Source organism: Ovis canadensis, chromosome 8 (assembly GCF_042477335.2).
Source record: "Ovis canadensis isolate MfBH-ARS-UI-01 breed Bighorn chromosome 8, ARS-UI_OviCan_v2, whole genome shotgun sequence".
NCBI classification, from domain to species: Eukaryota; Metazoa; Chordata; class Mammalia; order Artiodactyla; family Bovidae; genus Ovis; species Ovis canadensis.
The window spans coordinates 1,715,021-1,786,013 of NC_091252.1; positions in this window are offsets into that span (position 1 = coordinate 1,715,021).

Here is a 70,993-nt window from a genome sequence, read left to right on the forward strand (position 1 = left end):
CATGTCAGCACTGGAGAGGAATCCTCAGGTTCCGGCCCCGACTCCACACAAGGTCTTAGGCCCCGGCATCGACGGGAGAGGAATCCCGAGAGGCCCCCGAGGAACTCGCATGGGGACTGGCCTTTCCTGAGGCCACCAGAGCGGGTCCCTGAGGTCCCCGTCGTAAGTCGAGAGCACCTGCCGCAACTCGAGTAAATCCAGGAGGTTTTGCCCTCCAGGCGAGATGAGGCCCATTTCCGCTGAGGCTTCTCGAGGCCAATCACATCTAACCACTGGAACTTTCAAAGGGTCCTTCACACCCTTGCTGCAACTCAAGAAGTTCCCCGACATACCCGTCTCCACTCGAGGGGAAGCACGTGGGGTCCCGCACACATCCAGGGGAGCCCCGTTTCCGCCTCCTAGCTCGAAATGAGGGATCCTTTCCCTGTTTCGTAGGGAAAGAATTCCCGGCGTTCCCGTCGCATCTCAAGAGGAGGCGCTCTCCACAGGAAAGGCGAGAGGAACTCCAGGGTCATGCCACCATTCCAAGAGTCCCCAAGTGTGTCAGTCCATTCCAGAGGAACCTGTTTTCCCTGCACTGCCTTGACGTTCAAGCCGAGGATTGACTCCCACCACGTGTGCACGTGGAGACAGCCCTGTGGGAAAGCCTCGTGGGAAAGCCTCGTGGGAAAGACTCGAGGGAAAACCATAGATCCTTTGATCCACTCGGCGGACTGCGTGACACTGCTGCTACCGCTCTGGAGGAAAGCGCAAGTGCATGCCCGCATTCGAGACGAGGACTGACTCCCCTGGGGAGACTCCAGAAGTACCCCAAGATCCATGTCAGCACTGGAGAGGAATCCTCAGGTTCCGGCCCCGACTCCACACAAGGTCTTAGGCCCCGGTATCGACGGGAGAGGTATCCCGAGACGCCCCGAGGAACTCGCATGGGGACTGGCCTTTCCTGAGGCCACCAGAGCGGGTCCCTGAGGTCCCCGTCGTAAGTCGAGAGCACCTGCCGCAACTCGAGAAAATCCAGGAGGTTTTGCCCTCCAGGCGAGAGGAGGCCCATTTCCGCTGAGGCTTCTCGAGGCCAATCACATCTAACGACTGGAACTTTCAAAGGGTCCTTCACACCATTGCTGCAACTCAAGAAGTTCCCCGACATACCCGTCTCCACTCGAGAGGAAGCACGTGGGGTCCCGCACACATCCAGGGGAGCTCCGTTTCCGCCCCCTAGCTCGAGGTGAGGGATCCTTTCCCTGTTTCGTAGGGAAAGAATTCCCGGCGTTCCCGTCGCATCTCAAGAGGAGGCGCTCTCCACAGGAAAGGCGAGAGGAACTCCAGGGTCATGCCACCATTCCAAGAGTCCCCCAGATGTGTCAGTCCATTCCAGAGGAACCTGTTTTCCCTGCACTGCCTTGACGTTCAAGCCGAGGATCGACTCCCACCACGTGTGCACGTGGGACAGCCCTGTGGGAAAGCCTCGTGGGAAAGCCTCGTGGGAAAGACTCGAGGGAAAACCATACATCCTTTGATCCACGAGGCGGAGTGTGACACTGCTGCTACCGCTCTGGAGGAAAGCGCAAGTGCATGCCCACATTCGAGACGAGGACTGACTCCCCTGGGGAGACTCCAGAAGTACCCCAAGATCCATGTCAGCACTGGAGAGGAATCCTCAGGTTCCGGCCCCGACTCCACACAATGTCTTAGGCCCCGGCATCGACGGGAGAGGAATCCCGAGAGGCCCCCGAGGAACTCGCATGGGGACTGGCCTTTCCTGAGGCCACCAGAGCGGGACCCTGAGGTCCCCGTCGTAAGTCGAGAGCACCTGCCGAAACTCGAGAAAATCCAGGAGGTTTTGCCCTCCAGGCGAGATGAGGCCCATTTCCGCTGAGGCTTCTCGAGTCCAATCACATCTAACCACTGGAACTTCCAAAGGGTCCTTCACACCTTTACTGCAACTCAAGAAGTTCCCCGACATACCCGTCTGCACTCGAGAGGAAGCACGTGGTGTCCCGCACACATCCAGGGGAGCTCCGTTTCCGCCCCCTAGCTCGAGGTGAGGGATCCTTTCCCTGTTTCGTAGGGAAAGAATTCCCGGCGTTCCCGTCGCATCTCAAGAGGAGGCGCTCTCCACAGGAAAGGCGAGAGGAACTCCAGGGTCGTGACACCATTCCAAGAGTCCCCCAGATGTGTCAGTCCATTCCAGAGGAACCTGTTTTCCCTGCACTGCCTTGACGTTCAAGCCGAGGATCGACTCCCACCACGTGTGCACGTGGGACAGCCCTGTGGGAAAGCCTCGTGGGAAAGCCTCGTGGGAAAGACTCGAGGGAAAACCATAGATCCTTTGATCCACGCGGCGGACTGCGTGACACTGCTGCTACCGCTCTGGAGGAAGCGCAAGTGCATGCCCGCATTCGAGACGAGGACTGACTCCCCTGGGGAGACTCAAGAAGTACCCCAAGATCCATGTCAGCACTGGAGAGGAATCCTCAGGTTCCGGCCCCGACTCCACACAAGGTCTTAGGCCCCGGCATCGACGGGAGAGGAATCCTGAGAGGCCCCCGAAGAACTCGCATGGGGACTGGCCTTTCCTGAGGCCACCAGAGTGGGTCCCTGAGGTCCCCGTCGTAAGTCGAGAGCACCTGCCGCAACTCGAGAAAATCCAGGAGGTTTTGCCCTCCAGGCGAGATGAGGCCCATTTCCGCTGAGGCTTCTCAAGGCCAATCACATCTAACCACTGGAACTTCCAAAGGGTCCTTCACACCCTTGCTGCAACTCAAGAAGTTCCCCGACATACCCGTCTGCACTCGAGAGGAAGCACGTGGTGTCCCGCACACATCCAGGGTAGCCCCGTTTCCGCCTCCTAGCTCGAGATGAGGGATCCTTTCCCTGTTTCGTAGGGAAAGAATTCCCGGCGTTCCCATCGCATCTCAAGAGGAGGCGCTCTCCACAGGAAAGGCGAGAGGAACTCCAGGGTCGTGACACCATTCCAAGAGTCCCCCAGATGTGTCAGTCCATTCCAGAGGAACCTGTTTTCCCTGCACTGCCTTGACGTTCAAGCCGAGGATCGACTCCCACCACGTGTGCACGTGGGACAGCCCTGTGGGAAAGCCTCGTGGGAAAGCCTCGTGGGAAAGACTCGAGGGAAAACCATAGATCCTTTGATCCACGCGGCGGACTGCGTGACACTGCTGCTACCGCTCTGGAGGAAAGCGCAAGTGCATGCCCGCATTCGAGACTAGGACTGACTCCCCTGGGGAGACTCCAGAAGTACCCCAAGATCCATGTCAGCACAGGAGAGGAATCCTCAGGTTCCGGCCCCGACTCCACACAAGGTCTTAGGCCCCGGCATCGACGGGAGAGGAATCCCGAGAGGCCCCCGAAGAACTCGCATGGGGACTGGCCTTTCCTGAGGCCACCAAGCAGGTCCCTGAGGTCCCCGTCGTAAGTCGAGAGCACCTGCCGCAACTCGAGAAAATCCAGGAGGTTTTGCCCTCCAGGGGAGATGAGGCCCATTTCCGCTGAGGCTTCTCGAGGCCAATCACATCTAACCACTGGAACTTCCAAAGGGTCCTTCACACCCTTGCTGCAACTCAAGAAGTTCCCCGACATACCCGTCTGCACTCGAGAGGAAGCACGTGGTGTCCCGCACACATCCAGGGGAGCCCCGTTTCCGCCTCCTAGCTCGAGATGAGGGATCCTTTCCCTGTTTCGTAGGGAGAGAATTCCCGGCGTTCCCGTCGCATCTCAAGAGGAGGCGCTCTCCACAGGAAAGGCGAGAGGAACTCCAGGGTCATGCCACCATTCCAAGAGTCCCCCAGATGTGTCAGTCCATTCCAGAGGAACCTGTTTTCCCTGCACTGCCTTGACGTTCAAGCCGAGGATCGACTCCCACCACGTGTGCACGTGGGACAGCCCTGTGGGAAAGCCTCGTGGGAAAGCCTCGTGGGAAAGACTCGAGGGAAAACCATACATCCTTTGATCCACGAGGCGGAGTGTGACACTGCTGCTACCGCTCTGGAGGAAAGCGCAAGTGCATGCCCACATTCGAGACGAGGACTGACTCCCCTGGGGAGACTCCAGAAGTACCCCAAGATCCATGTCAGCACTGGAGAGGAATCCTCAGGTTCCGGCCCCGACTCCACACAATGTCTTAGGCCCCGGCATCGACGGGAGAGGAATCCCGAGAGGCCCCCGAGGAACTCGCATGGGGACTGGCCTTTCCTGAGGCCACCAGAGCGGGACCCTGAGGTCCCCGTCGTAAGTCGAGAGCACCTGCCGCAACTCGAGAAAATCCAGGAGGTTTTCACCTCCAGGCGAGATGAGGCCCATTTCCGCTGAGGCTTCTCGAGGCTAATCACGTCTAACCACTGGAACATCCAAAGGGTCCTTCACACCCTTGCTGCAACTCAAGAATTTCCCCGACATACCCGTCTCCACTCGAGAGGAAGCACGTGGGTCCCGCACACATCCAGGGGAGCCCCGTTTCCGCCTCCTAGCTCGAGATGAGGGATCCTTTCCCTGTTTCGTAGGGAAAGAATTCCCGGCGTTCCCGTCGCATCTCAAGAGGAGGCGCTCTCCACAAGAAAGGCGAGAGGAACTCCAGGGTCGTGCCACCATTCCAACAGTCCCCCAGATGTGTCAGTAAATTCCAGAGGAACCTGTTTTCCCTGCACTGCCTTGACGTAGAAGCCGAGGATCGACTCCCATCACGTGTGCACGTGGGACAGCCCTGTGGGAAAGCCTCGTGGGAAAGCCTCGTGGGAAAGACTCAAGGGAAAATCATAGATCCTTTGATCCACGCGGCGGACTGCGTGACACTGCTGCTACCGCTCTGGAGGAAAGCGCAAGTGCATGCCTGCATTCGAGACGAGAACTGACTCGCCTGGGGAGACTCCAGAAGTACCCCAAGATCCATGTCAGCACTGGAGAGGAATCCTCAGGTTCCGGCCCCGACTCCACACAAGGTCTTAGGCCCCGGCATCGACGGGAGAGGAATCCCGAGAGGCCCCCGAGGAACTCGCATGGGGACTGGCCTTTCCTGAGGCCACCAAGCGGGTCCCTGAGGTCCCCGTCGTAAGTCGAGAGCACCTGCCGCAACTCGAGAAAATCCAGGAGGTTTTGCCCTCCAGGCGAGATGAGGCCCATTTCCGCTGATGCTTCTCGAGGCCAATCACATCTAACCATTTTAACTTACAAGGGTCCTTCACACCCTTTCTGCAACTCAAGAAGTTCCCCGACATACCCGTCTGCACTCGAGAGGAAGCACGTGGTGTCCCGCACACATCCAGGGCAGCCCCGTTTCCGCCTCCTAGCTCGAGATGAGGAATCCTTTCCCTGTTTCGTAGGGAAAGAATTCCCGGCGTTCCCATCGCATCTCAAGAGGAGGCGCTCTCCACAGGAAAGGCGAGAGGAACTCCAGGGTCGTGACACCATTCCAAGAGTCCCCCAGATGTGTCAGTCCATTCCAGAGGAACCTGTTTTCCCTGCACTGCCTTGACGTTCAAGCCGAGGATCGACTCCCACCACGTGTGCACGTGGGACAGCCCTGTGGGAAAGCCTCGTGGGAAAGCCTCGTGGGAAAGACTCGAGGGAAAACCATAGATCCTTTGATCCACGCGGCGGACTGCGTGACACTGCTGCTACCGCTCTGGAGGAAAGCGCAAGTGCATGCCCGCATTCGAGACGAGGACTGACTCCCCTGGGGAGACTCCAGACGTACCCCAAGATCCATGTCAGCACTGCAGAGGAATCCTCAGGTTGCGTCTCCGACTCCACACAAGGTCTTAGGCCCCGGCATCGACGGGAGAGGAATCCTGAGAGGCCCCCGAGGAACTCGCATGGGGACTGGCCTTTCCTGAGGCCACCAAGCGGGTCCCTGAGGTCCCCGTCGTAAGTCGAGAGCACCTGCCGTAACTCGAGAAAATCCAGGAGGTTTTGCCCTCCAGGGGAGATGAGGCCCATTTCCGCTGAGGCTTCTCGAGGCCAATCACATCTAACCACTGGAACTTCCAAAGGGTCCTTCACACCCTTGCTGCAACTCAAGAAGTTCCCCGACATACCCGTCTGCCCTCGAGAGGAAGCACGTGGTGTCCCGCACACATCCAGGGGAGCCCCGTTTCCGCCTCCTAGCTCGAGATGAGGGATCCTTTCCCTGTTTCGTAGGGAAAGAATTCCCGGCGTTCCCGTCGCATCTCAAGAGGAGGCGCTCTCCACAGGAAAGGCGAGAGGAACTCCAGGGTCATGCCACCATTCCAAGAGTCCCCCAGATGTGTCAGTCCATTCCAGAGGAACCTGTTTTCCCTGCACTGCCTTGATGTTCAAGCCGAGGATCGACTCCCACCACGTGTGCACGTGGGACAGCCCTGTGGGAAAGCCTCGTGGGAAAGCCTCGTGGGAAAGACTCGAGGGAAAACCATAGATCCTTTGATCCACGCGGCGGACTGCGTGACACTGCTGCTACCGCTCTGGAGGAAAGCGCAAGTGCATGCCCGCATTCGAGACGAGGACTGACTCCCCTGGGGAGACACCAGAAGTACCCCAAGATCCATGTCAGCACTGGAGAGGAATCCTCAGGTTCCGTCCCCGACTCCACACAAGGTCTTAGGCCCCGGCATCGATGGGAGAGGAATCCCGAGAGGCCCCCGAGGAACTCGCATGGGGACTGGCCTTTCCTGAGGCCACCAGAGCGGGTCCCTGAGGTCCCCGTCGTAAGTCGAGAGCACCTGCCGCAACTCGAGAAAATCCAGGAGGTTTTGCCCTCCAGGCGAGATGAGGCCCATTTCCGCTGAGGCTTCTCGAGGCCAATCACATCTAACCACTGGAACTTCCAAAGGGTCCTTCACACCTTTACTGCAACTCAAGAAGTTCCCCGACATACCCGTCTGCACTCGAGAGGAAGCACGTGGTGTCCCGCACACATCCAGGGGAGCTCCGTTTCCGCCCCCTAGCTCGAGGTGAGGGATCCTTTCCCTGTTTCGTAGGGAAAGAATTCCCGGCGTTCCCGTCGCATCTCAAGAGGAGGCGCTCTCAACAGGAAAGGCGAGAGGAACTCCAGGGTCGTGACACCATTCCAAGAGTCCCCCAGATGTGTCAGTCCATTCCAGAGGAACCTGTTTTCCCTGCACTGCCTTGACGTTCAAGCCGAGGATCGACTCCCACCACGTGTGCACGTGGGACAGCCCTGTGGGAAAGCCTCGTGGGAAAGCCTCGTGGGAAAGACTCGAGGGAAAACCATAGATCCTTTGATCCACGCGGCGAACTGCGTGACACTGCTGCTACCGCTCTGGAGGAAGCGCAAGTGCATGCCCGCATTCGAGACGAGGACTGACTCCCCTGTGGAGACTCCAGAAGTACCCCAAGATCCATGTCAGCACTGGATAGGAAACCTCAGGTTCCGGCCCCGACTCCACACAAGGTCTTAGGCCCCGGCATCGACGGGAGAGGAATCCTGAGAGGCCCCCGAGGAACTCGCATGGGGACTGGCCTTTCCTGAGGCCACCAGAGTGGGTCCCTGAGGTCCCCGTCGTAAGTCGAGAGCACCTGCCGCAACTCGAGAAAATCCAGGAGGTTTTGCCCTCCAGGCGAGATGAGGCCCATTTCCGCTGAGGCTTCTCAAGGCCAATCACATCTAACCACTGGAACTTCCAAAGGGTCCTTCACACCCTTGCTGCAACTCAAGAAGTTCCCCGACATACCCGTCTGCACTCGAGAGGAAGCACGTGGTGTCCCGCACACATCCAGGGGAGCCCCGTTTCCGCCTCCTAGCTCGAGATGAGGGTTCCTTTCCCTGTTTCGTAGGGAGAGAATTCCCGGCGTTCCCGTCGCATCTCAAGAGGAGGCGCTCTCCACAGGAAAGGCGAGAGGAACTCCAGGGTCATGCCACCATTCCAAGAGACCCCCAGATGTGTCAGTCCATTCCAGAGGAACCTGTTTTCCCTGCACTGCCTTGACGTTCAAGCCGAGGATCGACTCCCACCACGTGTGCACGTGGGACAGCCCTGTGGGAAAGCCTCGTGGGAAAGCCTCGTGGGAAAGACTCGAGGGAAAACCATACATCCTTTGATCCACGAGGCGGAGTGTGACACTGCTGCTACCGCTCTGGAGGAAAGCGCAAGTGCATGCCCACATTCGAGACGAGGACTGACTCCCCTGGGGAGACTCCAGAAGTACCCCAAGATCCATGTCAGCACTGGAGAGGAATCCTCAGGTTCCGGCCCCGACTCCACACAAGGTCTTAGGCCCCGGCATCGACGGGAGAGGAATCCCGAGAGGCCCCCGAGGAAATCGCATGGGGACTGGCCTTTCCTGAGGCCACCAGAGCTGGTCCCTGAGGTCCCCGTCGTAAGTCGAGAGCACCTGCCGCAACTCGAGAAAATCCAGGAGGTTTTCACCTCCAGGCGAGATGAGGCCCATTTCCGCTGAGGCTTCTCGAGGCCAATCACATCTAACCACTTTAACTTACAAGGGTCCTTCACACCCTTTCTGCAACTCAAGAAGTTCCCCGACATACCCGTCTTCACTCGAGAGGAAGCACGTGGGGTCCCGCACACATCCAGGGGAGCCCCGTTTCCGCCTCTTAGCTCGCGATGAGGGATCCTTTCCCTGTTTCGTAGGGAAAAAATTCCCGGCGTTCCCGTCGCATCTCAAGAGGAGGCGCTCTCCACAGGAAAGGCGAGAGGAACTCCAGGGTCGTGACACCATTCCAAGAGTCCCCCAGATGTGTCAGTCCATTCCAGAGGAACCTGTTTTCCCTGCGCTGCCTTGACGTTCAAGCCGAGGATCGACTCCCACCACGTGTGCACGTAGGACAGCCCTGTGGGAAAGCCTCGTGGGAAAGCCTCGTGAGAAACACTCGAGGGAAAACCATAGATCCTTTGATCCACGCGGCGGACTGCGTGACACTGCTGCTACCGCTCTGGAGGAAAGCGCAAGTGCATGCCCGCATTCGAGACGAGGACTGACTCCCCTGGGGAGACACCAGAAGTACCCCAAGATCCATGTCAGCACTGGAGAGGAATCCTCAGGTTCCGTCCCCGACTCCACACAAGGTCTTAGGCCCCGGCATCGACGGGAGAGGAATCCCGAGAGGCCCCCGAGGAACTCGCATGGGGACTGGCCTTTCCTGAGGGCACCAGAGCGGGTCCCTGAGGTCCCCGTCGTAAGTCGAGAGCACCTGCCGCAACTCGAGAAAATCCAGGAGGTTTTGCCCTCCAGGCGAGATGAGGCCCATTTCCGCTGAGGTTTCTCGAGGCCAATCACATCTAACCACTGGACATTCCAAAGGGTCCTTCACACCCTTGCTGAAACTCAAGAAGTTCCCCGACATACCCGTCTGCACTCGAGAGGAAGCACTTGGTGTCCCGCACACATCCAGGGGAGCCCCGTTTCCGCCTCCTAGCTCGAGATGAGGGATCCTTTCCCTGTTTCGTAGGGAAAGAATTCCCGGCGTTCCCGTCGCATCTCAAGAGGAGGCGCTCTCCACAGGAAAGGCGAGAGGAACTCCAGGGTCATGCCACCATTCCAAGAGTCCCCCAGATGTGTCAGTCCATTCCAGAGGAACCTGTTTTCCCTGCACTGCCTTGACGTTCAAGCCGAGGATCGACTCCCACCACGTGTGCACGTGGGACAGCCCTGTGGGAAAGCCTCGTGGGAAAGCCTCGTGGGAAAGACTCGAGGGAAAACCATAGATCATTTGATCCACGCGGCGGACTGCGTGACACTGCTGCTACCGCTCTGGAGGAAAGCGCAAGTGCATGCCCGCATTCGAGACGAGGACTGACTCCCCTGGGGAGACTCCAGAAGTACCCCAAGATCCATGTCAGCACTGGAGAGGAATCCTCAGGTTCCGGCCCCGACTCCACACAAGGTCTTAGGCCCCGGCATCGACGGGAGAAGAATCCCGAGACGCCCCCGAGGAACTCGCATGGGGACTGGCCTTTCCTGAGGCCACCAGAGCGGGTCCCTGAAGTCCCCGTCGTAAGTCGAGAGCACCTGCCGCAACTCGAGAAAATCCAGGAGGTTTTGCCCTCCAGGCGAGATGAGGCCCATTTCCGCTGAGGCTTCTCGAGGCCAATCACATCTTACCACTGGAACTTTCAAAGGGTCCTTCACACCATTGCTGCAACTCAAGAAGTTCCCCGACATACCCGTCTCCACTCGAGAGGAAGCACGTGGGGTCCCGCACACATCCAGGGGAGCTCCGTTTCCGCCCCCTAGCTCGAGGTGAGGGATCCTTTCCCTGTTTCGTAGGGAAAGAATTCCCGGCGTTCCCATCGCATCTCAAGAGGAGGCGCTCTCCACAGGAAAGGCGAGAGGAACTCCAGGGTCATGCCACCATTCCAAGAGTCCCCCAGATGTGTCAGTCCATTCCAGAGGAACCTGTTTTCCCTGCACTGCCTTGACGTTCAAGCCGAGGATCGACTCCCACCACGTGTGCACGTGGGACAGCCCTGTGGGAAAGCCTCGTGGGAAAGCCTCGTGGGAAAGCCTCGAGGGAAAACCATAGATCCTTTGATCCACGCGGCGGACTGCGTGACACTGCTGCTACCGCTCTGGAGGAAAGCGCAAGTGCATGCCCGCATTCGAGACGAGGACTGACTCCCCTGGGGAGACTCCAGAAGTACCCCAAGATCCATGTCAGCACTGCAGAGGAATCCTCAAGTTGCGTCCCCGACTCCACACAAGGTCTTAGGCCCCGGCATCGACGGGAGAGGAATCCTGAGAGGCCCCCGAGGAACTCGCATGGGGACTGGCCTTTCCTGAGGCCACCAAGCGGGTTCCTGAGGTCCCCGTCGTAAGTCGAGAGCACCTGCCGCAACTCGAGAAAATCCAGGAGGTTTTGCCCTCCAGGGGAGATGAGGCCCATTTCCGCTGAGGCTTCTCGAGTCCAATCACATCTAACCACTGGAACTTCCAAAGGGTCCTTCACACCTTTACTGCAACTCAAGAAGTTCCCCGACATACCCGTCTGCACTCGAGAAGAAGCACGTGGTGTCCCGCACACATCCAGGGGAGCTCCGTTTCCGCCCCCTAGCTCGAGGTGAGGGATCCTTTCCCTGTTTCTTAGGGAAAGAATTCCCGGCGTTCCCGTCGCATCTCAAGAGGAGGCGCTCTCCACAGGAAAGGCGAGAGGAACTCCAGGGTCATGCCACCATTCCAAGAGTCCCCCAGATGTGTCAGTCCATTCCAGAGGAACCTGTTTTCCCTGCACTGCCTTGACGTTCAAGCCGAGGATCGACTCCCACCACGTGTGCACGTGGGACAGCCCTGTGGGAAAGCCACGTGGGAAAGCCTCGTGGGAAAGACTCGAGGGAAAACCATAGATCCTTTGATCCACGCGGCGGACTGCGTGACACTGCTGCTACCGGTCTGGAGGAAAGCGCAAGTGCATGCCCGCATTCGAGACGAGGACTGACTCCCCTGGGGAGACTCCAGAAGTACCCCAAGATCCATGTCAGCACTGGAGAGGAATCCTCAGGTTCCGGCCCCGACTCCACACAAGGTCTTAGGCCCCGGTATCGACGGGAGAGGAATCCCGAGAGGCCCCCGAGGAACTCGCATGGGGACTGGCCTTTCCTGAGGCCACCAGAGCGGGTCCCTGAGGTCCCCTTCGTAAGTCGAGAGCACGTGCCGCAACTCGAGAAAATCCAGGAGGTTTTGCCCTCCAGGCGAGAGGAGACCCATTTCCGCTGAGGCTTCTCGAGGCCAATCACGTCTAACAACTGGAACTTCCAAAGGGTCCTTCACACCCTTGCTGCAACTCAAGAAGTTCCTAGACATACCTGTCTCCACTCGAGAGGAAGCACGTGGGGTCCCGCACACATCCAGGGGAGCCTCGTTTCCGCCTCCTAGCTCGAGATGAGGGATCCTTTCCCTGTTTCGTAGGGAAAGAATTCCCGGCGTTCCCGTCGCATCTCAAGAGGAGGCGCTCTCCACAGGAAAGGCGAGAGGAACTCCAGGGTCGTGCCACCATTCCAAGAGTCCCCCAGATGTGTCAGTCCATTCCAGAGGAACCTGTTTTCCCTGCACTGCCTTGACGTTCAAGCCGAGGATCGACTCCCACCACGTGTGCACGTGGGACAGCCCTGTGGGAAAGCCTCGTGGGAAAGCCTCGTGGGAAAGACTCGAGGGAAAACCATAGATCCTTTGATCCACGTGGCGGACTGCGTGACACTGCTGCTGCCGCTCTGGAGGAAAGTGCAAGTGCATGCCCGCATTCGAGACGAGGACTGACTCCCCTGGGGAGACTCCAGAAGTACCCCAAGATCCATGTCAGCACTGGAGAGGAATCCTCAGGTTCCGGCCCCGACTCCACACAAGGTCTTAGGCCCCGGCATCGACGGGAGAGGAATCCCGAGAGGCCCCGAGGAACTCGCATGGGGACTGGCCTTTCCTGAGGCCACCAGAGCGGGTCCCTGAGGTCCCCGTCGTAAGTCGAGAGCACCTGCCGCAACTCGAGAAAATCCAGGAGGTTTTGCCCTCCAGGCTAGATGAGGCCCATTTCCGCTGAGGCTTCTCGAGGCCAATCATATCTAACCACTGGAACTTCCAAAGGGTCCTTCACACCCTTGCTGCAACTCAAGAAGTTCCCCGACATACCCGTCTCCACTCGAGAGGAAGCACGTGGTGTCCCGCACACATCCAGGGTAGCCCCGTTTCCGCCTCCTAGCTCGAGATGAGGGATCCTTTCCCTGTTTCGTAGGGAAAGAATTCCCGGCGTTCCCCTCGCATCTCAAGAGGAGGCACTCTCCACAGGAAAGGCGAGAGGAACTCCAGGGTCGTGCCACCATTCCAAGAGTCCCCCAGATGTGTCAGTCCATTCCAGAGGAACCTGTTTTCCCTGCACTGCCTTGACGTTCAAGCCGAGGATCGACTCCCACCACGTGTGCACGTGGGATAGCCCTGTGGGAAAGCCTCGTGGGAAAGCCTCTTGGGAAAGACTCGAGGGAAAACCATAGATCCTTTGATCCACGCGGCGGACTGCGTGACACTGCTGCTACCGCTCTGGAGGAAAGCGCAAGTGCATGCCCGCATTCGAGACGAGGACTGACTCCCCTGGGGAGATTCCAGAATTACCCCAAGATCCATGTCAGCACTGGAGAGGAATCCTCAGGTTCCGGCCCCGACTCCATACAAGGTCTTAGGCCCCGGCATCGACGGGAGAGTAATCCCGAGACGCCCCCGAGGAACTCGCATGGGGACTGGCCTTTCCTGAGGCCACCAGAGCGGTTCCCTGAGGTCCCCGTCGTAAGTCGAGAGCACCTGCCGCAACTCGAGAAAATCCAGGAGGTTTTGCCCTCCAGGCGAGATGAGGCCCATTTCCGCTGAGGCTTCTCGAGGCCAATCACATCTAACCACCGGAACTTCCAAAGGGTCCTTCACACCCTTGCTGCAACTCAAGAAGTTCCCCGACATACCCGTCTCCACTCGAGAGGAAGCACGTGGGGTCCCGCACACATCCAGGGGAGCCCCGTTTCCGCCTCCTAGCTCGAGATGAGGGATCCTTTCCCTGTTTCGTAGGGAAAGAATTCCCGGCGTTCCCGTCGCATCTCAAGAGGAGGCGCTCTCCACAGGAAAGGCGAGAGGAACTCCAGGGTCGTGCCATCATTCCAAGAGTCCCCCAGATGTGTCAGTCCATTCCAGAGGAACCTGTTTTCCCTGCACTGCCTTGACGTTCAAGCCGAGGATCGACTCCCACCACGGTGGCACGTGGGACAGCCCTGTGGGAAAGCCTCGTGGTTAAGCCTTGAGGGAAAACCATAGATCTCTTTATCCATGCGGCGGAATGCGTGAAACTGCTGCTACTTCTCTGGAGGAAAGCGCAAGTGCATGCCCGCATTCGAGACGAGGATTGATTCCCTTCGGGAGACTCCAGAAGTACCCCAAGATCAATGTCAGCACTGGAGAGGAATCCTCAGGTTCCGGCCCCGACTCCACACAAGGTCTTAGGCCCCGGCATCGACGGGAGAGCAATCCCGAGAGGCCCCCGAGGAACTCGCATGGGGACTGGCCTTTCCTGAGGCCACCAGAGCGGGTCCATGAGGGCCTCGTCTTAAGTCGAGAGCACCTGCCGCAACTCGAGAAAATCCAGGAGGTTTTGCCCTCCAGGCGAGATGAGGCCCATTTCCGCTGAGGCTTCTCGAGGCTAATCACATCTAACCACTGGAACTTCCAAAGGGTCCTTCACACCCTTGCTGCTACTCAAGAAGTTCCCCGACATACCCGTCTCCACTCGAAAGGAAGCACGAGGGTCCCGCACACATCCAGGGGAGCCCCGTTTCCGCCTCCTAGCTCGAGATGAGGGATCCTTTCCCTGTTTCGTAGGGAAAGAATTCCCGGCGTTCCCATCGCATCTCAAGAGGAGGCGCTCTCCACAGGAAAGGTGAGAGGAACTCCAGGGTCGTGCCACCATTCCAAGAGTCCCCCAGATGTGTGAGTCCATTCCAGAGGAACCTGTTTTCCCTGCACTGCCTTGACGTTCAAGCCGAGGATCGACTCCCACCACGTGTGCACGTGGGACAGCCCTGTGGGAAAGCCTCGTGGGAAAGCCTCGTGCGAAAGACTCGAGGGAAAACCATAGATCCTTTAATCCACGCGGCGGACTGCGTGACACTGCTGCTACCGCTCTGGATGAAAGCGCAAGTGCATGCCCGCATTCGAGACGAGGACTGACTACCCTGGGGAGACTCCAGAAGTACCCCAAGATCCATGTCAGCACTGGAGAGGAATCCTCAGGTTCCGGCCCCGACTCCACAAAAGGTCTTAGGCCCCGGCATCGACGGGAGAGGAATCCCGAGAGACCCCCGAGGAACTCGCATGGGGACTGGCCTTTCCTGAGGCCACCAGAGCGGGTCCCTGAGGTCCCCGTTGTAAGTCGAGAGCACCTGCCGCAACTCGAGAAAATGCAGGAGGTTTTGCCCTCCAGGCTAGATGAGGCCCATTCCCGCTGAGGCTTCTCGAGGCTAATCACATCTAACCACTGGAAATTCCAAAGGGTCCTTCACACCCTTGCTGCAACTCAAGAAGTTCCCCGACATACCCGTCTCCACTCGAGAGGAAGCACGATGGTCCCGCACACATCCAGGGTAGCCCCGTTTCCGCCTCCTAGCTCGAGATGAGGGATCCTTTCCCTGTTTCGTAGGGAAAGAATTCCCGGTGTTCCCGTCGCATCTCAAGAGGAGGCGCTCTCCACAGGAAAGGCGAGAGGAACTCCAGGGTCGTGCCACCATTCCAAGAGTCCCCCAGATGTGTCAGTCCATTCCAGAGGAACCTGTTTTCCCTGCACTGCCTTGACGTTCAAGCCGAGGATCGACACCCACCACGTGTGCACGTGGGACAGCCCTGTGGGAAAGCCTCGTGGGAAAGCCTCGTGGGAAAGACTCGAGGGAAAACCATAGATCCTTTGATCCACGCGGCGGACTGCGTGACACTGCTGCTACCGCTCTGGAGGAAAGCGCAAGTGCATGCCCGCATTCGAGACGAGGACTGACTCCCCTGGGGAGATTCCAGAAGTACCCCAAGATCCATGTCAGCACTGGAGAGGAATCCTCAGGTTCCGGCCCCGACTCCACACAAGGTCTTAGGCCCCGGCATCGACGGGAGAGTAATCCCGAGACGCCCCCGAGGAACTCGCATGGGGACTGGCCTTTCCTGAGGCCACCAGAGCGGTTCCCTGAGGTCCCCGTCGTAAGTCGAGAGCACCTGCCGCAACTCGAGAAAATCCAGGAGGTTTTGCCCTCCAGGCGAGATGAGGCCCATTTCCGCTGAGGCTTCTCGAGGCCAATCACATCTAACCACTGGAACTTCCAAAGGGTCCTTCACACCCTTGCTGCAACTCAAGAAGTTCCCCGACATACCCGTCTCCACTCGAGAGGAAGCACGTGGTGTCCCGCACACATCCAGGGGAGCCCCGTTTCCGCCTCCTAGCTCGAGATGAGGGATCCTTTTCCTGTTTCGTAGGGAAAGAATTCCCGGCGTTCCCGTCGCATCTCAAGAGGAGGCACTCTCCACAGGAAAGGCGAGAGGAACTCCAGGGTCGTGCCACCATTCCAAGAGTCCCCCAGATGTGTCAGTCCATTCCACAGGAACCTGATTTCCCTGCACTGCCTTGACGTTCAAGCCGAGGATCGACTCCCACCACGTGTGCACGTGGGACAGCCCTGAGGGAAAGCCTCGTGGGAAAGCCTCATGGGAAAGACTCGAGGGAAAACCATAGATCCTTTGATCCACGCGGCAGACTGCGTGACACTGCTGCTACCGCTCTGGAGGAAAGCGCAAGTGCATGCCCGCATTCGAGACGAGGACTGACTCCCCTGGGGAGATTCCAGAAGTACCCCAAGATCCATGTCAGCACTGGAGAGGAATCCTCAGGTTCCGGCCCCGACTCCACACAAGGTCTTAGGCCCCGGCATCGAAGGGAGAGTAATCCCAGACGCCCCCGAGGAACTCGCATGGGGACTGGCCTTTCCTGAGGCCACCAGAGCAGTCCCTGAGGTCCCCATCGTAAGTCGAGAGCACCTGCCGCAACTCGAGAAAATCCAGGAGGTTTTGCCCTCCAGGCGAGATGAGGCCCATTTCCGCTGAGACTTCTCGAGGCTAATCACATCTAACCACTGGACGTCAAAAGGGTCCTTCACTCCCTTACTGCAACTCAAGCAGTTCCGCGACATACCCGTCTCCACTCGAGAGGAAGCACGTGGGGTCCCGCACACATCCATGGGAGCCCCGTTTCCGCCTCCTAGCTCGAGATGAGGGATCCTTTCCCTGTTTCGTAGGGAAAGAATTCCCGGCGTTCCCGTCGCATCTCAAGAGGTGGCGCTCTCCACAGGAAAGGCGAGAGGAACTCCAGGGTCGTGGCACCATTCCAAGAGACCCCCAGATGTGTCAGTCCATTCCAGAGGAACCTGTTTTCCCTGCACTGCCTTGACGTTCAAGCCGAGGATCGACTCCCACCACGTGTGCACGTGGGACAGCCCTGTGGGAAAGCGTGGTGGGAAAGCCTCGTGGGAAAGACTCGAGGGAAAACCATAGATCCTTTGATCCACGCGGCGGACTGCGTGACACTGCTGCTACCGCTCTGGAGGAAAGCGCAAGTGCATGCAAGCATTCGAGACGAGGTCTGACTCCCCTGGGGAGACTCCAGAAGTACCCCAAGATCCATGTCAGCACTGGAGAGGAATCCTCAGGTTCCGGCCTCGACTCCACACAAGGTCTTAGGCCCCGGCATCGACGGGAGAGGAATCCCGAGAGGCCCCCGAGGAACTGGCATGGGGACTGGCCTTTCCTGAGGCCACCAGAGCGGGTCCCTGAGGTCCCCGTCGTAAGTCGAGAACACCTGCCGCAACTCCAGAAAATCCAGGAGGTTTTGCCCTCCAGGCGAGATGAGGCACATTTCCGCTGAGGCTTCCCGAGGCTAATCACATCTAACAACTGGAACTTCCAAAGGGTCCTTCACACCCTTGCTGCAACTCCAGAAGTTCCCCGACATACCCGTCTCCACTCGAGAGGAAGCACGAGGGTCCCGCACACATCCAGGGGAGTCCCGTTTCCGCCTCCTAGCTCGAGATGAGGGATCCTTTCCCTGTTTCGTAGGGAAAGAATTCCCGGCGTTGCCGTCGCATCTCAAGAGGATGCGCTCTCCACAGGAAAGGCGAGAGGAACTCCAGTGTCGTGACACCATTCCAAGAGTCCCCCAGATGTGTCAGTCCATTCCAGAGGAAACTTTTTTCCCTGCACTGCGTTGACGTTGAAGCCGGGGATCGAATCCCACCACGTGTGCACGTGGGACAGCCCTGTGGGAAAGCCTCGTGGGAAAGCCTCGTGGAAAAGACTCGAGGGAAAACCATAGATCCTTTGATCCACGCGGCGGACTGCGAGACACTGCTGCTACCGCTCTGGAGGAAAGCGCAAGTGCATGCCCGCATTCGAGACGAGGACTGACTCCCCTGGGGAGACTCCAGAAGTACCCCAAGATCCATGTCAGCACTGGAGAGGAATCCTCAGGTTCCGGCCCCGACTCCACACAAGGTTTTAGGCCCCGGCATTGACGGGAGAGGAATCCCGAGAGGCCCCCGAGGAACTCGCATGGGGACTGGCCTTTCCTGAGGTCACCAGAGCGGGTCCCTGAGGTCCCCGTCGTAAGTCGAGAGCACCTGCCGCAACTCGAGAAAATCCAGGAGGTTTTGCCCTCCAGGCGAGATGAGGCCCATTTCCGCTGAGGCTTCTCGAGGCTAATCACATCTAACCACTGGAACTTCCAAAGGGTCCTTCACACCCTTGCTGCAACTCAAGAAGTTCCCCGACATACCCGTCTCCACTCGAGAGGAAGCACGTGGGGTCCTGCACACATCCAGGGGAGCCCCGTTTCTGCCTCCTAGCTCGAGATGAGGGATCCTTTCCCTGTTTCGAAGGGAAAGAATTCCCGGCGTTCCCGTCGCATCTCAAGAGGAGGCGCTCTCCACAGGAAAGGCGAGAGGAACTCCAGGGTCGTGCCACCATTCCAGGAGTCCCCCAGATGTGTCAGTCCATTCCAGAGGAACCTGTTTTCCCTGCACTGCCTTGACTTTCAAGCCGAGGATCGACTCCCAGCACGTGTGCACGTGGGACAGCCCTGTGGGAAAGCCTCGTGGGAAAGCCTCGTGGGAAAGACTCGAGGGAAAACCATAGATCATTTGATGCACGCGGCGGACTGCTTGACACTGCTGCTACCGCTCTGGAGGATAGCGCAAGTGCATGCCCGCATTCCAGACGAGGACTGACTCCCCTGGGGAGACTCCAGAAGTACCCCAAGATCCATGTCAGCACTGGAGAGGAATCCTCAGGTTCCGGCCCCGACTCCACACAAGGCCTTAGGCCCCGGCATCGACGGGAGAGGAATCCCCAGAGGACCCCGAGGAACTCGCATGGGGACTGGCCTTTTCTGAGGCCACCAGAGCGGGTCCCTGAGGTCCCCGTCTTAAGTCGAGAGCACCTGCCGCAACTCGAGAAAATCCAGGAGGTTTTGCCCTCCAGGCGAGATGAGGCCCATTTCCGCTGAGGCTTCTCGAGGCTAATCACGTCTAACCACTGGAACTTCCAAAGGGTCCTTCACACCCTTGCTGCAACTCAAGAAGTTCCCCGACATACCCGTCTCCACTCGAGAGGAAGCACGTGGGGTCGTGCACACATCCAGGGGAGCCCCGTTTCTGCCTCCTAGTTCGAGATGAGGGATCCTTTCCCTGTTTCGTAGGGAAAGAATTCCCGGCGTTCCCGTCGCATCTCAAGAGGAGGCGCTCTCCACAGGAAAGGCGAGAGGAACTCCAGGGTCGTGCCACCATTCCAGGAGTCCCCCAGATGTGTCAGTCCATTCCAGAGGAACCTGTTTTCCCTGCACTGCCTTGACGTTCAAGCCGAGGATCGACTCCCACCACGTGTGCACGTGGGACAGCCCTGTGGGAAAGCCTCGTGGGAAAGCCTCGTGGGAAAGACTCGAGGGAAAACCATAGATCATTTGATGCACGCGGCGGACTGCTTGACACTGCTGCTACCGCTCTGGAGGATAGCGCAATGCATGCCCGCATTCCAGACGAGGACTGACTCCCCTGGGGAGACTCCAGAATTACCCCAAGATCCATGTCAGCACTGGAGAGGAATCCACAGGTTCCCGCCCCGACTCCACACAAGGTCTTCGGTCCCGGCATCGACGGGAGAGGAATCCCGAGAGGCCCCCGAGGAAGTCGCATGGGGACTGGCCTTTCCTGAGGCCACCAGAGCGGGTCCCTGAGGTCCCCGTCGTAAGTCGAGAGCACCTGCCGCAACTCGAGAAAATCCAGGAGGTTTTGCCCTCCAGGCGAGATGAGGCCCATTTCCGCTGAGGCTTCTCGAGGCCAATCACATCTAACCACTGGAACTTCCAATGGGTCCTTCACACCCTTGCTGCAACTCAAGAAGTTCCCCGACATACCCGTCTCCACTCGAGAGGAAGCACGTGGGGTCCCGCAAAAATCCAGGGGAGCCCCATTTCCGCCTCCTAGCTCGAGATGAGGGATCCTTTCCCTGTTTCGCAGGGAAAGAATTCCCGGCGTTCCCGTCGCATCTCAAGAGGAGGCGCTCTCCACAGGAAAGGCGAGAGGAACTCCAGGGTCGTGCCACCATTCCAAGAGTCCCCCAGATGTGTCAGTCCATTCCAGAGGAACCTGTTTTCCCTGCACTGCCTTGACGTTCAAGCCGAGGATCGACTCCCACTACGTGTGCACGTGGGACAGCCCTGTGGGAAAGCCTCGTGGGAAAGCCTCGTGGGAAAGACTCGAGGGAAAACCATAGATCCTTTGATCCACGCTGCGGACTGCGTGACACTGCTGCTACCGCTCTGGAGGAAAGCGCAAGTGCATGCCCGCATTCGAGACGAGGACTGACTACCCTGGGGAGTCTCCAGATGTACCCCAAATCCATGTCAGCACTGGAGAGGAATCCTCAGGTTCCGGCCCCGACTCCACACAAGGTCTTAGGCCCCGGCATCGACGGGAGAGGAATCCCGAGAGGCACCCGAGGAACTCGCATGGGGACTGGCCTTTCCTGAGGCCACCAGAGCGGGTCCCTGAGGTCCCCGTCGTAAGTCGAGAGCACCTGCCGCAACTCGAGAAAATCCAGGAGGTTTTGCCCTCCAGGCGAGATGAGGCCCATTTCCGCTGAGGCTTCTCGAGGCTAATCACATCTAACCACTCGAACTTCCAAAGGGTCCTTCACACCCTTGCTGCAACTCAAGAAGTTCCCCGACATACCCGTCTCCACTCGAGCGGAAGCACGTGGGTCCCGAACACATCCAGGGGAGACCGGTTTCCGCCTCCTAGCTCGAGATTAGGGATCCTTTACCTGTTTCGTAGGGAAACAATTCCCGGCATTCCCGTCGCATCTCAAGAGGAGGCGCTCTCCACAGGAAAGCGAGAGGAACTCCAGGGTCGTGCCACCATTCCAAGAGTCCCCAAGATGTGTCAGTTCATTCCAGCGGAACCTGTTTTCCCTGCACTGCCTTGACGTTCAAGCCGAGGATCGACTCCCACCACGTGTGCACGTGGGACAGCCCTGTGGGAAAGCCTCGTGGGAAAGCCTCGTGGGAAAGACTCGAGGGAAAACCATAGATCCTTTGCTCCCCGCAGCGGACTGCGTGACACTGCTGCTACCGCTGTGGAGGAAAGAGCAAGTGCATGCCCGCAATCGAGACGAGGACTGACTCCCCTGGGGTGACTCCAGAAGTGCCCCAAGATCCATGTCAGCACTGGAGAGGAATCCTCAGGTTCCGGCCCCGACTCCACACAAGGTCTTAGGCCCCGGCATCGACGCGAGAGGAATCCCGAGAGGCCCCCGAGGAACTCGCATGGGGACTGGCCTTTCCTGACGTCACCAGAGAGGGTCCCTGAGGTCCCCGTCGTAAGTCGAGACCACCTGCCGCAACTCGAGAAAATCCAGGAGATTTTGCCCTCCAGGCGAGATGAAGCCCATTTCCGCTGAGGCTTCTCGAGGCTAATCACATCTAACAACTGGAACTTCCAAACGGTCCTTCACACCCTTGCTGCAACTCTAAAAGTTCCCCGACATCCCCGTCTCCACTCGAGAGGAAGCACGTGGGGTCCCGCACACATCCAGGGGAGCCCCGTTTCCGCCTCCTAGCTCGAGATGAGGGATCCTTTCCCTGTTTCGTAGGGAAAGAATTCCCGGCGTTCCCGTCGCATCTCAAGAGGTGGCGCTCTCCACAGGAAAGGCGAGAGGAACTCCAGGGTCGTGGCACCATTCCAAGAGACCCCCAGATGTGTCAGTCCATTCCAGAGGAACCTGTTTTCCCTGCACTGCCTTGACGTTCAAGCCGAGGATCGACTCCCACCACGTGTGCACGTGGGACAGCCCTGTGGGAAAGCCTCGTGGGAAAGCCTCGTGGGAAAGACTCGAGGGAAAACCATAGATCCTTTGATCCACGCGGCGGACTGCGTGACACTGCTGCTACCGCTCTGGAGGAAAGCGCAAGTGCATGCAAGCATTCGAGACGAGGTCTGACTCCCCTGGGGAGACTCCAGAAGTACCCCAAGATCCATGTCAGCACTGGAGAGGAATCCTCAGGTTCCGGCCTCGACTCCACACAAGGTCTTAGGCCCCGGCATCGACGGGAGAGGAATCCCGAGAGGCCCCCGAGGAACTGGCATGGGGACTGGCCTTTCCTGAGGCCACCAGAGCGGGTCCCTGAGGTCCCCGTCGTAAGTCGAGAGCACCTGCCGCAACTCGAGAAAATCCAGGAGGTTTTGCCCTCCAGGCGAGATGAGGCCCATTTCCGCTGAGGCTTCTCGAGGCCAATCACATCTAACCACTGGAACTTCCAAAGGGTCCTTCACACCCTTGCTGCAACTCAAGAAGTTCCCCCACATACCCGTCTGCACTCTAGAGGAAGCACGTGGTGTCCCGTACACATCCAGGGGAGCCCCGTTTCCGCCTCCTAGCTCAAGATGAGGGATCCTTTCCCTGTTTCGTACGGAAAGAATTCCCGGCGTTCCCGTCGCCTCTCAAGAGGAGGCGCTCTCCACAGGAAAGGCGAGAGGAACTCCAGGGTCGTGCCACCATTCCAAGAGTCCCCCAGATGTGTCAGTCCATTCCAGAGGAACCTGTTTTCCCTGCACTGCCTTGACGTTCAAGCCGAGGATCGACTCCCACCACGTGTGCACGTGGGACAGCCCTGTGGGAAAGCCTCGTGGGAAAGCCTCGTGGGAAAGACTCGAGGGAAAACCATAGATCATTTGATGCACGCGGCGGACTGCTTGACACTGCTGCTACCGCTCTGGAGGATAGCGCAAGTGCATGCCCGCATTCGAGACGAGGACTGACTCCCCTGGGGAGACTCCAGAAGTACCCCAAGATCCATGTCAGCACTGGCGAGGAATCCTCAGGTTCCGGCCCCGACTCCACAAAAGGTCTTAGGCCCCGGCATCGACGGGAGAGGAATCCCGAGAGACCCCCGAGAAACTCGCATGGGGACTGGCCTTTCCTGAGGCCACCAGAGCGGGTCCCTGAGGTCCCCGTCGTAAGTCGAGAGCACCTGCCGCAACTCGAGAAAATCCAGGAGGTTTTGCCCTCCAGGCGAGATGAGGCCCATTTCCGCTGAGGCTTCCCGAGGCTAATCACATCTAACAACTGGAACTTCCAAAGGGTCCTTCACACCCTTGCTGCAACTCCAGAAGTTCCCCGACATACCCGTCTACACTCGAGAGGAAGCACGAGGGTCCCGCACACATCCAGGGGAGCCCCGTTTCCGCCTCCTAGCTCGAGATGAGGGATCCTTTCCCTGTTTCTTAGGGAAAGAATTCCCGGCGTTGCCGTCGCATCTCAAGAGGATGCGCTCTCCACAGGAAAGGCGAGAGGAACTCCAGCGTCGTGACACCATTCCAAGAGTCCCCCAGATGTGTCAGTCCATTCCAGAGGAAACTTTTTTCCCTGCACTGCCTTGACGTTGAAGCCGGGGATCGAATCCCACCACGTGTGCACGTGGGACAGCCCTGTGGGAAAGCCTCGTGGGAAAGCCTCGTGGAAAAGACTCGAGGGAAAACCATAGATCCTTTGATCCACGCGGCGGACTGCGTGACACTGCTGCTACCACTCTGGAGGAAAGCGCAAGTGCATGCCCGCATTCGAGACGAGGACTGACTCCCCTGGGGAGACTCCAGAAGTACCCCAAGATCCATGTCAGCACTGGAGAGGAATCCTCACGTTCCGTCCCCGACTCCACACAAGGTCTTAGGCCCCGGCAACGACGGGAGAGGAATCCCGAGAGGCCCCCGAGGAAATCACATGGGGACTGGCCTTTCCTGAGGCCACCAGAGCGGGTCCCTGAGGTCCCCGTCGTAAGTCGAGAACACCTGCCGCAACTCGAGAAAATCCAGGAGGTTTTGCCCTCCAGGCGAGATGAGGCACATTTCCGCTGAGGCTTCCCGAGGCTAATCACATCTAACAATTGGAACTTCCAAAGGGTCCTTCACACCCTTGCTGCAACTCCAGAAGTTCCCCGACATACCCGTCTACACTCGAGAGGAAGCACGAGGGTCCCGCACACATCCAGGGGAGCCCCGTTTCCGCCTCCTAGCTCGAGATGAGGGATCCTTTCCGTGTTTCTTAGGGAAAGAATTCCCGGCGTTGCCGTCGCATCTCAAGAGGATGGGCTCTCCACAGGAAAGGCGAGAGGAACTCCAGCGTCGTGACACCATTCCAAGAGTCCCCCAGATGTGTCAGTCCATTCCAGAGGAAACTTTTTTCCCTGCACTGCCTTGACGTTGAAGCCGGGGATCGAATCCCACCACGTGTGCACGTGGGACAGCCCTGTGGGAAAGCCTCGTGGGAAAGCCTCGTGGAAAAGACTCGAGGGAAAACCATAGATCCTTTGATCCACGCGGCGGACTGCGTGACACTGCTGCTACCGCTCTGGAGGAAAGCGCAAGTGCATGCCCGCATTCGAGACGAGGTCTGACTCCCCTGGGGAGACTCCAGAAGTACCCCAAGATCCATGTCAGCACTGGAGAGGAATCCTCACGTTCCGTCCCCGACTCCACACAAGGTCTTAGGCCCCGGCAACGACGGGAGAGGAATCCCGAGAGGCCCCCGAGGAAATCACATGGGGACTGGCCTTTCCTGAGGCCACCAGAGCGGGTCCCTGAGGTCCCCGTCGTAAGTCGAGAACACCTGCCGCAACTCGAGAAAATCCAGGAGGTTTTGCCCTCCAGGCGAGATGAGGCACATTTCCGCTGAGGCTTCCCGAGGCTAATCACATCTAACAACTGGAACTTCCAAAGGGTCCTTCACACCCTTGCTGCAACTCCAGAAGTTCCCCGACATACCCGTCTACACTCGAGAGGAAGCACGAGGGTCCCGCACACATCCAGGGGAGCCCCGTTTCCGCCTCCTAGCTCGAGATGAGGGATCCTTTCCGTGTTTCTTAGGGAAAGAATTCCCGGCGTTGCCGTCGCATCTCAAGAGGATGCGCTCTCCACAGGAAAGGCGAGAGGAACTCCAGCGTCGTGACACCATTCCAAGAGTCCCCCAGATGTGTCAGTCCATTCCAGAGGAAACTTTTTTCCCTGCACTGCCTTGACGTTGAAGCCGGGGATCGAATCCCACCACGTGTGCACGTGGGACAGCCCTGTGGGAAAGCCTCGTGGGAAAGCCTCGTGGAAAAGACTCGAGGGAAAACCATAGATCCTTTGATCCACGCGGCGGACTGCGTGACACTGCTGCTACCGCTCTGGAGGAAAGCGCAAGTGCATGCCCGCATTCGAGACGAGGACTGACTCCCCTGGGGAGACTCCAGAAGTACCCCAAGATCCATGTCAGCACTGGAGAGGAATCCTCAGGTTCCGGCCCCGACTCCACACAAGGTTTTAGGCCCCGGCATCGACGGGAGAGGAATCCCGAGAGGCCCCCGAGGAACTCGCATGGGGACTGGCCTTTCCTGAGGTCACCAGAGCGGGTCCCTGAGGTCCCCGTCGTAAGTCGAGAGCACCTGCCGCAACTCGAGAAAATCCAGGAGATTTTGCCCTCCAGGCGAGATGAGGCCCATTTCCGCTGAGGCTTCTCGAGGCTAATCACATCTAACCACTGGAACTTCCAAACGGTCCTTCACACCCTTGCTGCAACTCTAGAAGTTCCCCGACATACCCGTCTCCACTCGAGAGGAAGCACGAGGGTCCCGCACACATCCAGGGTAGCCCCGTTTCCACCTCCTAGCTCGAGATGAGGGATCCTTTCCCTGTTTCGTAGGGAAAGAATTCCCGGCGTTCCCGTCGCATCTCAAGAGGAGGCGCTCCCACAGGAAAGGCGAGAGGAACTCCAGGGTCGTGCCACCATTCCAAGAGACCCCATATGGTTCAGTCCATTACAGAGGAACCTGTTTTCCCTGCACTGCCTTGACGTTCAAGCCGAGGATCGACTCCCACCACGTGTGCTCGTGAGACAGCCCTGTGGGAAAGCCTCGTGGGAAAGCCTCGTGGTAAAGACTCGAGGGAAAACCATAGATCCTTTGATCCACACGGCGGTCTGCGTGACACTGCTGCTACCGCTCTGGAGGAAAGCGCAAGTGCATGCCCGCATTCGAGACGAGGACTGACTCCCCTGGGGAGACCCCAGAAGTACCCCAAGATCCATGTCAGCACTGGAGAGGAATCCTCAGGTTCCGGCCCCGACTCCACACAAGGCCTTAGGCCCCGGCATCGACGGGAGAGGAATCCCCAGAGGCCCCCGAGGAACTCGCATGGGGACTGGCCTTTCCTGAGGCCACCAGAGCGGGTCCCTGAGGTCCCCGTTGTAAGTCGAGAGCACCTGCCGCAACTCGAGAAAATCCAGGAGGTTTTGCCCTCCAGGCGAGATGAGGCCCATTTCCGCTGAGGCTTCTCGAGGCTAATCACGTCTAACCACTGGAACTTCCAAAGGGTCCTTCACACCCTTGCTGCAACTCAAGAAGTTCCCCGACATACCCGTCTCCACTCGAGAGGAAGCACGTGAGGTCCTGCACACATCCAGGGGAGCCCCGTTTCTGCCTCCTAGCTCGAGATGAGGGATCCTTTCCCTGTTTCGTAGGGAAAGAATTCCCGGCGTTCCCGTCGCATTTCAAGAGGAGGCGCTCTCCACAGGAAAGGCGAGAGGAACTCCAGGGTCGTGCCACCATTCCAGGAGTCCCCCAGATGTGTCAGTCCATTCCAGAGGAACCTGTTTTCCCTGCACTGCCTTGACGTTCAAGCCGAGGATCGACTCCCAGCACGTGTGCACGTGGGACAGCCCTGTGGGAAAGCCTCGTGGGAAAGCCTCGTGGGAAAGACTCGAGGGAAAACCATAGATCATTTGATGTACGCGGCGGACTGCTTGACACTGCTGCTACCGCTCTGGAGGATAGCGCAAGTGCATGCCCGCATTCCAGACGAGGACTGACTCCCCTGGGGAGACTCCAGAAGTACCCCAAGATCCATGTCAGCACTGGAGAGGAATCCTCAGGTTCCGGCCCCGACTCCACACAAGGCCTTAGGCCCCGGCATCGACGGGAGAGGAATCCCCAGAGGACCCCGAGGAACTCGCATGGGGACTGGCCTTTTCTGAGGCCACCAGAGCGGGTCCCTGAGGTCCCCGTCGTAAGTCGAGAGCACCTGCCGCAACTCGAGAAAATCCAGGAGGTTTTGCCCTCCAGGCGAGATGAGGCCCATTTCCGCTGAGGCTTCTCGAGGCTAATCACGTCTAACACCTGGAACTTCCAAAGGGTCCTTCACACCCTTGCTGCAACTCAAGAAGTTCCCCGACATACCCGTCTCCACTCGAGAGGAAGCACGTGGGGTCCTGCACACATCCAGGGGAGCCCCGTTTCTGCCTCCTAGCTCGAGATGAGGGATCCTTTCCCTGTTTCGTAGGGAAAGAATTCCCGGCGTTCCCGTCGCATCTCAAGAGGAGGCGCTCTCCACAGGAAAGGCGAGAGGAACTCCAGGGTCGTGCCACCATTCCAGGAGTCCCCCAGATGTGTCAGTCCATTCCAGAGGAACCTGTTTTCCCTGCACTGCCTTGACGTTCAAGCCGAGGATCGACTCCCACCACGTGTGCACGTGGGACAGCCCTGTGGGAAAGCCTCGTGGGAAAGCCTCGTGGGAAAGACTCGAGGGAAAACCATAGATCATTTGATGCACGCGGCGGACTGCTTGACACTGCTGCTACCGCTCTGGAGGATAGCGCAAGTGCATGCCCGCATTCGAGACGAGGACTGACTCCCCTGGGGAGACTCCAGAAGTACCCCAAGATCCATGTCAGCCCTGGAGAGGAATCCTCAGGTTCCCGCCCCGACTCCACACAAGGTCTTCGGTCCCGGCATCGACGGGAGAGGAATCCCGAGAGGCCCCCGAGGAAGTCGCATGGGGACTGGCCTTTCCTGAGGCCACCAGAGCGAGTCCCTGAGGTCCCCGTCGTAAGTCGAGAGCACCTGCCGCAACTCGAGAAAATCCAGGAGGTTTTGCCCTCCAGGCGAGATGAGGCCCATTTCCGCTGAGGCTTCTCGAGGCCAATCACATCTAACCACTGGAACTTCCAAAGGGTCCTTCACACCCTTGCCGCAACTCAAGAAGTTCCCCGACATACCCGTCTCCACTCGAGAGGAAGCACGTGATGTCCCGCACACATCCAGGGGAGCCCCGTTTCCGCCTCCAAGCTCGAGATGAGGGATCCTTTCCCTGTTTCGTAGGGAAAGAATTCCCGGCGTTCCCGTCGCATCTCAAGAGGAGGCGCTCTCCACAGGAAAGGCGAGAGGAACTCCAGGGTCGTGCCACCATTCCAAGAGTCCCCCAGATGTGTGAGTCCATTCCAGAGGAACCTGTTTTCCCTGCACTGCCTTGACGTTCAAGCCGAGGATCGACTCCCACCACTTGTGCACGTGGGACAGCCCTGTGGGAAAGCCTCGTGGGAAAGCCTCGTGGGAAAGACTTTAGGGAAAACCATAGATCCTTTGCTCCACGCAGCGGACTGCGTGACACTGCTGCTACCGCCCTGGAGGAAAGCGCAAGTGCATGCCCGCATTCGAGACGAGGACTGACTCCCCTGGGGAGATTCCAGAAGTACCCCAAGATCCATGTCAGCACTGGAGAGGAATCATCAGGTTCCGGCCCCGACTCCACACAAGGTCTTCGGCCCCGGCATCGACGGGAGAGGAATCCCGAGAGGCCCCCGAGGAAGTCGCATGGGGACTGGCCTTTCCTGAGGCCACCAGAGCGGGTCCCTGTGGTCCCCGTCGTAAGTCGAGAGCACCTGCCGCAACTCGAGAAAATCCAGGAGGATTTGCCCTCCAGGCGAGATGAGGCCCATTTCCGATGAGGCTTCTCGAGGCTAATCACATTTAACCACTGGAACTTCCAAAGGGTCCTTCACACCCTTGCTGCAACTCACGCAGTTCCGCGACATACCCGTCTCCACTCGAGAGGAAGCAAGTGGGGTCCCGCACACATCGAGGGGAGCCTGGTTTCCGCCTCCTAGCTCGAGATGAGGGATCCTTTCCCTGTTTCGTAGGGAAAGAATTCCCGGCGTTCCCGTCGCACCTCAAGAGGAGGCACTCTCCACAGGAAAGGCGTGAGGAACTCCAGGGTCGTGCCACCATTCCAAGAGTCCCCCAGATGTGTCAGTCCATTCCAGAGGAACCTGTTTTCCTTTCACTGCCTTGACGTTCAAGCCGAGGATTGAATCCCACCACGTGTGCACGTGGGGCAGCCTTGTGGAAAGCCTCGTGGGAAAGCCTCGTGGGAAAGACTCGAGGGAAAACCATAGATCCTTTGATCCACGCGGCGGACTGCGTGACACTGCTGCTACCGCTCTGGAGTAAAGCGCAAGTGCATGCCCGCATTCGAGACGAGGACTGACTCCCCTGGGGAGACTCCAGAAGTACCCCAAGATCCATGTCAGCACTGGAGAGGAATCCTCAGGTTCCGGCCCCGACTCCATACAAGGCCTTAGGCCCCGGCATCGACGGGAGAGGAATCCCGAGAGGCCCCCGAGGAACTCGCATGGGGACTGGCCTTTCCTGAGGCCACCAGAGCGGTTCCCTGAGGTCCCCGTCGTAAGTCGAGAGCACCTGCCGCAACTCGAGAAAATCCAGGAGGTTTTGCCCTCCAGGCGAGATGAGGCCCATTTCCGCTGAGGCTTCTCGAGGCCAATCACATCTAACCACTGGAACTTCCAAAGGGTCCTTCACACCCTTGCTGCAACTCAAGAAGTTCCCCGACATACCCGTCTGCACTCGAGACGAAGCACGAGGGTCCCGCACACATTCCCGGGAGCCCCGTTTCCGCCTCCTAGCTCGAGATGAGGGATCCTTTCCCTGTTTCGTAGGGAAAGAATTCCCGGCGTTCCCGTCGCATCTCAAGAGGAGGCGCTCTCCACAGGAAAGGCGAGAGGAACTCCAGGGTCGTGCCTCCATTCCCAGAGTCCCCCAGATGTGTCAGTCCATTCCAGAGGAACCTGTTTTCCCTGCACTGCCTTGACGTTCAAGCCGAGGATCGACTCCCACCACGTGTGCACGTGGGACAGCCCTGTGGGAAAGCCTCGTGGGAAAGCCTCGTGGGAAAGACTTGAGGGAAAACCATAGATCCTTTGATCCACGCGGCGGACTGCGTGACACTGCTGCTACCGCTCTGGAGGAAAGCGCAAGTGCATGCCCGCATTCGAGACGAGGACTGACTCCCCTTTGGAGACTCCAGAAGTACCCCAAGATCCATGTCAGCACTGGAGAGGAATCCTCACGTTCCGTCCCCGACTCCACACAAGGTCTTAGGCCCCGGCAACGACGGGAGAGGAATCCCGAGAGGCCCCCGAGGAAATCACATGGGGACTGGCCTTTCCTGAGGCCACCAGAGCGGGTCCCTGAGGTCCCCGTCGTAAGTCGAGAACACCTGCCGCAACTCGAGAAAATCCAGGAGGTTTTGCCCTCCAGGCGAGATGAGGCACATTTCCGCTGAGGCTTCCCGAGGCTAATCACATCTAACAACTGGAACTTCCAAAGGGTCCTTCACACCCTTGCTGCAACTCCAGAAGTTCCCCGACATACCCGTCTACACTCGAGAGGAAGCACGAGGGTCCCGCACACATCCAGGGGAGCCCCGTTTCCGCCTCCTAGCTCGAGATGAGGGATCCTTTCCCTGTTTCGTTGGGAAAGAATTCCCGGCGTTCCCGTCGCATCTCAAGAGGAGGCGCTCTCCACAGGAAAGGCGAGAGGAACTCCAGGGTCTTGCCTCCATTCCCAGAGTCCCCCAGATGTGTCAGTCCATTCCAGAGGAACTTGTTTTCCCTGCACTGCCTTGACGTTCAAGCCGAGGATCGACTCCCACCACGTGTGCACGTGGGACAGCCCTGTGGGAAAGCCTCGTGGGAAAGCCTCGTGGGAAAGACTTGAGGAAAAACCATAGATCCTTTGATCCACGCGGCGGACTGCGTGACACTGCTGCTACCGCACTGGAGGAAAGCGCAAGTGCATGCCCGCATTCGAGACGAGGACTGACTCCCCTGGGGAGACTCCAGAAGTACCCCAAGATCCATGTCAGCACTGGAGAGGAATCCTCAGGTTCCGGCCCCGACTCCACACAAGGTCTTAGGCCCCGGCATCGACGGGAGAGCAATCCCGAGAGGCCCCCGAGGAACTCGCATGGGGACTGGCCTTTCCTGAGGCCACCAGAGCGGGTCCCTGAGGGCCCCGTCGTAAGTCGAGAGCACCTGCCGCAACTCGAGAAAATCCAGGAGGTTTTGCCCTCCAGGCGAAATGAGGCCCATTTCCGCTGAGGCTTCTCGAGGCTAATCACATCTAACCATTGGAGCTTCCAAAGGGTCTTTCACACCCTTGCTGGAACTCAAGAAGTTCCCCGACATACCCCTCTCCACTTGAGAGGAAGCACGAGGGTCCCACACACATCCAGGGGAGCCCCGTTTCTGCCTCCTAGCTCGAGATGAGGGATCCTTTCCCTGTTTCCTAGGGAAAGAATTCCCGGCGTTCCTGTCGCATCTCAAGAGGAGGCGCTCTCCACAGGAAAGGCGAGAGGAACTCCAGGGTCGTGCCACCATTCCAAGAGTCCCCCAGATGTGTCAGTCCATTGCAGAGGAACCTGTTTTCCCTGCACTGCCATGACATTCAAGCCGAGGATCTACTCCCACCACGGTGGCACGTGGGACAGCCCTGTGGGAAAGCCTCGTGGTTAAGCCTTGAGGGAAAACCATAGATCCCTTTATCCACGCGGCGGAATGCGTGAAACTGCTGCTACTTCTCTGGAGGAAAGCGCAAGTGCATCCCCGCATTCGAGACGAGGATTGACTCCCTTCGGGAGACTCCAGAAGTACCCCAAGATCAATGTCAGCACTGGAGAGGAATCCTCAGGTTCCGGCCCCGACTCCACACAAGGTCTTAGGCCCCGGCAACGACGGGAGAGCAATCCCGAGAGGCCCCCGAGGAACTCGCATGGGGACTGGCCTTTCCTGAGGCCACCAGACCGGGTCCCTGAGGGCCTCGTCTTAAGTCGAGAGCACCTGCCGCAACTCGAGAAAATCCAGGAGGTTTTGCCCTCCAGGTGAGATGAGGCCCATTTCAGCTGAGGCTTCTCGAGGCTAATCACATCTAACCACTGGAACTTCCAAAGGGTCCTTCACACCCTTGCTGCTACTCAAGAAGTTCCCCGACATACCCGTTTCCACTCGAGAGGAAGCACGAGGGTCCCGCACACATCCAGGGGAGCCCCGTTTCCGCCTCCTAGCTCGAGATGAGGGATCCTTTCCCTGTTTCGTAGGGAAAGAATTCCCGGCGTTCCCGTCGCATCTCAAGAGGAGGCGCTCTCCACAGGAAAGGTGAGAGGAACTCCAGGGTCGTGCCACCATTCCAAGAGTCCCCCAGATGTGTCAGTCCATTCCAGAGGAAACTTTTTTCCCTGCACTGCCTTGACGTTGAAGCCGGGGATCGAATCCCACCACGTAGGCACGTGGGACAGCCCTGTGGGAAAGCCTCGTGGGAAAGCCTCGTGGAAAAGACTCGAGGGAAAACCATAGATCCTTTGATCCACGCGGCGGACTGCGTGACACTGCTGCTACCGCTCTGGAGGAAAGCGCAAGTGCATGCCCGCATTCGAGACGAGGACTGACTCCCCTGGGGAGACTCCAGAAGTACCCCAAGATCCATGTCAGCACTGGAGAGGAATCCTCACGTTCCGTCCCCGACTCCACACAAGGTCTTAGGCCCTGGCAACGACGGGAGAGGAATCCCGAGAGGCCCCCGAGGAAATCACATTGGGACTGGCCTTTCCTGAGGCCACCAGAGCGGGTCCCTGAGGTCCCCGTCGTAAGTCGAGAACACCTGCCGCAACTCGAGAAAATCCAGGAGGTTTTGCCCTCCAGGCGAGATGAGGCACATTTCCGCTGAGGCTTCCCGAGGCTAATCACATCTAACAACTGGAACTTCCAAAGGGTCCTTCACACCCTTGCTGCAACTCCAGAAGTTCCCCGACATACCCGTCTACACTCGAGAGGAAGCACGAGGGTCCCGCACACATCCAGGGGAGCCCCGTTTCCGCCTCCTAGCTCGAGATGAGGGATCCTTTCCGTGTTTCTTAGGGAAAGAATTCCCGGCGTTGCCGTCGCATCTCAAGAGGATGCGCTCTCCACAGGAAAGGCGAGAGGAACTCCAGCGTCGTGACACCATTCCAAGAGTCCCCCAGATGTGTCAGTCCATTCCAGAGGAAACTTTTTTCCCTGCACTGCCTTGACGTTGAAGCCGGGGATCGAATCCCACCACGTGTGCACGTGGGACAGCCCTGTGGGAAAGCCTCGTGGGAAAGCCTCGTGGAAAAGACTCGAGGGAAAACCATAGATCCTTTGATCCACGCGGCGGACTGCGTGACACTGCTGCTACCGCTCTGGAGGAAAGCGCAAGTGCATGCCCGCATTCGAGACGAGGACTGACTCCCCTGGGGAGACTCCAGAAGTACCCCAAGATCCATGTCAGCACTGGAGAGGAATCCTCAGGTTCCGGCCCCGACTCCACACAAGGTTTTAGGCCCCGGCATCGACGGGAAAGGAATCCCGAGAGGCCCCCGAGGAACTCGCATGGGGACTGGCCTTTCCTGAGGTCACCAGAGCGGGTCCCTGAGGTCCCCGTCGTAAGTCGAGAGCACCTGCCGCAACTCGAGAAAATCCAGGAGATTTTGCCCTCCAGGCGAGATGAGGCCCATTTCCGCTGAGGCTTCTCGAGGCTAATCACATCTAACCACTGGAACTTCCAAACGGTCCTTCACACCCTTGCTGCAACTCTAGAAGTTCCCCGACATACCCGTCTCCACTCGAGAGGAAGCACGAGGGTCCCGCACACATCCAGGGTAGCCCCGTTTCCGCCTCCTAGCTCGAGATGAGGGATCCTTTCCCTGTTTCGTAGGGAAAGAATTCCCGGCGTTCCCGTCGCATCTCAAGAGGAGGCGCTCCCATAGGAAAGGCGAGAGGAACTCCAGGGTCGTGCCACCATTCCAAGAGACCCCATATGGTTCAGTCCATTACAGAGGAACCTGTTTTCCCTGCACTGCCTTGACGTTCAAGCCGAGGATCGACTCCCACCACGTGTGCTCGTGAGACAGCCCTGTGGGAAAGCCTCGTGGGAAAGCCTCGTGGGAAAGACTTGAGGGAAAACCATAGATCCTTTGATCCACACGGCGGTCTGCGTGACACTGCTGCTACCGCTCTGGAGGAAAGCGGAAGTGCATGCCCGCATTCGAGACGAGGACTGACTCCCCTGGGTAGACTCCAGAAGTACCCCAAGATCCATGTCAGCACTGGAGAGGAATCCTCAGGTTCCCGCCCCGACTCCACACAAGGCCTTAGGCCCCGGCATCGACGGGAGAGGAATCCCCAGAGGCCCCCGAGGAACTCGCATGGGGACTGGCCTTTCCTGAGGCCACCAGAGCGGGTCCCTGAGGTCCCCTTCGTAAGTCGAGAGCACCTGCCGCAACTCGAGAAAATCCAGGAGGTTTTGCCCTCCAGGCGAGATGAGGCCCATTTCCGCTGAGGCTTCTCGAGGCTAATCACGTTTAACCACTGGAACTTCCAAAGGGTCCTTCACACCCTTGCTGCAACTCAAGAAGTTCCCCGACATACCCGTCTCCACTCGAGAGGAAGCACGTGGGGTCCTGCACACATCCAGGGGAGCCCCGTTTCTGCCTCCTAGCTCGAGATGAGGGATCCTTTCCCTGTTTCGTAGGGAAAGAATTCCCGGCGTTCCCGTCGCATCTCAAGAGGAGGAGCTCTCCACAGGAAAGGCGAGAGGAACTCCAGGGTCGTGCCACCATTCCAGGAGTCCCCCAGATGTGTCAGTCCATTCCAGAGGAACCTGTTTTCCCTGCACTGCCTTGACGTTCACGCCGAGGATCGACTCCCAGCACGTGTGCACGTGGGACAGCCCTGTGGGAAAGCCTCGTGGGAAAGCCTCGTGGGAAAGACTCGAGGGAAAACCTTAGATCATTTGATGCACGCGGCGGACTGCTTGACACTGCTGCTACCGCTCTGGAGGATAGCGCAAGTGCATGCCCGCATTCCAGACGAGGACTGACTCCCCTGGGGAGACTCCAGAAGTACCCCAAGATCCATGTCAGCACTGGAGAGGAATCCTCAGGTTCCGGCCCCGACTCCACACAAGGCCTTAGGCCCCGGCATCGACGGGAGAGGAATCCCCAGAGGACCCCGAGGAACTCGCATGGGGACTGGCCTTTTCTGAGGCCACCAGAGCGGGTCCCTGAGATCCCCTTCGTAAGTCGAGAGCACCTGCCGCAACTCGAGAAAATCCAGGAGGTTTTGCCCTCCAGGCGAGATGAGGCCCATTTCCGCTGAGGCTTCTCGAGGCTAATCACGTCTAACCACTGGAACTTCCAAAGGGTCCTTCACACCCTTGCTGCAACTCAAGAAGTTCCCCGACATACCCGTCTCCACTCGAGAGGAAGCACGTGGGGTCCTGCACACATCCAGGGGAGCCCCGTTTCTGCCTCCTAGCTCTAGATGAGGGATCCTTTCCCTGTTTCGTAGGGAAAGAATTCCCGGCGTTCCCGTCGCATCTCAAGAGAAGGCGCTCTCCACAGGAAAGGCGAGAGGAACTCCAGGGTCGTGACACCTATCCAGGAGTCCCCCAGATGTGTCAGTCCATTCCAGAGGAACCTGTTTTCCCTGCACTGCCTTGACGTTCAAGCCGAGGATCGACTCCCACCACGTGTGCACGTGGGACAGCCCTGTGGGAAAGCCTCGTGGGAAAGCCTCGTGGGAAAGACTCGAGGGAAAACCATAGATCATTTGATGCACGCGGCGGACTGCTTGACACTGCTGCTACCGCTCTGGAGGATAGCGCAAGTGCATGCCCGCATTCCAGACGAGGACTGACTCCCCTGGGGAGACTCCAGAATTACCCCAAGATCCATGTCAGCACTGGAGAGGAATCCTCAGGTTCCCGCCCCGACTCCACACAAGGTCTTCGGTCCCGGCATCGACGGGAGAGGAATCCCGAGAGGCCCCCGAGGAAGTCGCATGGGGACTGGCCTTTCCTGAGGCCACCAGAGCGTGTCCCTGAGGTCCCCGTCGTAAATCGAGAGCACCTGCCGCAACTCGAGAAAATCCAGGAGGTTTTGCCCTCCAGGCGAGATGAGGCCCATTTCCGCTGAGGCTTCTCGAGGCCAATCACATCTAACCACTGGAACTTCCAAAGGGTCCTTCACACCCTTGCTGCAACTCAAGAAGTTCCCCGACATACCCGTCTCCACTCGAGAGGAAGCACGTGGTGTCCCACACACATCCAGGGGAGCCCCGTTTCCGCCTCCAAGCTCGAGATGAGGGATCCTTTCCCTGTTTCGTAGGGAAAGAATTCCCGGCGTTCCCGTCGCATCTCAAGAGGAGGCGCTCTCCACAGGAAAGGCGAGAGGAACTCCAGGGTCGTGCCACCATTCCAAGAGTTCCCCAGATGTGTGAGTCCATTCCAGAGGAACCTGTTTTCCCTGCACTGCCTTGACGTTCAAGCCGAGGATCAACTCCCACCACTTGTGCACGTGGGACAGCCCTGTGGGAAAGCCTCGTGGGAAAGCCTCGTGGGAAAGACTTTAGGGAAAACCATAGATCCTTTATTCCACGCAGCGGACTGCGTGACACTGCTGCTACCGCTGTGGAGGAAAGCGCAAGTTCATGCCCGCATTCGAGATGAGGACTGACTCTCCTGGGGAGACTCCAGAAGTACCCCAAGATCCATGTCAGCACTGGAGAGGAATCCTCAGGTTCCAGCCCCGACTCCACACAAGGTCTTAGGCCCCGGCATCGACGGGAGAAGAATCCCGAGAGGCCCCCGAGGAACTCGCATGGGGACTGGCCTTTCCTGAGGCCACCAAAACGGGTCCCTGAGGTCCCCGTCGTAAGTCGAGAGCACCTGCCGCAACTCGAGAAAATCCAGGAGGTTTTGCCCTCCAGGCGAGATGAGGCCCATTTCCGCTGAGGCTTCTCGAGGCCAATCACATCTAACCACTGGAACTTCCAAAGGGTCATTCACACCCTTGCTGCAACTCAAGAAGTTAACCGACATACCCGTCTCCACTCGAGAGGAAGCACGTGGGGTCCCGCACACATCCAGGGGAGCCCCGTTTCCGCCTCCTAGCTCGAGATGAGGGATCCTTTCCCTGTTTTGTAGGGAAAGAATTCCCGGCGTTCCCGTCGCATCTCAAGAGGAGGGGCTCTCCACAGGAAAGGCGAGAGGAACTCCAGGGTCGTGCCACCATTCCAAGAGTCCCCCAGATGTGTCAGTCCATTCCAGAGGAACCTGTTTTCCCTGCACTGCCTTTACGTTCAAGCCTAGGATCGAGTCCCACCACGTGTGCACGTGGGACAGCCCTGTGGAAAGCCTCGTGGGAAAGCCTCGTGCGAAACTCGAGGGAAAACCATAGATCCTTTGATCCACGCGGCGGACTGCGTGACACTGCTGCTACCGCTCTGGAGGAAAGCGCAAGTGCATGCCCGCATTCGAGACGAGGACTGACTCCCCTGGGGAGACTCCAGAAGTACCCCAAGATCCATGTCAGCACTGGAGAGGAATCCTCAGGTTCCGGCCCCGACTCCACACAAGGTCTTAGGCCCCGGCATCGACGGGAGAGGAATCCCAAGAGGCCCCTGAGGAACTCGCATGGGGACTTGCCTTTCATGAGGTCACCAGAGCGGGTCCCTGATGTCCCCGTCGTAAGTCGAGAGCACCTGCCGCAACTCGAGAAAATCTAGGATATTTTGCCCCCCAGGCGAGATGAAGCCCATTTCCACTGAGGCTTCTCGAGGCTAATCACATCTAATCACTGGAACATCCAAACGGCCCTTCACACCCTTGCTGCAACTCTAGAAGTTCCCCGACATACCCGTCTCCACTCGAAAGGAAGCACGAGGGTCCCGCACACATCCAGGGTAGCCCCCTTTCCGCCTCCTAGCTAGAGATGAGGGATCCTTTCCCTGTTTCGTAGGGAAAGAATTCCCGGCGTTCCCGTCGCATCTCAAGAGGAGGCGCTCCCACAGGAAAGGCGAGAGGAACTCCAGGGTCGTGCCACCATTCCAAGAGACCCCATATGTGTCAGTCCATTACAGAGGAACCTGTTTTCCCTGCACTGCCTTGACGTTCAAGCCGAGGATCGACTCCCACCACCAGTGCACGTGGGACAGCCCTGTGGGAAAGCCTCGTGGGAAAGCCTCGTGGGAAAGACTCGAGGGAAAACCATAGATCCTTTAATCCACGCGGCGGACTGCGTGACACTGCTGCTACCGCTGTGGAGGAAAGCGCAAGTGCATGCCCGCATTCGAGACGAGGACTGACTCCCCTGAGGAGACTCCAGAAGTACCCCAAGATACATGTCAGCACTGGAGAGGAATCCTCAGGTTCCGGCCCCGACTCCACAAAAGGTCTTAGGCCCCGGCATCGACGGGAGAGGAATCCCGAGAGACCCCCGAGGAACTCGCATGGGGACTGGCCTTTCCTGAGGCCACCAGAGCGGGTCCCTGAGGTCCCCGTCGTAAGTCGAGAGCACCTGCCGCAACTCGAGAAAATCCAGGAGGTTTTGCCCTCCAGGCGAGATGAGGCCCATTTCCGCTGAGGCTTCTCGAGGCTAATCACATCTAACCACTGGAAATTCCAAAGGGTCCTTCACACCCTTGCTGCAACTCCAGAAGTTCCCCGACATACCCGTCTCCACTCGAGAGGAAGCACGAGGGTCCCGCACACATCCAGGGGAGCCACGTTTCGCCTCCTAGCTCGAGATGAGGGATCCTTTCCCTGTTTCGTAGGGAAAGAATTCCCGGCGTTCCCGTCGCATCTCAAGAGGAGGCGCTCTCCACAGGAAAGGCGAGAGGAACTCCAGGGTCGTGCCTCCATTCCCAGAGTCCCCCAGATGTGTCAGTCCATTCCAGAGGAACCTGTTTTCCCTGCACTGCCTTGACGTTCAAGCCGAGGATCGACTCCCACCACGTGTGCACGTGGGACAGCCCTGTGGGAAAGCCTCGTGGGAAAGCCTCGTGGGAAAGACTTAAGGGAAAACCATAGATCCTTTGATCCACGCGGCGGACTGCGTGACACTGCTGCTACCGCTCTGGAGGAAAGCGCAAGTGCATGCCCGCATTCGAGACGAGGACTGACTCCCCTGGGGAGACTCCAGAAATACCCCAAGATCCATGTCAGCACTGGAGAGGAATCCTCAGGTTCCGGCCCCGACTCCACACAAGGTCTTAGGCCCGGCATCGACGGGAGAGGAATCCCGAGAGGCCCCCGAGGATCTCGCATGGGGACTGGCCTTTCCTGAGGCCACCAGAGCGGGTCCCTGAGGTCCCCGTCGTAAGTCGAGAGCACCTGCCGCAACTCGAGAAAATCCAGGAGGTTTTGCCCTCCAGGCGAAATGAGGCCCATTTCCGCTGAGGCTTCTCGAGGCTAATCACATGTAACCACTGGAACTTCCAAAGGGTCCTTCACACCCTTGCTGCAACTCAAGAAGTTCCCCGACATACCCGTCTCCACTCAAGAGGAAGCACGAGGGTCCCACACACATCCAGGGGAGCACCGTTTCCGCCTCCTAGCTCAAGATGAGGGATCCTTTCCCTGTTTCGTAGGGAAAGAATTCCCGGCGTTCCCGTCGCATCTCAACAGGAGGCGCTCTCCACAGGAAAGGCGAGAGGAACTCCAGGGTCGTGCCACCATTCCAAGAGTCCCCCAGATGTGTCAGTCCATTCCAGAGGAACCTGTTTTCCCTGCACTGCCTTGACGTTCAATCCGAGGATCGACTCCCACCACGTGTGCACGTGGGACAACCCTGTGGGAAAGCCTCGTGGGAAAGCCTCGTGGGAAAGACTCGAGGGAAAACCATAGATCCTTTGATCCACGCGGCGGACTGCGTGACACTGCTGCTACCGCTCTGGAGGAAAGCGCAAGTGCATGCCCACATTCGAGACGAGGACTGCCTCCCCTGGGGAGACTCCAGAAATACCCCAAGATCCATGTCAGCACTGGAGAGGAATCCTCAGGTTCCGGCCCCGACTCCACACAAGGTCTTAGGCCCGGCATCGAAAGGAGAGGAATCCCGAGAGACCCCCGAGGAACTCGCATGGGGACTGGCCTTTCCTGAGGCCACCAGAGCGGGTCCCTGAGGTCTCCGTCGTAAGTCGAGAGCACCTGCCGCAACTCGAGAAAATGCAGGAGGTTTTGCCCTCCAGGCTAGATGAGGACCATTTCCGCTGAGGCTTCTCGAGGCTAATCACATCTAACCACTGGAAATTCCAAAGGGTCTTTCACACCCTTGCTGCAACTCCAGAAGTTCCCCGACATACCCGTCTCCACTCGAGAGGAAGCACGAGGGTCCCGCACACATCCAGGGGAGCCACGTTTCGCCTCCTAGCTCGAGATGAGGGATCCTTTCCCTGTTTCGTAGGGAAAGAATTCCCGGCGTTCCCGTCGCATCTCAAGAGGAGGCGCTCTCCACAGGAAAGGCGAGAGGAACTCCAGGGTCGTGCCTCCATTCCCAGAATCCCCCAGATGTGTCAGTCCATTCCAGAGGAACCTGTTTTCCCTGCACTGCCTTGACGTTCAAGCCGAGGATCGACTCCCACCACGTGTGCACGTGGGACAGCCCTGTGGGAAAGCCTCGTGGGAAAGCCTCGTGGGAAAGACTCGAGGGAAAACCATAGATCCTATGATCCACGCGGCGGACTGGGTGACACTGCTGCTACCGCTCTGGAGGAAAGCGCAAGTGCATGCCTGCATTCGAGACGAGGACTGACTCCCCTGGGGAGACTCCAGAAGTACCCCAAGATCCATGTCAGCACTGGAGAGGAATCCTCAGGTTCCGGCCCCGACTCCACACAAGGTCTTAGGCCCCGGCATCGACGGGAGAGGAATCCCGAGAGGCCCCCGAGGAACTCGCATGGGGACTGGCCTTTCCTGAGGCCACCAGAGCGGGTCCCTGAGGTCCCCGTCGTAAGTCGAGAGCACCTGCCGCAACTCGAGAAAATCCAGGAGGTTTTGCCCTCCAGGCGAGATGAGGCCCATTTCCGCTGAGGCTTCTCGAGGCCAATCACATCTAACCACTGGAACTTCCAAAGGGTCCTTCACACCATTGCTGCAACTGAAGAAGTTCCCCGACATACCCGTCTCCACTCGAGAGGAAGCACGTGGGGTCCCGCACACATCCAGGGGAGCCCCGTTTCCGCCTCCTAGCTCGAGATGAGGGATCCTTTCCCTGTTTCCTAGGGAAAGAATTCACGGCGTTCCCGTCGCATCTCAAGAGGAGGCGCTCTCCACAGGAAAGGCGAGAGGAACTCCAGGGTCGTGCCACCATTCCAAGAGTCCCCCAGATGTGTCAGTCCATTCCAGAGGAACCTGTTTTCCCTGCACTGCCTTGACGTTCAAGCCGAGGATCGACTCCCACCACGTGTGCACGTGGGACAGCCCTGTGGGAAAGCCTCGTGGGAAAGCCTCGTGGGAAAGACTCGAGGGAAAACCATAGATCCTTTGATCCACGCGGCGGACTGCGTGACACTGCTGCTACCGCTCTGGAGGAAAGCGCAAGAGCATGCCCGCATTCGAGACGAGGACTGACTCCCCTGGGGAGACTCCAGAAGTACCCCAAGATCCATGTCAGCACTGGAGAGGAATCCTCAGGTTCCGGCCCCGACTCCATACAAGGCCTTAGGCCCCGGCATCGACGGGAGAGGAATCCCGAGAGGCCCCCGAGGAACTCGCATGGGGACGGGCCTTTCCTGAGGCCACCAGAGCGGGTCCCTGAGGTCCCCTTCGTAAGTCGAGAGCACCTGCCGCAACTCGAGAAAATCCAGGAGGTTTTGCCCTCCAGGCGAGATGAGGCCCATTTCCGCTGAGGCTTCTCGAGGCTAATCACGTCTAACCACTGGAACTTCCAAAGGGTCCTTCACACCCTTGCTGCAACTCAAGAAGTTCCCGGACATACCCGTCTCCACTCGAGAGGAAGCACGTGGGGTCCTGCACACATCCAGGGGAGCCCCGTTTCTGCCTCCTAGCTCGAGATGAGGGATCCTTTCCCTGTTTCGTAGGGAAAGAATTCCCGGCGTTCCCGTCGCATCTCAAGAGGAGGAGCTCTCCACAGGAAAGGCGAGAGGAACTCCAGGGTCGTGCCACCATTCCAGGAGTCCCCCAGATGTGTCAGTCCATTCCAGAGGAACCTGTTTTCCCTGCACTGCCTTGACGTTCACGCCGAGGATCGACTCCCAGCACGTGTGCACGTGGGACAGCCCTGTGGGAAAGCCTCGTGGGAAAGCCTCGTGGGAAAGACTCGAGGGAAAACCTTAGATCATTTGATGCACGCGGCGGACTGCTTGACACTGCTGCTACCGCTCTGGAGGATAGCGCAAGTGCATGCCCGCATTCCAGACGAGGACTGACTCCCCTGGGGAGACTCCAGAAGTACCCCAAGATCCATGTCAGCACTGGAGAGGAATCCTCAGGTTCCGGCCCCGACTCCACACAAGGCCTTAGGCCCCGGCATCGACGGGAGAGGAATCCCCAGAGGACCCCGAGGAACTCGCATGGGGACTGGCCTTTTCTGAGGCCACCAAAGCGGGTCCCTGAGGTCCCCTTCGTAAGTCGAGAGCACCTGCCGCAACTCGAGAAAATCCAGGAGGTTTTGCCCTCCAGGCGAGATGAGGCCCATTTCCGCTGAGGCTTCTCGAGGCTAATCACGTCTAACCACTGGAACTTCCAAAGGGTCCTTCACACCCTTGCTGCAACTCAAGAAGTTCCCCGACATACCCGTCTCCACTCGAGAGGAAGCACGTGGGGTCCTGCACACATCCAGGGGAGCCCCGTTTCTGCCTCCTAGCTCGAGATGAGGGATCCTTTCCCTGTTTCGTAGGGAAAGAATTCCCGGCGTTCCCGTCGCATCTCAAGAGAAGGCGCTCTCCACAGGAAAGGCGAGAGGAACTCCAGGGTCGTGACACCATTCCAGGAGTCCCCCAGATGTGTCAGTCCATTCCAGAGGAACCTGTTTTCCCTGCACTGCCTTGACGTTCAAGCCGAGGATCGACTCCCACCACGTGTGCACGTGGGACAGCCCTGTGGGAAAGCCTCGTGGGAAAGCCTCGTGGGAAAGACTCGAGGGAAAACCATAGATCATTTGATGCACGCGGCGGACTGCTTGACACTGCTGCTACCGCTCTGGAGGATAGCGCAAGTGCATGCCCGCATTCCAGACGAGGACTGACTCCCCTGGGGAGACTCCAGAATTACCCCAAGATCCATGTCAGCACTGGAGAGGAATCCTCAGGTTCCCGCCCCGACTCCACACAAGGTCTTCGGTCCCGGCATCGACGGGAGAGGAATCCCGAGAGGCCCCCGAGGAAGTCGCATGGGGACTGGCCTTTCCTGAGGCCACCAGAGCGTGTCCCTGAGGTCCCCATCGTAAGTCGAGAGCACCTGCCGCAACTCGAGAAAATCCAGGAGGTTTTGCCCTCCAGGCGAGATGAGGCCCATTTCCGCTGAGGCTTCTCGAGGCCAATCACATCTAACCACTGGAACTTCCAAAGGGTCCTTCACACCCTTGCTGCAACTGAAGAAGTTCCCCGACATACCCGTCTCCACTCGAGAGGAAGCACGTGGTGTCCCACACACATCCAGGGGAGCCCCGTTTCCGCCTCCAAGCTCGAGATGAGGGATCCTTTCCCTGTTTCGTAGGGAAAGAATTCCCGGCGTTCCCGTCGCATCTCAAGAGGAGGCGCTCTCCACAGGAAAGGCGAGAGGAACTCCAGGGTCGTGCCACCATTCCAAGAGTTCCCCAGATGTGTGAGTCCATTCCAGAGGAACCTGTTTTCCCTGCACTGCCTTGACGTTCAAGCCGAGGATCGACTCCCACCACTTGTGCACGTGGGACAGCCCTGTGGGAAAGCCTCGTGGGAAAGCCTCGTGGGAAAGACTTTAGGGAAAACCATAGATCCTTTATTCCACGCAGCGGACTGCGTGACACTGCTGCTACCGCTGTGGAGGAAAGCGCAAGTTCATGCCCGCATTCGAGATGAGGACTGACTCTCCTGGGGAGACTCCAGAAGTACCCCAAGATCCATGTCAGCACTGGAGAGGAATCCTCAGGTTCCAGCCCCGACTCCACACAAGGTCTTAGGCCCCGGCATCGACGGGAGAAGAATCCCGAGAGGCCCCCGAGGAACTCGCATGGGGACTGGCCTTTCCTGAGGCCACCAAAACGGGTCCCTGAGGTCCCCGTCGTAAGTCGAGAGCACCTGCCGCAACTCGAGAAAATCCAGGAGGTTTTGCCCTCCAGGCGAGATGAGGCCCATTTCCGCTGAGGCTTCTCGAGGCCAATCACATCTAACCACTGGAACTTCCAAAGGGTCATTCACACCCTTGCTGCAACTCAAGAAGTTAACCGACATACCCGTCTCCACTCGAGAGGAAGCACGTGGGGTCCCGCACACATCCAGGGGAGCCCCGTTTCCGCCTCCTAGCTCGAGATGAGGGATCCTTTCCCTGTTTTGTAGGGAAAGAATTCCCGGCGTTCCCGTCGCATCTCAAGAGGAGGGGCTCTCCACAGGAAAGGCGAGAGGAACTCCAGGGTCGTGCCACCATTCCAAGAGTCCCCCAGATGTGTCAGTCCATTCCAGAGGAACTTGTTTTCCCTGCACTGCCTTTACGTTCAAGCCTAGGATCGAGTCCCACCACGTGTGCACGTGGGACAGCCCTGTGGAAAGCCTCGTGGGAAAGCCTCGTGCGAAACTCGAGGGAAAACCATAGATCCTTTGATCCACGCGGCGGACTGCGTGACACTGCTGCTACCGCTCTGGAGGAAAGCGCAAGTGCATGCCCGCATTCGAGACGAGGACTGACTCCCCTGCGGAGACTCCAGAAGTACCCCAAGATCCATGTCAGCACTGGAGAGGAAACCTCAGGTTCCGGCCCCGACTCCACACAAGGTCTTAGGCCCCGGCATCGACGGGAGAGGAATCCCAAGAGGCCCCTGAGGAACTCGCATGGGGACTGGCCTTTCCTGAGGTCACCAGAGCGGGTCCCTGAGGTCCCCGTCGTAAGTCGAGAGCACCTGCCGCAACTCGAGAAAATCTAGGATATTTTGCCCCCCAGGCGAGATGAAGCCCATTTCCACTGAGGCTTCTCGAGGCTAATCACATCTAATCACTGGAACATCCAAACGGCCCTTCACACCCTTGCTGCAACTCTAGAAGTTCCCCGACATACCCGTCTCCACTCGAAAGGAAGCACGAGGGTCCCGCACACATCCAGGGTAGCCCCCTTTCCGCCTCCTAGCTAGAGATGAGGGATCCTTTCCCTGTTTCGTAGGGAAAGAATTCCCTGCGTTCCCGTCGCATCTCAAGAGGAGGCGCTCTCCACAGGAAAGGCGAGAGGAACTCCAGGGTCGTGCCTCCATTCCCAGAATCCCCCAGATGTGTCAGTCCATTCCAGAGGAACCTGTTTTCCCTGCACTGCCTTGACGTTCAAGCCGAGGATCGACTCCCACCACGTGTGCACGTGGGACAGCCCTGTGGGAAAGCCTCGTGGGAAAGCCTCGTGGGAAAGACTCGAGGGAAAACCATAGATCCTATGATCCACGCGGCGGACTGGGTGACACTGCTGCTACCGCTCTGGAGGAAAGCGCAAGTGCATGCCTGCATTCGAGACGAGGACTGACTCCCCTGGGGAGACTCCAGAAGTACCCCAAGATCCATGTCAGCACTGGAGAGGAATCCTCAGGTTCCGGCCCCGACTCCACACAAGGTCTTAGGCCCCGGCATCGACGGGAGAGGAATCCCGAGAGGCCCCCGAGGAACTCGCATGGGGACTGGCCTTTCCTGAGGCCACCAGAGCGGGTCCCTGAGGTCCCCGTCGTAAGTCGAGAGCACCTGCCGCAACTCGAGAAAATCCAGGAGGTTTTGCCCTCCAGGCGAGATGAGGCCCATTTCCGCTGAGGCTTCTCGAGGCCAATCACATCTAACCACTGGAACTTCCAAAGGGTCCTTCACACCATTGCTGCAACTGAAGAAGTTCCCCGACATACCCGTCTCCACTCGAGAGGAAGCACGTGGGGTCCCGCACACATCCAGGGGAGCCCCGTTTCCGCCTCCTAGCTCGAGATGAGGGATCCTTTCCCTGTTTCGTAGGGAAAGAATTCACGGCGTTCCCGTCGCATCTCAAGAGGAGGCGCTCTCCACAGGAAAGGCGAGAGGAACTCCAGGGTCGTGCCACCATTCCAAGAGTCCCCCAGATGTGTCAGTCCATTCCAGAGGAACCTGTTTTCCCTGCACTGCCTTGACGTTCAAGCCGAGGATCGACTCCCACCACGTGTGCACGTGGGACAGCCCTGTGGGAAAGCCTCGTGGGAAAGCCTCGTGGGAAAGACTCGAGGGAAAACCATAGATCCTTTGATCCACGCGGCGGACTGCGTGACACTGCTGCTACCGCTCTGGAGGAAAGCGCAAGAGCATGCCCGCATTCGAGACGAGGACTGACTCCCCTGGGGATACTCCAGAAGTACCCCAAGATCCATGTCAGCACTGGAGAGGAATCCTCAGGTTCCGGCCCCGACTCCATACAAGGCCTTAGGCACCGGCATCGACGGGAGAGGAATCCCGAGAGGCCCCCGAGGAACTCGCATGGGGACGGGCCTTTCCTGAGGCCACCAGAGCGGGTCCCTGAGGTCCCCTTCGTAAGTCGAGAGCACCTGCCGCAACTCGAGAAAATCCAGGAGGTTTTGCCCTCCAGGCGAGATGAGGCCCATTTCCGCTGAGGCTTCTCGAGGCTAATCACGTCTAACCACTGGAACTTCCAAAGGGTCCTTCACACCCTTGCTGCAACTCAAGAAGTTCCCGGACATACCCGTCTCCACTCGAGAGGAAGCACGTGGGGTCCTGCACACATCCAGGGGAGCCCCGTTTCTGCCTCCTAGCTCGAGATGAGGGATCCTTTCCCTGTTTCGTAGGGAAAGAATTCCCGGCGTTCCCGTCGCATCTCAAGAGGAGGAGCTCTCCACAGGGAAGGCGAGAGGAACTCCAGGGTCGTGCCACCATTCCAGGAGTCCCCCAGATGTGTCAGTCCATTCCAGAGGAACCTGTTTTCCCTGCACTGCCTTGACGTTCACGCCGAGGATCGACTCCCAGCACGTGTGCACGTGGGACAGCCCTGTGGGAAAGCCTCGTGGGAAAGCCTCGTGGGAAAGACTCGAGGGAAAACCTTAGATCATTTGATGCACGCGGCGGACTGCTTGACACTGCTGCTACCGCTCTGGAGGATAGCGCAAGTGCATGCCCGCATTCCAGACGAGGACTGACTCCCCTGGGGAGACTCCAGAAGTACCCCAAGATCCATGTCAGCACTGGAGAGGAATCCTCAGGTTCCGGCCCCGACTCCACACAAGGCCTTAGGCCCCGGCATCGACGGGAGAGGAATCCCCAGAGGACCCCGAGGAACTCGCATGGGGACTGGCCTTTTCTGAGGCCACCAAAGCGGGTCCCTGAGGTCCCCTTCGTAAGTCGAGAGCACCTGCCGCAACTCGAGAAAATCCAGGAGGTTTTGCCCTCCAGGCGAGATGAGGCCCATTTCCGCTGAGGCTTCTCGAGGCTAATCACGTCTAACCACTGGAACTTCCAAAGGGTCCTTCACACCCTTGCTGCAACTCAAGAAGTTCCCCGACATACCCGTCTCCACTCGAGAGGAAGCACGTGGGGTCCTGCACACATCCAGGGGAGCCCCGTTTCTGCCTCCTAGCTCGAGATGAGGGATCCTTTCCCTGTTTCGTAGGGAAAGAATTCCCGGCGTTCCCGTCGCATCTCAAGAGAAGGCGCTCTCCACAGGAAAGGCGAGAGGAACTCCAGGGTCGTGACACCATTCCAGGAGTCCCCCAGATGTGTCAGTCCATTCCAGAGGAACCTGTTTTCCCTGCACTGCCTTGACGTTCAAGCCGAGGATCGACTCCCACCACGTGTGCACGTGGGACAGCCCTGTGGGAAAGCCTCGTGGGAAAGCCTCGTGGGAAAGACTCGAGGGAAAACCATAGATCATTTGATGCACGCGGCGGACTGCTTGACACTGCTGCTACCGCTCTGGAGGATAGCGCAAGTGCATGCCCGCATTCCAGACGAGGACTGACTCCCCTGGGGAGACTCCAGAATTACCCCAAGATCCATGTCAGCACTGGAGAGGAATCCTCAGGTTCCCGCCCCGACTCCACACAAGGTCTTCGGTCCCGGCATCGACGGGAGAGGAATCCCGAGAGGCCCCCGAGGAAGTCGCATGGGGACTGGCCTTTCCTGAGGCCACCAGAGCGTGTCCCTGAGGTCCCCGTCGTAAGTCGAGAGCACCTGCCGCAACTCGAGAAAATCCAGGAGGTTTTGCCCTCCAGGCGAGATGAGGCCCATTTCCGCTGAGGCTTCTCGAGGCCAATCACATCTAACCACTGGAACTTCCAAAGGGTCCTTCACACCCTTGCTGCAACTGAAGAAGTTCCCCGACATACCCGTCTCCACTCGAGAGGAAGCACGTGGTGTCCCACACACATCCAGGGGAGCCCCGTTTCCGCCTCCAAGCTCGAGATGAGGGATCCTTTCCCTGTTTCGTAGGGAAAGAATTCCCGGCGTTCCCGTCGCATCTCAAGAGGAGGCGCTCTCCACAGGAAAGGCGAGAGGAACTCCAGGGTCGTGCCACCATTCCAAGAGTTCCCCAGATGTGTGAGTCCATTCCAGAGGAACCTGTTTTCCCTGCACTGCCTTGACGTTCAAGCCGAGGATCGACTCCCACCACTTGTGCACGTGGGACAGCCCTGTGGGAAAGCCTCGTGGGAAAGCCTCGTGGGAAAGACTTTAGGGAAAACCATAGATCCTTTATTCCACGCAGCGGACTGCGTGACACTGCTGCTACCGCTGTGGAGGAAAGCGCAAGTTCATGCCCGCATTCGAGATGAGGACTGACTCTCCTGGGGAGACTCCAGAAGTACCCCAAGATCCATGTCAGCACTGGAGAGGAATCCTCAGGTTCCAGCCCCGACTCCACACAAGGTCTTAGGCCCCGGCATCGACGGGAGAAGAATCCCGAGAGGCCCCCGAGGAACTCGCATGGGGACTGGCCTTTCCTGAGGCCACCAAAACGGGTCCCTGAGGTCCCCGTCGTAAGTCGAGAGCACCTGCCGCAACTCGAGAAAATCCAGGAGGTTTTGCCCTCCAGGCGAGATGAGGCCCATTTCCGCTGAGGCTTCTCGAGGCCAATCACATCTAACCACTGGAACTTCCAAAGGGTCATTCACACCCTTGCTGCAACTCAAGAAGTTAACCGACATACCCGTCTCCACTCGAGAGGAAGCACGTGGGGTCCCGCACACATCCAGGGGAGCCCCGTTTCCGCCTCCTAGCTCGAGATGAGGGATCCTTTCCCTGTTTTGTAGGGAAAGAATTCCCGGCGTTCCCGTCGCATCTCAAGAGGAGGGGCTCTCCACAGGAAAGGCGAGAGGAACTCCAGGGTCGTGCCACCATTCCAAGAGTCCCCCAGATGTGTCAGTCCATTCCAGAGGAACTTGTTTTCCCTGCACTGCCTTTACGTTCAAGCCTAGGATCGAGTCCCACCACGTGTGCACGTGGGACAGCCCTGTGGAAAGCCTCGTGGGAAAGCCTCGTGCGAAACTCGAGGGAAAACCATAGATCCTTTGATCCACGCGGCGGACTGCGTGACACTGCTGCTACCGCTCTGGAGGAAAGCGCAAGTGCATGCCCGCATTCGAGACGAGGACTGACTCCCCTGCGGAGACTCCAGAAGTACCCCAAGATCCATGTCAGCACTGGAGAGGAATCCTCAGGTTCCGGCCCCGACTCCACACAAGGTCTTAGGCCCCGGCATCGACGGGAGAGGAATCCCAAGAGGCCCCTGAGGAACTCGCATGGGGACTGGCCTTTCCTGAGGTCACCAGAGCGGGTCCCTGAGGTCCCCGTCGTAAGTCGAGAGCACCTGCCGCAACTCGAGAAAATCTAGGATATTTTGCCCCCCAGGCGAGATGAAGCCCATTTCCACTGAGGCTTCTCGAGGCTAATCACATCTAATCACTGGAACATCCAAACGGCCCTTCACACCCTTGCTGCAACTCTAGAAGTTCCCCGACATACCCGTCTCCACTCGAAAGGAAGCACGAGGGTCCCGCACACATCCAGGGTAGCCCCCTTTCCGCCTCCTAGCTAGAGATGAGGGATCCTTTCCCTGTTTCGTAGGGAAAGAATTCCCGGCGTTCCCGTCGCATCTCAAGAGGAGGCGCTCCCACAGGAAAGGCGAGAGGAACTCCAGGGTCGTGCCACCATTCCAAGAGACCCCATATGTGTCAGTCCATTACAGAGGAACCTGTTTTCCCTGCACTGCCTTGACGTTCAAGCCGAGGATCGACTCCCACCACCAGTGCACGTGGGACAGCCCTGTGGGAAAGCCTCGTGGGAAAGCCTCGTGGGAAAGACTCGAGGGAAAACCATAGATCCTTTAATCCAAGCGGCGGACTGCGTGACACTGCTGCTACCGCTGTGGAGGAAAGCGCAAGTGCATGCCCGCATTCGAGACGAGGACTGACTCCCCTGGGGAGACTCCAGAAGTACCCCAAGATACATGTCAGCACTGGAGAGGAATCCTCAGGTTCCGGCCCCGACTCCACAAAAGGTCTTAGGCCCCGGCATCGACGGGAGAGGAATCCCGAGAGACCCCCGAGGAACTCGCATGGGGACTGGCCTTTCCTGAGGCCACCAGAGCGGGTCCCTGAGGTCCCCGTCGTAAGTCGAGAGCACCTGCCGCAACTCGAGAAAATCCAGGAGGTTTTGCCCTCCAGGCGAGATGAGGCCCATTTCCGCTGAGGCTTCTCGAGGCTAATCACATCTAACCACTGGAAATTCCAAAGGGTCCTTCACACCCTTGCTGCAACTCCAGAAGTTCCCCGACATACCCGTCTCCACTCGAGAGGAAGCACGAGGGTCCCGCACACATCCAGGGGAGCCACGTTTCGCCTCCTAGCTCGAGATGAGGGATCCTTTCCCTGTTTCGTAGGGAAAGAATTCCCGGCGTTCCCGTCGCATCTCAAGAGGAGGCGCTCTCCACAGGAAAGGCGAGAGGAACTCCAGGGTCGTGCCTCCATTCCCAGAGTCCCCCAGATGTGTCAGTCCATTCCAGAGGAACCTGTTTTCCCTGCACTGCCTTGACGTTCAAGCCGAGGATCGACTCCCACCACGTGTGCACGTGGGACAGCCCTGTGGGAAAGCCTCGTGGGAAAGCCTCGTGGGAAAGACTTGAGGGAAAACCATAGATCCTTTGATCCACGCGGCGGACTGCGTGACACTGCTGCTACCGCTCTGGAGGAAAGCGCAAGTGCATGCCCGCATTCGAGACGAGGACTGACTCCCCTGGGGAGACTCCAGAAGTACCCCAAGATCCATGTCAGCACTGGAGAGGAATCCTCACGTTCCGTCCCCGACTCCACACAAGGTCTTAGGCCCAGGCAACGACGGGAGAGGAATCCCGAGAGGCCCCCGAGGAAATCACATGGGGACTGGCCTTTCCTGAGGCCACCAGAGCGGGTCCCTGAGGTCCCCGTCGTAAGTCGAGAACACCTGCCGCAACTCGAGAAAATCCAGGAGGTTTTGCCCTCCAGGCGAGATGAGGCACATTTCCTCTGAGGCTTCCCGAGGCTAATCACATCTATCAACTGGAACTTCCAAAGGGTCCTTCACACCCTTGCTGCAACTCCAGAAGTTCCCCGACATACCCGTCTACACTCGAGAGGAAGCACGAGGGTCCCGCACACATCCAGGGGAGCCCCGTTTCCGCCTCCTAGCTCGAGATGAGGGATCCTTTCCGTGTTTCTTAGGGAAAGAATTCCCGGCGTTGCCGTCGCATCTCAAGAGGATGCGCTCTCCACAGGAAAGGCGAGAGGAACTCCAGGGTCGTGCCACCATTCCAAGAGTCCCCCAGATGTGTCAGTCCATTCCAGAGGAAACATTTTTCCCTGCACTGCCTTGACGTTGAAGCCGGGGATCGAATCCCACCACGTGTGCACGTGGGACAGCCCTGTGGGAAAGCCTCGCGGGAAAGCCTCGTGGAAAAGACTCGAGGGAAAACCATAGATCCTTTGATCCACGCGGCGGACTGCGTGACACTGCTGCTACCGCTCTGGAGGAAAGCGCAAGTGCATGCCCGCATTCGAGACGAGGACTGACTCCCCTGGGGAGACTCCAGAAATACCCCAAGATCCATGTCAGCACTGGAGAGGAATCCTCAGGTTCCGGCCCCGACTCCACACAAGGTCTTAGGCCCGGCATCGACGGGAGAGGAATCCCGAGAGGCCCCCGAGGATCTCGCATGGGGACTGGCCTTTCCTGAGGCCACCAGAGCGGGTCCCTGAGGTCCCCGTCGTAAGTCGAGAGCACCTGCCGCAACTCGAGAAAATCCAGGAGGTTGTGCCCTCCAGGCGAAATGAGGCCCATTTCCGCTGAGGCTTCTCGAGGCTAATCACATGTAACCACTGGAACTTCCAAAGGGTCCTTCACACCCTTGCTGCAACTCAAGAAGTTCCCCGACATACCCGTCTCCACTCAAGAGGAAGCACGAGGGTCCCACACACATCCAGGGGAGCACCGTTTCCGCCTCCTAGCTCAAGATGAGGGATCCTTTCCCTGTTTCGTAGGGAAAGAATTCCCGGCGTTCCCGTCGCATCTCAACAGGAGGCGCTCTCCACAGGAAAGGCGAGAGGAACTCCAGGGTCGTGCCACCATTCCAAGAGTCCCCCAGATGTGTCAGTCCATTCCAGAGGAACCTGTTTTCCCTGCACTGCCTTGACGTTCAAGCCGAGGATCGACTCCCAGCACGTGTGCACGTGGGACAACCCTGTGGGAAAGCCTCGTGGGAAAGCCTCGTGGGAAAGACTCGAGGGAAAACCATAGATCCTTTGATCCACGCGGCGGACTGCGTGACACTGCTGCTACCGCTCTGGAGGAAAGCGCAAGTGCATGCCCACATTCGAGACGAGGACTGCCTCCCCTGGGGAGACTCCAGAAATACCCCAAGATCCATGTCAGCACTGGAGAGGAATCCTCAGGTTCCGGCCCCGACTCCACACAAAGTCTTAGGCCCGGCATCGAAAGGAGAGGAATCCCGAGAGACCCCCGAGGAACTCGCATGGGGACTGGCCTTTCCTGAGGCCACCAGAGCGGGTCCCTGAGGTCTCCGTCGTAAGTCGAGAGCACCTGCCGCAACTCGAGAAAATGCAGGAGGTTTTGCCCTCCAGGCTAGATGAGGACCATTTCCGCTGAGGCTTCTCGAGGCTAATCACATCTAACCACTGGAAATTCCAAAGGGTCTTTCACACCCTTGCTGCAACTCCAGAAGTTCCCCGACATACCCGTCTCCACTCGAGAGGAAGCACGAGGGTCCCGCACACATCCAGGGGAGCCACGTTTCGCCTCCTAGCTCGAGATGAGGGATCCGTTCCCTGTTTCGTAGGGAAAGAATTCCCGGCGTTCCCGTCGCATCTCAAGAGGAGGCGCTCTCCACAGGAAAGGCGAGAGAAACTCCAGGGTCGTGCCTCCATTCCCAGAATCCCCCAGATGTGTCAGTCCATTCCAGAGGAACCTGTTTTCCCTGCACTGCCTTGACGTTCAAGCCGAGGATCGACTCCCACCACGTGTGCACGTGGGACAGCCCTGTGGGAAAGCCTCGTGGGAAAGCCTCGTGGGAAAGACTCGAGGGAAAACCATAGATCCTATGATCCACGCGGCGGACTGGGTGACACTGCTGCTACCGCTCTGGAGGAAAGCGCAAGTGCATGCCTGCATTCGAGACGAGGACTGACTCCCCTGGGGAGACTCCAGAAGTACCCCAAGATCAATGTCAGCACTGGAGAGGAATCCTCAGGTTCCGGCCCCGACTCCACACAAGGTCTTAGGCCCCGGCATCGACGGGAGAGGAATCCCGAGAGGCCCCCGAGGAACTCGCATGGGGACTGGCCTTTCCTGAGGCCACCAGAGCGGGTCCCTGAGGTCCCCGTCGTAAGTCGAGAGCACTTGCCGCAACTCGAGAAAATCCAGGAGGTTTTGCCCTCCAGGCGAGATGAGGCCCATTTCCGCTGAGGCTTCTCGAGGCCAATCACATCTAACCACTGGAACTTCCAAAGGGTCCTTCACACCCTTGCTGCAACTCAAGAAGTTCCCCGACATACCCGTCTGCACTCGAGAGGAAGCACGAGGGTCCCGCACACATTCCCGGGAGCCCCGTTTCCGCCTCCTAGCTCGAGATGAGGGATCCGTTCCCTGTTTCGTAGGGAAAGAATTCCCGGCGTTCCCGTCGCATCTCAAGAGGAGGCGCTCTCGACAGGAAAGGCGAGAGGAGCTCCAGGGTCAAGACACCATTCCAAACATCCCCCAGATGTGTCAGTCCATTCCAGAGGAACCTGTTTTCCCTGCACTGCCTTGACGTTCAAGCCGAGGATCGACTCCCACCACGTGTGCACGTGGGACAGCCCTGTGGGAAAGCCTCGTGGGAAAGCCTCGTGGGAAAGACTCGAGGGAAAACCATAGATCCTTTGATCCACGCGGCGGACTTCGTGACACTGCTGCTACCGCTCTGGAGGAAAGCGCAAGTGCATGCCTGCATTCGAGACGAGGACTGACTCCCCTGCGGAGACTCCAGAAGTACCCCAAGATCCATGTCAGCACTGGAGAGGAATCCTCAGGTTCCGGCCCCGACTCCACACAAGGTCTTAAGCCCCGGCATCGACGGGAGAGCAATCCCGAGAGGCCCCCGAGGAACTCGCATGGGGACTGGCCTTTCCTGAGGCCACCAGAGCGGTTCCCTGAGGTCCCCGTCGTAAGTCGAGAGCACCTGCCGCAACTCGAGAAAATCCAGGAGGTTTTGCCCTCCAGGCGAGATGAGGCCCATTTCCGCTGAGGCTTCTCGAGGCCAATCACATCTAACCACTGGAACTTCCAAAGGGTCCTTCACACCATTGCTGCAACTGAAGAAGTTCCCCGACATACCCGTCTCCACTCGAGAGGAAGCACGTGGGGTCCCGCACACATCCAGGGGAGCCCCGTTTCCGCCTCCTAGCTCGAGATGAGGGATCCTTTCCCTGTTTCGTAGGGAAAGAATTCACGGCGTTCCCGTCGCATCTCAAGAGGAGGCGCTCTCCACAGGAAAGGCGAGAGGAACTCCAGGGTCGTGCCACCATTCCAAGAGTCCCCCAGATGTGTCAGTCCATTCCAGAGGAACCTGTTTTCCCTGCACTGCCTTGACGTTCAAGCCGAGGATCGACTCCCACCACGTGTGCACGTGGGACAGCCCTGTGGGAAAGCCTCGTGGGAAAGCCTCGTGGGAAAGACTCGAGGGAAAACCATAGATCCTTTGATCCACGCGGCGGACTGCGTGACACTGCTGCTACCGCTCTGGAGGAAAGCGCAAGTGCATGCCCGCATTCGAGACGAGGACTGACTCCCCTGGGGAGACTCCAGAAGTACCCCAAGATCCATGTCAGCACTGGAGAGGAATCCTCAGGTTCCGGCCCCGACTCCATACAAGGCCTTAGGCCCCGGCATCGACGGGAGAGGAATCCCGAGAGGCCCCCGAGGAACTCGCATGGGGACGGGCCTTTCCTGAGGCCACCAGAGCGGTTCCCTGAGGTCCCCGTCGTAAGTCGAGAGCACCTGCCGCAACTCGAGAAAATCCAGGAGGTTTTGCCCTCCAGGCGAGATGAGGCCCATTTCTGCTGAGGCTTCTCGAGGCCAATCACATCTAACCACTGGAACTTCCAAAGGGTCCTTCACACCCTTGCTGCAACTCAAGAAGGTCCCCGACATACCCGTCTGCACTCGAGAGGAAGCACGTGGGGTCCCGCACACATCCAGGGGAGCCCCGTTTCCACCTCCTAGCTCGAAATGAGGGATCCATTCCCTGTTTCGTAGGGAAAGAATTCCCGGCGTTCCCGTCGCATCTCAAGAGGAGGCGCTCTCCACAGGAAAGGCGAGAGGAACTCCAGGGTCGTGCCACCATTCCAAGAGTCCCCCAGATGTGTCAGTCCATTCCAGAGGAACCTGTTTTCCCTGCACTGCCTTGACGTTGAAGCCGAGGATCGAGTCCCACCACGTGTGCACGTGGGACAGCCCTGTGGGAAAGCCTCGTGGGAAAGCCTCGTGGGAAAGACTCGAGGGAAAACCATAGATCCTTTGATCCACGCGGCGGACTGCGTGACACTGCTGCTACCGCTCTGGAGGAAAGCGCAAGTGCATGCCCGCATTCGAGACGAGGACTGACTCCCCTGGGGAGACTCCAGAAGTACCCCAAGATCCATGTCAGCACTGGAGAGGAATCCTCAGGTTCCGGCCCCGACTCCACACAAGGTTTTAGGCCCCGGCATCGACGGGAGAGGAATCCCGAGAGGCCCCCGAGGAACTCGCATGGGGACTGGCCTTTCCTGAGGCCACCAGAGCGGGTCCCTGAGGTCCCTGTCGTAAGTCGAGAGCACCTGCCGCAACTCGAGAAAATCCAGGAGGTTTTGCCCTCCAGGCGAGATGAGGCCCATTTCCGCTGAGGCTTCTCGAGGCCAATCACATCTAACCACTGGAACTTCCAAAGGGTCCTTCACACCCTTGCTGCAACTCAAGAAGTTCCCCGACATACCCGTCTCCACTCGAGAGGAAGCACGTGGTGTCCCGCACACATCCAGGGGAACCCCGTTTCCGCCTCCTAGCTCGAGATGAGGGATCCTTTCCCTGTTTCGTAGGGAAAGAATTCCCGGCGTTCCCGTCGCATCTCAAGAGGAGGCGCTCTCCACAGGAAAGGCGAGAGGAACTCCAGGGTCGTGCCACCATTCCAAGAGTCCCCCAGATGTGTCAGTCCATTTCAGAGGAACCTGTTTTCCCTGCACTGCCTTGACGTTCAAACCGAGGATCGACTCCCACCACGTGTGCACGTGGGAGAGCCCTGTGGGAAAGCCTCGTGGGAAAGCCTCGTGGGAAAGACTCGAGGGAAAACCATAGATCCTTTGATCCACGCGGCGGACTGCGTGACAGTGCTGCTACCGCTCTGGAGGAAAGCGCAAGTGCATGCCCGCATTCGAGACGAGGACTGACTCCCCTGGGGAGACTCCAGAAGTACCCCAAGATCCATGTCAGCACTGGAGAGGAATCCTCAGGTTCCGGCCCCGACTCCACACAAGGTTTTAGGCCCCGGCATCGACGGGAGAGGAATCCCGAGAGGCCCCCGAGGAACTCGCATGGGGACTGGCCTTTCCTGAGGCCACCAGAGCGGGTCCCTGAGGTCCCCGTCGTAAGTCGAGAGCACCTGCCGCAACTCGAGAAAATCCAGGAGGTTTTGCCCTCCAGGCGAGATGAGGCCCATTTCCGCTGAGGCTTCTCGAGGCCAATCACATCTAACCACTGGAACTTCCAAAGGGTCCTTCACACCCTTGCTGCAACTCAAGAAGTTCCCCGACATACCCGTCTCCACTCGAGAGGAAGCACGTGGGGTCCCGCACACATCCAGGGGAGCCCCGTTTCCGCCTCCTAGCTCGAGATGAGGGATCCTTTCCCTGTTTCGTAGGGAAAGAATTCCCGGCGTTCCCGTCGCATCTCAAGAGGAGGCGCTCTCCACAGGAAAGGCGAGAGGAACTCCAGGGTCGTGCCACCATTCCAAGAGTCCCCCAGATGTGTCAGTCCATTCCAGAGGAACCTGTTTTCCCTGCACTGCCTTGACGTTCAAGCCGAGGATCGACTCCCACCACGTGTGCACGTGGGACAGCCCTGTGGGAAAGCCTCGTGGGAAAGCCTCGTGGGAAAGACTCGAGGGAAAACCATAGATCCTTTGATCCACGCGGCGGACTGCGTGACAGTGCTGCTACCGCTCTGGAGGAAAGCGCAAGTGCATGCCCGCATTCGAGACGAGGACTGACTCCCCTGGGGAGACTCCAGAAGTACCCCAAGATCCATGTCAGCACTGGAGAGGAATCCTCAGGTTCCGGCCCAGACTCCACACAAGGTCTTAGGCCCCGGCATCGACGGGAGAGCAATCCCTAGAGGCCCCCGAGGAACTCGCCTGGCGACTGGCCTTTCCTGAGGCCACCAGAGCGGGTCCCTGAGGTCCCCGTCGTAAGTCGAGAGCACCTGCCGCAACTCGAGAAAATCCAGGAGGTTTTGCCCTCCAGGCGAGATGAGGCCCATTTCCGCTGAGGCTTCTCGAGGCTAATCACGTCTAACCACTGGAACTTCCAAAGGGTCCTTCACACCCTTGCTGCAACTCAAGAAGTTCCCCGACATACCCGTCTCCACTCGAGAGGAAGCACGTGGGGTCCCGCACACATCCAGAGGAGCCCCGTTTCCGCCTCCTAGCTCGAGATGAGGGATCCTTTCCCTGTTTCGTAGGGAAAGAATTCCCGGCGTTCCCGTCGCATCTCAAGAGGAGGCGCTCTCCACAGGAAAGGCGAGAGGAACTCCAGGGTCGTGCCACCATTCCAAGAGTCCCCCAGATGTGTCAGTCCATTCCAGAGGAACCTGTTTTCCCTGCACTGCCTTGACGTTCAAGCCGAGGATCGACTCCCACCACGTGTGCACGTGGGACAGCCCTGTGGGAAAGCCTCGTGGGAAAGCCTCGTGGGAAAGGCTCTAGGGAAAAACATACATCCTTTGATCCACGCGGCGGACTGCGTGACACTGCTGCTACCGCTCTGGAGGAAAGCGCAAGTGCATGCCCGCATTCGAGACGAGGACTGACTCCCCTGGGGAGACTCCAGAAGTACCCCAAGATCCATGTCAGCACTGGAGAGGAATCCTCAGGTTCCGGCCCCGACTCCACACAAGGTCTTAGGCCCCGGAATCGACGGGAGAGGAATCCCGAGACGCCCCCGAGGAACTCGCATGGGGACTGGCCTTTCCTGAGGCCACCAGAGCGGGTCCCTGAGGTCCCCGTCGTAAGTCGAGAGCACCTGCCGCAACTCGAGAAAATCCAGGAGGTTTTGCCCTCCAGGCGAGGTGAGGCCCATTTCCGCTGAGGCTTCTCGAGGCCAATCACATCTAACCACTGGAACTTCCAAAGGGTCCTTCACACCCTTGCTGCAACTCAAGAAGTTCCCCGACATACCCGTCTCCACTCGAGAGGAAGCACGTGGGGTCCCGCACACATCCAGGGGAGCCCCGTTTCCGCCTCCTAGCTCGAGATGAGGGATCCTTTCCCTGTTTCGTAGGGAAAGAATTCCCGGCGTTCCCGTCGCATCTCAAGAGGAGGCGCTCTCCAAAGGAAAGGCGAGAGGAACTCCAGGGTCGTGACACCATTCCAAGAGTCCCCCAGATGTGTCAGTCCATTCCAGAGGAACCTGTTTTCCCTGCACTGCCTTGACGTTCAAGCCGAGGATCGACTCCCACCACGTGTGCACGTGGGACAGCCCTGTGGGAAAGCCTCGTGGGAAAGCCTCGTGGGAAAGACTCGAGGGAAATCCATAGATCCTTTGATCCACGCGGCGGACTGCGTGACACTGCTGCTACCGCTGTGGAGGAAAGCACAAGTGCATGCCCGCATTCGAGACGAGGACTGACTCCCCTGGGGAAATTCCAGAAGTACCCCAAGATCCATGTCAGCACTGGAGAGGAATACTCAGGTTCCGGCCCCGACTCCACACAAGGTCTTAGGCCCCGGCATCGACGGGAGAGGAATCCCGAGAGGCCCCCGAGGGTCTCGCATGGGGACTGGCCTTTCCTGAGGCCACCAGAGCGGGTCCCTGAGGTCCCCGTCGTAAGTCGAGAGCACCTGCCGCAACTCGAGAAAATCCAGGAGGTTTTGCCCTCCAGGCGAGATGAGGCCCATTTCCGCTGAGGCTTCTCGAGGCCAATCACATTTAACCACTGGAACTTCCAAAGGGTCCTTCACACCCTTGCTGCAACTCCAGAAGTTCCCCGACATACCCGTCTCCACTCGAGAGGAAGCACGAGGGTCCCGCACACATCCAGGGGAGCCACGTTTCGCCTCCCAGCTCGAGATGAGGGATCCTTTCCCTGTTTCGTAGGGAAAGAATTCCCGGCGTTCCCGTCGCATCTCAAGAGGAGGCGCTCTCCACAGGAAAGGCGAGAGGAACTCCAGGGTCGTGCCTCCATTCCCAGAGTCCCCCAGATGTGTCAGTCCATTCGAGAGGAACCTGTTTTCCCTGCACTGCCTTGACGTTCAAGCCGAGGATCGACTCCCACCACGTGTGCACGTGGGACAGCCCTGTGGGAAAGCCTCGTGGGAAAGCCTCGTGGGAAAGACTTGAGGGAAAACCATAGATCCTTTGATCCACGCGGCGGACTGCGTGACACTGCTGCTACCGCTCTGGAGGAAAGCGCAAGTGCATGCCCGCATTCGAGACGAGGACTGACTCCCCTTTGGAGACTCCAGAAGTACCCCAAGATCCATGTCAGCACTGGAGAGGAATCCTCACGTTCCGTCCCCGACTCCACACAAGGTCTTAGGCCCCGGCAACGACGGGAGAGGAATCCCGAGAGGCCCCCGAGGAAATCACATGGGGACTGGCCTTTCCTGAGGCCACCAGAGCGGGTCCCTGAGGTCCCCGTCGTAAGTCGAGAGCACCTGCCGCAACTCGAGAAAATCCAGGAGGTTTTGCCCTCCAGGCGAGATGAGGCACATTTCCGCTGAGGCTTCCCGAGGCTAATCACATCTAACAACTGGAACTTCCAAAGGGTCCTTCACACCCTTGCTGCAACTCCAGAAGTTCCCCGACATACCCGTCTACACTCGAGAGGAAGCACGAGGGTCCCGCACACATCCAGGGGAGCCCCGTTTCCGCCTCCTAGCTCGAGATGAGGGATCCTTTCCGTGTTTCTTAGGGAAAGAATTCCCGGCGTTGCCGTCGCATCTCAAGAGGATGCGCTCTCCACAGGAAAGGCGAGAGGAACTCCAGCGTCGTGACACCATTCCAAGAGTCCCCCAGATGTGTCAGTCCATTCCAGAGGAAACTTTTTTCCCTGCACTGCCTTGACGTTGAAGCCGGGGATCGAATCCCACCACGTGTGCACGTGGGACAGCCCTGTGGGAAAGCCTCGTGGGAAAGCCTCGTGGAAAAGACTCGAGGGAAAACCATAGATCCTTTGATCCACGCGGCGGACTGCGTGACACTGCTGCTACCGCTCTGGAGGAAAGCGCAAGTGCATGCCCGCATTCGAGACGAGGACTGACTCCCCTGGGGAGACTCCAGAAGTACCCCAAGATCCATGTCAGCACTGGAGAGGAATCCTCACGTTCCGTCCCCGACTCCACACAAGGTCTTAGGCCCCGGCAACGACGGGAGAGGAATCCCGAGAGGCCCCCGAGGAAATCACATGGGGACTGGCCTTTCCTGAGGCCACCAGAGCGGGTCCCTGAGGTCCCCGTCGTAAGTCGAGAACACCTGCCGCAACTCGAGAAAATCCAGGAGGTTTTGCCCTCCAGGCGAGATGAGGCACATTTCCGCTGAGGCTTCCCGAGGCTAATCACATCTAACAACTGGAACTTCCAAAGGGTCCTTCACACCCTTGCTGCAACTCTAGAAGTTCCCCGACATACCCGTCTCCACTCGAGAGGAAGGACGAGGGTCCCGCACACATCCAGGGGAGCCCCGTTTCCGCCTCCTAGCTCGAGATGAGGGATCCTTTCCGTGTTTCTTAGGGAAAGAATTCCCGGCGTTGCCGTCGCATCTCAAGAGGATGCGCTCTCCACAGGAAAGGCGAGAGGAACTCCAGCGTCGTGACACCATTCCAAGAGTCCCCCAGATGTGTCAGTCCATTCCAGAGGAAACTTTTTTCCCTGCACTGCCTTGACGTTGAAGCCGGGGATCGAATCCCACCACGTGTGCACGTGGGACAGCCCTGTGGGAAAGCCTCGTGGGAAAGCCTCGTGGAAAAGACTCGAGGGAAAACCATAGATCATTTGATGCACGCGGCGGACTGCTTGACACTGCTGCTACCGCTCTGGAGGATAGCGCAAGTGCATGCCCGCATTCCAGACGAGGACTGACTCCCCTGGGGAGACTACAGAATTACCCCAAGATCCATGTCAGCACTGGAGAGGAATCCTCAGGTTCCCGCCCCGACTCCTCACAAGGTCTTCGGTCCCGGCATCGACGGGAGAGGAATCCCGAGAGGCCCCCGAGGAAGTCGCATGGGGACTGGCCTTTCCTGAGGCCACCAGAGCGAGTCCCTGAGGTCCCCGTCGTAAGTCGAGAGCACCTGCCGCAACTCGAGAAAATCCAGGAGGTTTTGCCCTCCAGGCGAGATGAGGCCCATTTCCGCTGAGGCTTCTCGAGGCCAATCACATCTAACCACTGGAACTTCCAAAGGGTCCTTCACACCCTTGCTGCAACTCAAGAAGTTCCCCGACATACCCGTCTCCACTCGAGAGGAAGCACGTGGTGTCCCGCACACATCCAGGGGAGCCCCGTTTCCGGCTCCAAGCTCGAGATGAGGGATCCTTTCCCTGTTTCGTAGGGAAAGAATTCCCGGCGTTCCCGTCGCATCTCAAGAGGAGGCGCTCTCCACAGGAAAGGCGAGAGGAACTCCAGTGTCGTGCCACCATTCCAAGAGTCCCCCAGATGTGTGAGTCCATTCCAGAGGAACCTGTTTTCCCTGCACTGCCTTGACGTTCAAGCCGAGGATCGACTCCCACCACTTGTGCACGTGGGACAGCCCTGTGGGAAAGCCTCGTGGGAAAGCCTCGTGGGAAAGACTTTAGGGAAAACCATAGATCCTTTGCTCCACGCAGCGGACTGCGTGACACTGCTGCTACCGCTGTGGAGGAAAGCGCTAGTTCATGCCCGCATTCGAGATGAGGACTGACTCTCCTGGGGAGACTCCAGAAGTACCCCAAGATCCATGTCAGCACTGGAGAGGAATCCTCAGGTTCCAGCCCCGACTCCACACAAGGTCTTAGGCCCCGGCATCGACGGTAGAGGAATCCCGAGAGGCCCCCGAGGAAGTCGCATGGGGACTGGCCTTTCCTGAGGCCACCAAAACGGGTCCCTGAGGTCCCCGTCGTAAGTCGAGAGCACCTGCCGCAACTCGAGAAAATCCAGGAGGTTTTGCCCTCCAGGCGAGATGAGGCCCATTTCCGCTGAGGCTTCTCGAGGCCAATCACATCTAACCACTGGAACTTCCAAAGGGTCATTCACACCCTTGCTGCAACTCAAGAAGTTCCCCGACATACCCGTCTCCACTCGAGAAGAAGCATGTGGGGTCCCGCACACATCCAGGGGAGCCCCGTTTCCGCCTCCTAGCTCGAGATGAGGGATCCTTTCCCTGTTTTGTAGGGAAAGAATTCCCGGCGTTCCCGTCGCATCTCAAGAGGAGGGGCTCTCCACAGGAAAGGCGAGAGGAACTCCAGGGTCGTGCCACCATTCCAAGAGTCCCCCAGATGTGTCAGTCCATTCCAGAGGAACCTGTTTTCCCTGCACTGCCTTGACGTTCAAGCCTAGGATCGAGTCCCACCACGTGTGCACGTGGGACAGCCCAGTGGAAAGCCTCGTGGGAAAGCCTCGTGCGAAACTCGAGGGAAAAACATAGATCCTTTGATCCACGCGGCGGACTGCGTGACACTGCTGCTACCGCTCTGGAGGAAAGCGCAAGTGCATGCCCGCATTCGAGACGAGGACTGACTCCCCTGGGGAGACTCCAGAAGTACCCCAAGATCCATGTCAGCACTGGAGAGGAATCCTCAGGTTCCGGCCCCGACTCCACACAAGGTCTTAGGCCCCGGCATCGACGGGAGAGGAATCCCAAGAGGCCCCTGTGGAACTGGCATGGGGACTGGCCTTTCCTGAGGTCACCAGAGCGGGTCCCTGAGGTCCCCGTCGTAAGTCGAGAGCACCTGCCGCAACTCGAGAAAATCCAGGATATTTTGCCCCCCAGGCGAGATGAAGCCCATTTCCACTGAGGCTTCTCGAGGCTAATCACATCTAACCACTGGAAATTCCAAAGGGTCCTTCACACCCTTGCTGCAACTCCAGAAGTTCCCCGACATACCCGTCTCCACTCGAGAGGAAGCACGAGGGTCCCGCACACATCCAGGGGAGCCACGTTTCGCCTCCTAGCTCGAGATGAGGGATCCTTTCCCTGTTTCGTAGGGAAAGAATTCCCGGCGTTCCCGTCGCATCTCAAGAGGAGGCGCTCTCCACAGGAAAGGCGAGAGGAACTCCAGGGTCGTGCCTCCATTCCCAGAGTCCCCCAGATGTGTCAGTCCATTCCAGAGGAACCTGTTTTCCCTGCACTGCCTTGACGTTCAAGCCGAGGATCGACTCCCACCACGTGTGCACGTGGGACAGCCCTGTGGGAAAGCCTCGTGGGAAAGCCTCGTGGGAAAGACTTGAGGGAAAACCATAGATCCTTTGATCCACGCGGCGGACTGCGTGACACTGCTGCTACCGCTCTGGAGGAAAGCGCAAGTGCATGCCCGCATTCGAGACGAGGACTGACTCCCCTGGGGAGACTCCAGAAGTACCCCAAGATCCATGTCAGCACTGGAGAGGAATCCTCACGTTCCGTCCCCGACTCCACACAAGGTCTTAGGCCCCGGCAACGACGGGAGAGGAATCCCGAGAGGCCCCCGAGGAAATCACATGGGGACTGGCCTTTCCTGAGGCCACCAGAGCGGGTCCCTGAGGTCCCCGTCGTAAGTCGAGAACACCTGCCACAACTCTAGAAAATCCAGGAGGTTTTGCCCTCCAGGCGAGATGAGGCACATTTCCGCTGAGGCTTCCCGAGGCTAATCACATCTAACAACTGGAACTTCCAAAGGGTCCTTCACACCCTTGCTGCAACTCAAGAAGTTCCCCGACATACCCGTCTACACTCGAGAGGAAGCACGAGGGTCCCGCACACATCCAGGGGAGCCCCGTTTCCGCCTCCTAGCTCGAGATGAGGGATCCTTTCCGTGTTTCTTAGGGAAAGAATTCCCGGCGTTGCCGTCGCATCTCAACAGGAGGCGCTCTCCACAGGAAAGGCGAGAGGAACTCCAGGGTCGTGCCACCATTCCAAGAGTCCCCCAGATGTGTCAGTCCATTCCAGAGGAAACTTTTTTCCCTGCACTGCCTTGACGTTGAAGCCGGGGATCGAATCCCACCACGTGTGCACGTGGGACAGCCCTGTGGGAAAGCCTCGTGGGAAAGCCTCGTGGAAAAGACTCGAGGGAAAACCATAGATCCTTTGATCCACGCGGCGGACTGCGTGACACTGCTGCTACCGCTCTGGAGGAAAGCGCAAGTGCATGCCCGCATTCGAGACGAGGACTGACTCCCCTGGGGAGACTCCAGAAATACCCCAAGATCCATGTCAGCACTGGAGAGGAATCCTCAGGTTCCGGCCCCGACTCCGCACAAGGTCTTAGGCCCGGCATCGACGGGAGAGGAATCCCGAGAGGCCCCCGAGGAACTCGCATGGGGACTGGCCTTTCCTGAGGCCACCAGAGCGGGTCCCTGAGGTCCCTGTCGTAAGTCGAGAGCACCTGCCGCAACTCGAGAAAATCCAGGAGGTTTTGCCCTCCAGGCGAAATGAGGCCCATTTTCGCTGAGGCTTCTCGAGGCTAATCACATGTAACAACTGGAACTTCCAAAGGGTCCTTCACACCCTTGCTGCAACTCAAGAAGTTCCCCGACATACCCGTCTCCACTCAAGAGGAAGCACGAGGGTCCCACACACATCCAGGAGAGCACCGTTTCCGCCTCCTAGCTCGAGATGAGGGATCCTTTCCCTGTTTCGTAGGGAAAGAATTCCCGGCGTTCCCGTCGCATCTCAACAGGAGGCGCTCTCCACAGGAAAGGCGAGAGGAACTCCAGGGTCGTGCCACCATTCCAAGAGTCCCCCAGATGTGTCAGTCCATTCCAGAGGAACCTGTTTTCCCTGCACTGCCTTGACGTTCAATCCGAGGATCGACTCCCACCACGTGTGCACGTGGGACAACCCTGTGGGAAAGCCTCGTGGGAAAGCCTCGTGGGAAAGACTCGAGGGAAAACCATAGATCCTTTGATCCACGCGGCGGACTGCGTGACACTGCTGCTACCGCTCTGGAGGAAAGCGCAAGTGCATGCCCACATTCGAGACGAGGACTGCCTCCCCTGGGGAGACTCCAGAAATACCCCAAGATCCATGTCAGCACTGGAGAGGAATCCTCAGGTTCTGGCCCCGACTCCACACAAGGTCTTAGGCCCGGCATCGAAAGGAGAGGAATCCCGAGAGACCCCCGAGGAACTCGCATGGGGACTGGCCTTTCCTGAGGCCACCAGAGCGGGTCCCTGAGGTCCCCGTCGTAAGTCGAGAGCACCTGCCGCAACTCGAGAAAATCCAGGAGGTTTTGCCCTCCAGGCGAGATGAGGCCCATTTCCGCTGAGGCTTCTCGAGGCCAATCACATCTAACCACTGGAACTTCCAAAGGGTCCTTCACACCCTTGCTGCAACTCAAGAAGTTCCCCGACATACCCGTCTCCACTCGAGAGGAAGCACGTGGGGTCCCGCACACATCCAGGGGAGCCCCGTTTCCGCCTCCTAGCTCGAGATGAGGGATCCTTTCCCTGTTTCGTAGGGAAAGAATTCCCGGCGTTCCCGTCGCATCTCAAGAGGAGGCGCTCTCCACAGGAAAGGCGAGAGGAACTCCAGGGTCGTGCCACCATTCCAAGAGTCCCCCAGATGTGTCAGTCCATTCCAGAGGAACCTGTTTTCCCTGCACTGCCTTGACGTTCAAGCCGAGGATCGACTCCCACCACGTGTGCACGTGGGACAGCCCTGTGGGAAAGCCTCGTGGGAAAGCCTCGTGGGAAAGACTCGAGGGAAAACCATAGATCCTTTGATCCACGCGGCGGACTGCGTGACAGTGCTGCTACCGCTCTGGAGGAAAGCGCAAGTGCATGCCCGCATTCGAGACGAGGACTGACTCCCCTGGGGAGACTCCAGAAGTACCCCAAGATCCATGTCAGCACTGGAGAGGAATCCTCAGGTTCCGGCCCCGACTCCACACAAGGTCTTAGGCCCCGGCATCGACGGGAGAGCAATCCCTAGAGGCCCCCGAGGAACTCGCCTGGCGACTGGCCTTTCCTGAGGCCACCAGAGCGGGTCCCTGAGGTCCCCGTCGTAAGTCGAGAGCACCTGCCGCAACTCGAGAAAATCCAGGAGGTTTTGCCCTCCAGGCGAGATGAGGCCCATTTCCGCTGAGGCTTCTCGAGGCTAATCACGTCTAACCACTGGAACTTCCAAAGGGTCCTTCACACCCTTGCTGCAACTCAAGAAGTTCCCCGACATACCCGTCTCCACTCGAGAGGAAGCACGTGGGGTCCCGCACACATCCAGAGGAGCCCCGTTTCCGCCTCCTAGCTCGAGATGAGGGATCCTTTCCCTGTTTCGTAGGGAAAGAATTCCCGGCGTTCCCGTCGCATCTCAAGAGGAGACGCTCTCCACAGGAAAGGCGAGAGGAACTCCAGGGTCGTGCCACCATTCCAAGAGTCCCCCAGATGTGTCAGTCCATTCCAGAGGAACCTGTTTTCCCTGCACTGCCTTGACGTTCAAGCCGAGGATCGACTCCCACCACGTGTGCACGTGGGACAGCCCTGTGGGAAAGCCTCGTGGGAAAGCCTCGTGGGAAAGGCTCTAGGGAAAAACATACATCCTTTGATCCACGCGGCGGACTGCGTGACACTGCTGCTACCGCTCTGGAGGAAAGCGCAAGTGCATGCCCGCATTCGAGACGAGGACTGACTCCCCTGGGGAGACTCCAGAAGTACCCCAAGATCCATGTCAGCACTGGAGAGGAATCCTCAGGTTCCGGCCCCGACTCCACACAAGGTCTTAGGCCCCGGAATCGACGGGAGAGGAATCCCGAGACGCCCCCGAGGAACTCGCATGGGGACTGGCCTTTCCTGAGGCCACCAGAGCGGGTCCCTGAGGTCCCCGTCGTAAGTCGAGAGCACCTGCCGCAACTCGAGAAAATCCAGGAGGTTTTGCCCTCCAGGCGAGGTGAGGCCCATTTCCGCTGAGGCTTCTCGAGGCCAATCACATCTAACCACTGGAACTTCCAAAGGGTCCTTCACACCCTTGCTGCAACTCAAGAAGTTCCCCGACATACCCGTCTCCACTCGAGAGGAAGCACGTGGGGTCCCGCACACATCCAGGGGAGCCCCGTTTCCGCCTCCTAGCTCGAGATGAGGGATCCTTTCCCTGTTTCGTAGGGAAAGAATTCCCGGCGTTCCCGTCGCATCTCAAGAGGAGGCGCTCTCCAAAGGAAAGGCGAGAGGAACTCCAGGGTCGTGACACCATTCCAAGAGTCCCCCAGATGTGTCAGTCCATTCCAGAGGAACCTGTTTTCCCTGCACTGCCTTGACGTTCAAGCCGAGGATCGACTCCCACCACGTGTGCACGTGGGACAGCCCTGTGGGAAAGCCTCGTGGGAAAGCCTCGTGGGAAAGACTCGAGGGAAATCCATAGATCCTTTGATCCACGCGGCGGACTGCGTGACACTGCTGCTACCGCTGTGGAGGAAAGCACAAGTGCATGCCCGCATTCGAGACGAGGACTGACTCCCCTGGGGAAATTCCAGAAGTACCCCAAGATCCATGTCAGCACTGGAGAGGAATACTCAGGTTCCGGCCCCGACTCCACACAAGGTCTTAGGCCCCGGCATCGACGGGAGAGGAATCCCGAGAGGCCCCCGAGGGTCTCGCATGGGGACTGGCCTTTCCTGAGGCCACCAGAGCGGGTCCCTGAGGTCCCCGTCGTAAGTCGAGAGCACCTGCCGCAACTCGAGAAAATCCAGGAGGTTTTGCCCTCCAGGCGAGATGAGGCCCATTTCCGCTGAGGCTTCTCGAGGCCAATCACATTTAACCACTGGAACTTCCAAAGGGTCCTTCACACCCTTGCTGCAACTCCAGAAGTTCCCCGACATACCCGTCTCCACTCGAGAGGAAGCACGAGGGTCCCGCACACATCCAGGGGAGCCACGTTTCGCCTCCCAGCTCGAGATGAGGGATCCTTTCCCTGTTTCGTAGGGAAAGAAGTCCCGGCGTTCCCGTCGCATCTCAAGAGGAGGCGCTCTCCACAGGAAAGGCGAGAGGAACTCCAGGGTCGTGCCTCCATTCCCAGAGTCCCCCAGATGTGTCAGTCCATTCGAGAGGAACCTGTTTTCCCTGCACTGCCTTGACGTTCAAGCTGAGGATCGACTCCCACCACGTGTGCACGTGGGACAGCCCTGTGGGAAAGCCTCGTGGGAAAGCCTCGTGGGAAAGACTTGAGGGAAAACCATAGATCCTTTGATCCACGCGGCGGACTGCGTGACACTGCTGCTACCGCTCTGGAGGAAAGCGCAAGTGCATGCCCGCATTCGAGACGAGGACTGACTCCCCTTTGGAGACTCCAGAAGTACCCCAAGATCCATGTCAGCACTGGAGAGGAATCCTCACGTTCCGTCCCCGACTCCACACAAGGTCTTAGGCCCCGGCAACGACGGGAGAGGAATCCCGAGAGGCCCCCGAGGAAATCACATGGGGACTGGCCTTTCCTGAGGCCACCAGAGCGGGTCCCTGAGGTCCCCGTCGTAAGTCGAGAGCACCTGCCGCAACTCGAGAAAATCCAGGAGGTTTTGCCCTCCAGGCGAGATGAGGCACATTTCCGCTGAGGCTTCTCGAGGCTAATCACATCTAACAACTGGAACTTCCAAAGGGTCCTTCACACCCTTGCTGCAACTCCAGAAGTTCCCCGACATACCCGTCTACACTCGAGAGGAAGCACGAGGGTCCCGCACACATCCAGGGGAGCCCCGTTTCCGCCTCCTAGCTCGAGATGAGGGATCCTTTCCGTGTTTCTTAGGGAAAGAATTCCCGGCGTTGCCGTCGCATCTCAAGAGGATGCGCTCTCCACAGGAAAGGCGAGAGGAACTCCAGCGTCGTGACACCATTCCAAGAGTCCCCCAGATGTGTCAGTCCATTCCAGAGGAAACTTTTTTCCCTGCACTGCCTTGACGTTGAAGCCGGGGATCGAATCCCACCACGTGTGCACGTGGGACAGCCCTGTGGGAAAGCCTCGTGGGAAAGCCTCGTGGAAAAGACTCGAGGGAAAACCATAGATCCTTTGATCCACGCGGCGGACTGCGTGACACTGCTGCTACCGCTCTGGAGGAAAGCGCAAGTGCATGCCCGCATTCGAGACGAGGACTGACTCCCCTGGGGAGACTCCAGAAGTACCCCAAGATCCATGTCAGCACTGGAGAGGAATCCTCACGTTCCGTCCCCGACTCCACACAAGGTCTTAGGCCCCGGCAACGACGGGAGAGGAATCCCGAGAGGCCCCCGAGGAAATCACATGGGGACTGGCCTTTCCTGAGGCCACCAGAGCGGGTCCCTGAGGTCCCCGTCGTAAGTCGAGAACACCTGCCGCAACTAGAGAAAATCCAGGAGGTTTTGCCCTCCAGGCGAGATGAGGCACATTTCCGCTGAGGCTTCCCGAGGCTAATCACATCTAACAACTGGAACTTCCAAAGGGTCCTTCACACCCTTGCTGCAACTCTAGAAGTTCCCCGACATACCCGTCTCCACTCGAGAGGAAGGACGAGGGTCCCGCACACATCCAGGGGAGCCCCGTTTCCGCCTCCTAGCTCGAGATGAGGGATCCTTTCCGTGTTTCTTAGGGAAAGAATTCCCGGCGTTGCCGTCGCATCTCAAGAGGATGCGCTCTCCACAGGAAAGGCGAGAGGAACTCCAGCGTCGTGACACCATTCCAAGAGTCCCCCAGATGTGTCAGTCCATTCCAGAGGAAACTTTTTTCCCTGCACTGCCTTGACGTTGAAGCCGGGGATCGAATCCCACCACGTGTGCACGTGGGACAGCCCTGTGGGAAAGCCTCGTGGGAAAGCCTCGTGGAAAAGACTCGAGGGAAAACCATAGATCATTTGATGCACGCGGCGGACTGCTTGACACTGCTGCTACCGCTCTGGAGGATAGCGCAAGTGCATGCC